This window comes from Vigna unguiculata, chromosome 3 (genome assembly GCF_004118075.2).
Source record: "Vigna unguiculata cultivar IT97K-499-35 chromosome 3, ASM411807v1, whole genome shotgun sequence".
Classification (NCBI taxonomy): Eukaryota; Viridiplantae; Streptophyta; class Magnoliopsida; order Fabales; family Fabaceae; genus Vigna; species Vigna unguiculata.
In genome coordinates, this window is record NC_040281.1 from 3,971,115 (window position 1) to 4,043,203 (window position 72,089).

General features: G+C 30.1%; 7 protein-coding genes across 14 annotated transcripts; 4 read left to right on the forward strand and 3 right to left on the reverse strand.

Annotated features, from left to right (window-relative positions):
* The first annotated feature begins 5,852 nt into the window (after window positions 1-5,852).
* On the forward strand, window positions 5,853-19,683 carry LOC114179006 (protein MICRORCHIDIA 7). The gene is made up of 20 exons (XM_028065187.1): window positions 5,853-6,541; window positions 8,382-8,456; window positions 8,598-8,632; window positions 8,712-8,790; window positions 10,144-10,236; window positions 10,323-10,407; window positions 11,472-11,547; window positions 12,066-12,194; window positions 12,343-12,441; window positions 12,541-12,642; window positions 12,998-13,162; window positions 13,230-13,325; window positions 13,973-14,024; window positions 14,114-14,225; window positions 14,322-14,395; window positions 14,511-14,920; window positions 15,648-15,742; window positions 15,832-15,916; window positions 19,003-19,125; window positions 19,339-19,683. The coding sequence occupies exons 1-20, from the start codon at window positions 6,115-6,117 to the stop codon at window positions 19,420-19,422; spliced, it is 2,496 nt and encodes an 831-aa protein (XP_027920988.1). The 5' UTR covers window positions 5,853-6,114; the 3' UTR covers window positions 19,423-19,683.
* Window positions 19,684-21,025: 1,342 nt separating this feature from the next.
* LOC114178332 (fasciclin-like arabinogalactan protein 21) lies at window positions 21,026-22,574 on the forward strand. The gene is made up of 3 exons (XM_028064173.1): window positions 21,026-21,065; window positions 21,123-22,336; window positions 22,506-22,574. Exons 1-3 carry the CDS (start codon window positions 21,026-21,028, stop codon window positions 22,572-22,574), a joined length of 1,323 nt encoding a protein of 440 aa, XP_027919974.1.
* Window positions 22,575-26,521: 3,947 nt separating this feature from the next.
* On the forward strand, window positions 26,522-27,013 carry LOC114178343 (TPD1 protein homolog 1-like). The gene is made up of 2 exons (XM_028064183.1): window positions 26,522-26,591; window positions 26,676-27,013. Exons 1-2 carry the CDS (start codon window positions 26,522-26,524, stop codon window positions 27,011-27,013), a joined length of 408 nt encoding a protein of 135 aa, XP_027919984.1.
* A 1,434-nt stretch (window positions 27,014-28,447) lies between these two features.
* Window positions 28,448-30,401, forward strand: LOC114176772 (peptidyl-prolyl cis-trans isomerase CYP19-3). The gene is made up of 2 exons (XM_028061929.1): window positions 28,448-28,563; window positions 29,666-30,401. Exon 2 carries the CDS (start codon window positions 29,709-29,711, stop codon window positions 30,234-30,236), a length of 528 nt encoding a protein of 175 aa, XP_027917730.1. The 5' UTR covers window positions 28,448-28,563; window positions 29,666-29,708; the 3' UTR covers window positions 30,237-30,401.
* Window positions 30,402-33,131: 2,730 nt separating this feature from the next.
* Window positions 33,132-43,275, reverse strand: LOC114176773 (membrane-anchored ubiquitin-fold protein 3). Of its 3 annotated transcripts, none has more exons than XM_028061932.1 (4): window positions 43,066-43,274; window positions 42,761-42,951; window positions 40,222-40,392; window positions 33,132-33,510 (listed from the first exon to the last, which is right to left on the reverse strand). In XM_028061932.1, the coding sequence occupies exons 2-4, from the start codon at window positions 42,888-42,890 to the stop codon at window positions 33,455-33,457; spliced, it is 357 nt and encodes a 118-aa protein (XP_027917733.1). In that variant the 5' UTR covers window positions 42,891-42,951; window positions 43,066-43,274; the 3' UTR covers window positions 33,132-33,454. The 3 variants fall into 3 exon arrangements, with proteins under 3 accessions (XP_027917733.1, XP_027917731.1, XP_027917732.1); XM_028061930.1 differs by lacking the exon at window positions 33,132-33,510 and adding an exon at window positions 34,133-34,192 and having other exon boundaries at window positions 43,066-43,275; XM_028061931.1 differs by lacking the exon at window positions 33,132-33,510 and adding an exon at window positions 34,133-34,192 and having other exon boundaries at window positions 42,761-42,975; window positions 43,066-43,228.
* A 3,328-nt stretch (window positions 43,276-46,603) lies between these two features.
* LOC114178521 (membrane-anchored ubiquitin-fold protein 3-like) lies at window positions 46,604-49,775 on the reverse strand. 6 transcript variants are annotated; one of them, XM_028064480.1, is made up of 5 exons: window positions 49,609-49,773; window positions 49,298-49,494; window positions 48,701-48,871; window positions 48,489-48,602; window positions 46,604-47,066 (listed from the first exon to the last, which is right to left on the reverse strand). In XM_028064480.1, the coding sequence occupies exons 2-4, from the start codon at window positions 49,425-49,427 to the stop codon at window positions 48,535-48,537; spliced, it is 369 nt and encodes a 122-aa protein (XP_027920281.1). In that variant the 5' UTR covers window positions 49,428-49,494; window positions 49,609-49,773; the 3' UTR covers window positions 46,604-47,066; window positions 48,489-48,534. The 6 variants fall into 6 exon arrangements, with proteins under 6 accessions (XP_027920281.1, XP_027920284.1, XP_027920283.1 ...); XM_028064483.1 differs by lacking the exon at window positions 48,489-48,602 and having other exon boundaries at window positions 46,604-46,830; window positions 47,002-47,066; window positions 49,609-49,766; XM_028064482.1 differs by lacking the exon at window positions 48,489-48,602 and having other exon boundaries at window positions 49,609-49,765.
* A 16,581-nt stretch (window positions 49,776-66,356) lies between these two features.
* LOC114174990 (bidirectional sugar transporter SWEET14-like) lies at window positions 66,357-68,591 on the reverse strand. The gene is made up of 6 exons (XM_028059734.1): window positions 68,333-68,591; window positions 68,121-68,157; window positions 67,802-68,015; window positions 67,544-67,705; window positions 67,313-67,432; window positions 66,357-66,908 (listed from the first exon to the last, which is right to left on the reverse strand). Exons 1-6 carry the CDS (start codon window positions 68,376-68,378, stop codon window positions 66,711-66,713), a joined length of 777 nt encoding a protein of 258 aa, XP_027915535.1. The 5' UTR covers window positions 68,379-68,591; the 3' UTR covers window positions 66,357-66,710.
* Window positions 68,592-72,089: the final 3,498 nt, after the last annotated feature.

Genomic DNA, 72,089 nt, shown 5'->3' on the forward strand with positions numbered 1-72,089 from the left:
AAAAGAGAAACTTATCAAATTAAAAGTGTTTTTTTTTTACTAAAGTCTAAGAAAATAAAATATATCAAACAAAAACTATACCAAAATACTTTTTTAATCAGGTGATTATATCTCTTTCCTAAAATAAAACGTTACAAGATCTTTGGACTAACTTTTCGTAAATTCATGTTAAATATCAATGCTAATTTATGAAAATTTTATTATAAAAATGAAAAAACAAGGTGCAACCAAATCAAATTTATGATAAAATTATATTATAAACAAGAAAAATTATTATGAAAAAAATATAATAATTTCCACAATGAAAATCATTCCATAATTTAAATTATTTATACTAGAAAAGGATATATTTTTCGGCATATTATAAAATACGGATTAAACTAGCAGATTTAAGGGATAGAACCTAAATATTATCCAAAATTAATGTTGTTTTGTAAAGACAATTATTATTATTATCTGTGAATAAAGTCCACGGGACTAAACCGAGGAATCCGTAGATGTAGGGTCATATACCCTTCTCCAACCACACGATATGTTGTTCACACTCATCAGGTTTTGTGTTCAATATGCAATAATTTGATTGAAGAGAGATCCCACACGTTTTTTGGGACATGAAGTTATGACAAACGGTTTTATATTTGTGGTGTTCAATATTGTTTAGTGAGTATGTTTAATCTTGTTTTATTTATATTATAGCTACTAAAAGCATCTATAACTTTATTTTATATAATCTAATTAATAATGATATACTATTTAAATTTAATATAACATAAATAATAAATACTCACATATTTTATTTTTACAATTAACTATTCATAAATTCAATAAAATTATTTCTTTTAATCTAATAAAAACGTAAATACACATACACTTTTTTATATATCATTTATAATAGCATTATCACACACATATACATACATACACGTGTATATATATACTGCGATTAAATAACTATTTATTTAAATTTAATCGCCTTTTAAAATTAAAATAATGATCCATAATAAAAAATAATCACACATACGATATTTTATATATTTTTACTGATTGGAATTAATGTGGCTATTTTTTTTCATAAATAATTATTGTTATTATTACATTCTTATCATAATTCACACCAAATAACTAATAAAATTGATATTTATCTAACCTATATTATATCATGTTTTATCATTTCCTTCCACTTTATATTTTTCTATCTTACTGTGATTGAAATCTAAAATAATTTGTGTACTTATGAAATTGACTTCGACTCTCCATCAGTAATTGATAGGGTTGAAACTGAATTATTACCGTATATAATACGTAGTTTTTTTATCAATCAAATATTATTTTATGAGGCATATAATATAATTAACATGTCATGTAAATGTACGAGTGTTTTAGGTGTTTAATTTTGACACTTACTTATTTCTGTTTTTACTTTTCACTTTACAACTCATTACAACAATATAATAATATATGTTATAATTTATATTACAAAATAAAATAAATATAATTTTAAATATTATATTGAGTTTTAAAATTAATGTATTATGTGTGATGGGTATAAAAATATAACCACTTAAATTATATTAAATATTTTTTGTAGAGAACGGTGATAATAACTTCACCTTTACAAGAGTAGTTTCTTTCTTAAATTACATTAACTTAATTTAATATATATATATATATATATATATATATATATATATATATATATATATATATATATATATATATATATATATATATATATATATATATATTCATATCATACTGTTCTGCTATAGATGGCTTGTTTTACAAGCCATAAAATACTTTTTTCTTTAAGTTCGGAGTTAAGTAATCATGCAAGTCAATGATTACTTTCTTAACTAATTTATTATCTTGAAATTTTTTAATTTTTTAAGTTTAGAATCTATTTATCATGTATTTTGTGACGTCCGAATATTATGTAAATATAATTATTATTTTTTAATTTTTTAATTTTTTATATTTTTATCTTTATAATTTTTTATACTTTAAATTTTTTATATTAATAAAAATAAAATAATTTGAATATTTAAGTGTAATGATTTGATGTATAAATTCAAAATAATTATGTTAATATGTGTATATAAATTATAATTAAACTTATTTACTAATTTGGTATCAAATTGGAAAAGACAAAATTAAATCATTTTAAAGAATTGAGGTACTAAATTGAACTAAAAATTATAATAGAGGACTAAATTGAAAACAATTTTTACCATTGTAACGTGTCATGACTGTAAACTGCTACGTAACATGACAGTAAACTGACACGTGACAGATTATAAATTTAAAAAAAAAAATTAAAAATTTAAAAATTCCGTGACTTAACATGTGTCCTGTACGGACACTGTGTTAATTCCAACTTAACGAAAATGACCAAAGTGAATCCTTTAAAATAATTGGAATATTAAATTGAACCAACAAAAAATATTAGGACCAAATTAAAATAAACCAAAAAGTGGATTGAGAAAAATATTGACTGAAGAAATTAGATGGAGGGTGGAGAAAATTAAAATTGGTGGGTGGTGGAATTAAATACAGAGAGTGGGTGGATAAAGTTAATTAAAAAAGATGGTAGAGAAATTGGATGGATGTGTGGAGAAAAACAATTAAAAATGAGGGTGGAGAAATTAGACGAAGAGAGTGAGTGGACAAAAATAATAAAAAATAATGGATGAAAAAAAAATTAGATGGAGAAAGTGGGAGGAGAATAAATAATTAAAAATTATCGGTGAAGAAAGATAATTAAAAATATTGGTGAAAAAAAATTAAATGAGAAATGCCAGAGGAAAAAAATAATTAAAAGTGATAGGTAGAGAAAGTGAATGGGGGAAAAATAACTTAAAATGATGGGTAAAAGAATTAAATGGATAAAGTGTGGATGGAGAGAAATAATAAAAGACGGTGTTAATAAAAGAAAGAAAGGGGAAGTGTGATTGTTAAAAGTAAAACCCGTAGTTTTTCTTCCTAAAACCTATCATTAACATAAATTACATAATTTAAAATAAGAATTTATTCATATTTTATTGAAAATCTAACAAACAATTTTTCTTTTTACAAACATTTTACAAATTAACTTTATTATTGAGAAGAAAAAAACATAAGACTAATAGATCGTTACAAATATCTTCTTATATCAACCACAATCTCTCCAGTATTATGCATCTTCCTCAACGTTTATACATAGGTGGAAACTCAAGGTTTATACGCAGGTGGAAACCCACAATTGTAAAAAGTAGAAGGGTGAGCTAACATAAACAATAACAATAGTTTTCATCGCATTATAAGTTTAATTTTTCAATAAAAAACATAAAATTTAAACAACATATCATACAAATACACACAACACCTAAACCTAGTGTCTCATACAACAACACAATCACTAGTGATCTCAGCATCAGGAAATTAAGTTATAACTCTTGCACACAGCTTACCTTGAGAGATTCTCGACAAAGTACATAAATGTCACTTTAGATCACTCTCCTAAAGAGTCCTGACAAAGTTCACCCTTCATACAAGTAGAGATGATTACACTTCATTACCTTTCGTCGAGTCACAACACACACAAACATGTCAACAATTATCTCGTACCCATGAAACTCATAAAATCATGATAAAAATATTCCTTTAGACTTCAAAAGATAATAATCAAATAAAAAATAACCACAATTTAACTCAACTCATTATACACACATACAAACAAAAAGACAAGAAAAAGAAAGAAAAAAAGCCCCCTACCTCTTACTAGGCATGGCAAAATAGGTCAGACCAGCGGATCCTCCCGCCCAAAAAAGTCAGACCAAGATAGAAAAATCAAGTCGCAAACTTGTATCAACTCGGTCCGCCCTAACCTGTCAACCTGTTAGGGCAGCCCATGGCCCGTTTTGTTAAAAAAAAATAAACTTGTGCTTTGCTATACAGTACAACACACTCTCATTTATTATCTTCTTAGACTCTTTACTCTTTATGTATATCTCTCATCTGATGCCACCATCACCTCAGTAAAAGAAAACAAGGCTCTTCATTCCCTCCTACTACCATGAACTCGTTCACTCACACAACCACCAATTAAAGTGAAGGGTGAGCGCGACTCGAGTCAACAACACGACGCAAGTCACCAATGCGACACCACGGTCAGATGAGGGAGAGCGACGACCACCACGAATAGTTCCATTTGATTTTGTTATTCTGTAAACCTTAATTTTGGGATGTTGTCCTATCTTGCGTTACAATGTCCCCTATTTTTGTAGTGATTGTTTTGGGACTAATTATGTTGAGTCATTTGGTGTTTTTGTTGATTTGCAATTTTGTTTTGATCCATTTCCACATTGTTGATTTGCAATTTTGTTTTGATTCATTTCCATATTGTTGATTATGTTACCTTTTTTTTTGTCAAGGTTACTTTACTCAATGTGTTTATCAATTGGTATTTGTCAACTTATAAGTTTAAAAAGCAAGCATGTGACAAACTGAGCTGCATTTACAAAAAAAAAAACTCAAATTGGGCCACATTAGTAAAAAATAAATCATGGCGGGCTAACCTGTCGTATTGCGGGACAAGTTATATGTTTTATCCTGCTTCCATATTGTGGGTTAACTGAACCCAACCCAATTTCGATGGACCAGAAACTATTTAGGTTAAGACTGTCCAACTTGTTTTGGCATCTTACCTCTTACTTTTCCCTTCTTTCTTCAACTCATTCAAACTTAAACTTTTAAACTTTTTTTCCTTCTTCTTTAATATGTCCCTTTTTATTAAAATATACGAGGAAAGCTTTAATATAAACTTGTTCTATATTTACTATTTGATTAAGCGTTAATCATGATTATTATTTGTTAATATTAATGATCAAAAGTTTTTTCTTATCTTGATATAAATTAATTTTTTAAAAATTTATATTGATAACAAATGTAAGTTAATATGGCTAATAATTTTTATCATTTAACATTAAAAGAACTTGATAAAAATATAAGATTTATTTTGATGATAAAAAAAATTCAAATATCAATAAAAATCTCATCTTCTTTTTAATATATTAGTCCAGAAAATTATAACTAATACTAGACAAAAAGTAATAATGGTAAAAGAAGTTATTTTTTACAATTTCAATTACAAAATAACTTTATCAATATAAAAAAAATATAATTCCTGTCAATGCATGAATAGTTATCCTAAAAACTTAATCATACTAGACTCCAGCAAAAATCAATTAAAAATATACAGAATTATTTCAAAAGTTTACCTTTTTGAAGATAGAATTTAAATAATTTAAATAATCTTTTAAATTTTAAAGTTTTTCCTCAAGGAAAAAATATATTTTACAATAAAATATTTTAAATCCTTCATAAAAAGAAAGCATTATATCTTTATAATTATTTATAAAATATGTCGTTAATTTTAATTTTTATATTATAAGAATTATTTCTTTTGTTATAAATATTTTCTTAATTCACCTTTAAGTAACTTTTTTTTAATTAAAATAACTATTTTATCAAATTTATTTGTTAAATAAAAAATATAAACAATAAAATTATAGAAGTTATTTATATGTATTTATTTTATAATAAAAAATTATAAAACTTTTTAATTTGTTTTTATAATTATAACAATAATTTTACAATTTTTTATTATAAAAATTATGAACACAAATCCACTGTATGTTTCTCGTAGTATATGAATTATTCAGTATATAGATAGGTTTGATTAAAAAGTTTTGTGCAAATCTAATTTAATCTATTTTAAAAATTATATCTTTTTAATCTTTTAAAAATAAATAAATAAAGAAAATAGTGTTGGGGCTTGGTGACTTGGTAACATGTATTTTAAAAAAAGAAACTGGGGAGTTGGTGCACCAGAATTTCCTCCCAAGGATCAAGCACCTAGTTCCCTATTTTTCTCCTCCTCTTTAACCTCTACAAGAGAGAGACAAATCATCTTTTTACTCAAAGATTTTCCTCAACCCTTTTTGCACCATAATCTCCAATTTTCAAATCTGTCCAATAATTTTCTCTCATTTTTCTTTCTTGTTATAGTTCATATATTTTTTCTTATTACTAAATCTTTTGAAACTTCTGTTTCTTCTTCCTCCGTTTAAGCGCGGAATGGATGTTTGCGTGAAGGAGGAAGTCTCGGAGACTCCAACTGTAACTCAGAGGAAACCGCGAACCGGTGCTGTTTCAGTGCCTCCTCCGGACTCGGTCATCGAACTCAGCAGTAGCGATAGCGATTCCGAAAGCGACATTGATTTGGACGATGTAGTCGCCAGTGCACTGCAGGACGGAGGAAGTCCTTCTAAGAAGCCAAAGACTGACTCCGGAGCGGTTTTGCCGGTTGGATTCCTCAGCCCTCTCCCTCCGGCACCAGCCTCTCCACCGGCATCTCTACTGGCATTGCCGGCGCCGGAGTGGGCTTCTATTTCGGCGTCGCTGTCCAAGGACTATTCGGGACCGGGAGTGAATAGCTGCAAGCAGTTCTGGAAGGCTGGGGATTACGATGGAGCTGTCTGCGGTGGTTCTGGATCTTCAACAGGTGTTTTTTATTTTTGTCTATCTTATATGGAACTGTTTTTTTTTATCTTTGTCTATCTTATAGGTAACTGCTTTTTGTGTTTGTATATCTTATATGGAACGGTTACTTATTGCTTATTCTGGGAATTGTTGTGTTTCAGGTTATTTTATGTTTTATTTTCTTGTTTTCTGGCCTTTAATCTGTAACTAACCGCGGTAAAAAAATAATGTTTTTATTTGTTTTTCTTATTTTCAATTCTTTATTCTTTAACTTCCGGTGCGAGCCATTCCATTGATATTCTACCACAACTCCTGCCAGTTATTGAATAGAAAATCACACCAACTATGTAAAGAAAAACAATGGCTATACACAATACCTGTTTCTCCACTAGTTTCTAATTATGGTTACTCCAAACTGTAAGCAATTGACCACATACTTGATGTTTCCAACACGAAAGGTTTAGAATTAAAATGATTAACAGATTCTTAGAATGCCTTTTAGATGTCAGGCAAGGTATACTATTTCATAAATTTCTGTCGAACCCAAATATACAAATTTAGAAACTTTTGGCGTAAAACTGACTCTTATTTAACTTATTGTTTTTGCCTACTCTTACTCTAGTGATGAAAACCATTTGCCAAAATTCAAGTTTAGAGTTAATCTTTTCATCTGACATCAAAACTATACCGTCCACAAAAAAAATGCAATTGGGGATGAATCTTTGAATGTCAGTATATCCAATACTAAATTAAATAGTTAATGACTAAAAGATGTATATCTTATAAAGTCAAAGTCGAACTTTAAGCTTAATTTAAGAAACAAAATGTTTTTGCAAGGTCTAGTGAGTGCAAAGGCTGAATTATGAACTATGACACAAGGGGTATGTGAATTGTTATGGATGAGAATTATTGTAAATGATTTTAAAGTGGCATGTAAAGAACCAATGATTCTTTATTGTGATAAGAAGTAAGCTATTAGCATTGCTCACAATCCATTTCAGCATGATCGGATCAAACATATAGAGATAGATTGACACTTTATTAAAGAGAAACTGGATAGTGGCCTTATTACTCCTACATCCCATCTGGACTTCAGTTAGTAGATCTATTTACAAAAGGTCTTCCCACTGAGCGATTTCATGATCTCACATGCAAGCTGAGAATGATAGATATCCATTCACCAGCTTGAGAGAGAGTGTTGTTAACTGGATATTAAATGCAATACTGAAAGTTGTTGGTAGGATATTAAATGTATTACTAGAAGTTGTTAGGAGTTGTTAAAAGTTATTAGAAGGTGCTAGAGATCTCATGTAATTATTACTTTAGGGTTTGAGTTCTCTATATATAGAAGTTGATGTACTGTTTCAAATGAATCAATTGAATAAAATTTTCTTTCTTATTAATTCTTTCAAGTGTTATTAATGATGATTTAGTCTTTAGTTTTGCACTTGTATTTGAAAATATTTATTTTGTACGCATAATCTTTGTCTAGTAGTCATCATACTATCCACTTCTACATGCTTTTGAGGTTGAAATATGTGTAGCCATAAGTATTAAGTATGTAATATGATTCTCTTGATTAATATGTTGGGACTTAATTGATCAGGGATCATTCTAGCAAGCTTGTTAAGTTTTGATAGTCATTCATTGATTTGGACACGATGGTTTAATCAAGGTTCAACAAGCAACCTTTTTTGAACCACCTTTGTTGTGCAACAACAAAATTCATTGTTATAGATGTTTTTTTGCCCTTTTTTTTGTTTTCTTTTTTGTGTCTAGCTGACACAAAACTGAAGTTCTCTAGAGCAGCCTGTGTTGTTGACAATGCAATCGGAACCTGATATTTCTTCTAAAATCTGCAGTTGGTATGGATCATGTCAGAGTTCACCCCAAGTTTTTACACTCTAATGCCACAAGCCACAAGTGGGCTCTTGGAGGTAAAGTGGGAAATGGGCAAATTTGTATTATTGGTTAATCATTATTTGTGATATTAGATATAGTTTTGTTTTCCTTCCCCTAATCCTTGGAGGTTTATTGTTATGTAGCATACTTATATTAGCTATCTTACGTTTCTGTAGCTTTTGCTGAGCTTTTGGACAATTCATTGGATGAGGTATGTGTTTCTTGTCATCCTTTTAATAAAGCAACGCTTGTGATTATTGCCCTGCCTTACTTCTTGAATTTGAGTTCAGGTTTGTAATGGGGCGACATATGTTAATGTAGATATGCTTATAAATAAGAAAGATGGCTCCAGGATGTTGCTGATCGAAGGTATTTCATCCATAAAATGTTTACTCAAAAGATATATGAAAGGAAAAATGGAGCATATTCTTAGCTACGATGATTGATTTTGGTAGTAAAACAGAAGGACGTAGGGTGTGAAAGAGTATCCTGTAAAATTTCGTAGAATATGTGGCTTTTATTCCTCCATGAAGAAAGCAAGTCTTAACTTATATTTCTGTTTTGTTCTGTTCTGAAATTCTTGCATACAACTTTACCCCACTTGTCTTAAACAAGTGTATGCTAAAATTGGATTGGTTATTTAGATAATACATTATTATTGTTATTCCTTTAAATATTTAAGCTTACCACTATTTCATCAATAGTCTCTTTATTTCTTTAAGTTGATATCCCAGGTACAAATACCACTGCACCTTTTTACATTGTGACAAAATGAGTTCAACCCATTTTCAAAAAATTCAAGCAACCCTAGGTATGTCTAGGTTGGGTGTAATTGACTAACTTAAAAAAAAAAAGGTTATGAAAGGGTGACTCAAAGGTTGACCAACCAAATAAAAAAAATAGAAGAAAACCCTTTTCAACTTCATAATAAGGAAAAGTAGCAACCCTTATATTACAAGCGAGGTTGTAGTGTTGAATTAGGATTTAATCCACTTTTTAAGATCTTATAAGAGCCTATTGTGGTAACATTTGTGAGTGATAGCATATTGTCTTTAGATATAGCAAAAATAAAGTAAAAACCTTGTCTTATATACTGGTTTTATATGATTTCAAACACATTGACTCACTACTTGACTTGAAAGTTTACATGAGTTTAAAGAGTTTGATAGAGATTTAAATCGTTTCCACTACCTATGATAGTGAGCACGTTAGAGTTTAAAGAGTTAACTTGAGTTTGACAGCCTTTACCACCACCACACACAAACACCCTTCAACTAATTGACATGATAAGTAGTTTTCAAAGTGAGTTTATTTCAAAATTTGAAAAAAAAGAGTCCTGATGAGTAGTTCTTTAAAATTTTTAAACTTTCAACCATAAACCACTCCAAACTGGTCCATTGGGCATTTACATCAACAAGTTCACAACCAAAAAAACGAGTCCTGATGGGTTACTGTATATACAAGAGATAATGAAAATAAGTTAATTTGATGCTACCAAACGTGTTCAGCTGTTAGAAGTAACATAACCCGATTTGCCATCTCCACTGAAAAGTAAAATTTATTATTTGACATAAGAGGAATACATGAAAAAGGTTTAGAAATTTGATTTTGTCTTATTAGTAGAATCACAATAGAAGTGCTATACGCTCTCTCTTTTTAGCACTCTTGTTTTCTTTTTGTTATCAAAAATCTAAAATGTTTGATCTTTAATTTTTATTTCAGATAATGGTGGTGGGATGGACCCTGATAAAATGCGTCAATGTATGTCACTGGGGTATTCTGTGAAAAGCAAAATAGCGAACACAATTGGACAATGTAAACCTTTACTCAGGGTAGAATGTACATCTTGTTGAATAAACTTGTCAAAAAGAGTATGCTTATCTATTGTGTTCATGTGATAGATGGAAATGGCTTTAAAACAAGTACCATGAGGCTAGGGGCTGATGTAATTGTTTTCTCCCGTTTTCCAGGGAAAGATGGGACAAGGTTTGTTTAGCTCTCTTGTTGCTTCATTCAAATTTCTTTCCTAGTTTGAGATATGTTTGCATATAAGGGGAACTTGCTGTGAGGCAATCTGGTTATGATTAAGGATTTGTTGGATTTATAATGCTTGTTTTCATGCACAATTATGTATTATTACTTTTTACCAAATTTATAATAGCTGTTGAATGTAAGGTTATCTTGCTATTGTATATATGTAATAATATTTTCCTTATAAAAAATTATGTGAGGTAGTTCTTCATTTATCACATTAAAAAAGAACTATTCAATGTAAGGTTATCTTGCTATTGCAGTTGAGTGATATTATTTTCTTTTATCACATTGAAAAGCTAAACAATCTTATCTTGTATCATTTGTGAATTTTAGTTGATGAGGTTTCTGTATGACGTCTTGATGCAGCCTAAAACATACCCATATGAAGTGTTCCTTGTTTGTTGGAGTTCAATGATTTTGTTCCGGAGGAATAAATATATATTTAGCATTACCTGGTCTACTACTGTCACCATGTCTACTGCCTGCTATCATGGTTTTCAAAATCACACGAAAACCATAAAATTCTGCTCAGGTTGACATTAGAAAAAAAAGGAAGTCAAAAATGACATTTGATGTGTTTGTTTCCGCGTCATGGTTTATGCACAATGCATCCAGGTGATAATTCTGTTTGGGTTGACGTCATGTTGTCGTATCACATGAACATATCTTTGTTGATGTTTTCCCAGCTCTGTTATGTAGCGATGTTCTCATTTGTTTTGTCCTGGACAGCCTTTGCGACCTCAACTACTCTCCCATATGCTTTCTATTGTCTATTTCATACATTGTAGGTTGGGTCATATTAGGGTTTTTGTCTTTTTTCTCCTCTTGACACTTCAGAATGTTGTGCTTCAGTTTTAGTCCAACAACTTTTTTTTTTTGTTTATGTAAGACATACATAACATAATAGAGTTAACTAAATGATAATAATAAAACTACAATAATTATTGTTCTTATAAATTTATTGTTTTTCGTGACTTGCTTATATATCTAATGGGGTGATTTGGATGTTTTATTAGCTCTACTCAAAGCATAGGTTTGCTGTCTTACACATTTTTGAGGAGTACGGGAAAGGAAGACATTGTAGTACCCATGGTAATTTGTTTTCTTTACTTGTAGATTTTAGTTTTTTTTTTTGAGTATATATTATTATTACGAGTGAAACTAAAATATTTATATTGATTTTTTGTCTTACATATTCTCCTATGAGACACAAAAGCCTCTTTCGTGGTGTTGTATAACAGGAGTTTATACTGTATATTGGAATTCTCTGATAGTGATATAATTTGTGTGCTTGAAGATTGATGAATTCCCGTGGTCTCAATATACATTGCATCTTTAACCTTCATTATTGTCTCAATCTTGCAATGATTATCTGAATTTTCTGCTGTGAGGACCACTATATTCATGGATTGGAAAGCATGGGATGGGTCAGGATGTTTGTGGACTGAAATTAGACATTTTGGGATGAATTGGGGTTTGAAAACATAATTCGTGGACTGCACAGTATGGGATATGGTTGATATGTTTGTGGACTGGATGAATTATTTAATTTGATTGTTTAAATATGTTCTTCTAATTATGCATCTAACTATTGATTACTGAAACTAAAGTTGGACTATGAAAGAAGAGGACGGCAATGGAATAAGATAATACGAACTACTCTGGATGATTGGAATAAAAATGTTGAAACAATGGTACAGTGGTCACCATTTTCTGATGAGGCTGATCTTCTTCGTCAGGTAATCCCTTATTGTTTGAAAAGAGTATTAATCTGATATTTTACTTTTCTTACATAGCGTCTGCTCTTCTTGGTGCTAATATCTTAATTCTATGAATCATGGTTTCATGTCTATATTGTTGATAAACTGTTATTGTCTTAATTTTTAGTTCAACTTGGTGAAAGATCATGGTACACGAGTAATTATATACAATCTTTGGGAAGATGACCAAGGTCAACTGGAACTTGATTTCGATGCTGATCCACATGTATGCTTGATAACTGAAGATTGTCATCCTCCCTCATCAAAAATTCTTTGTATGAGCAAATATCATAGAAATTTTGATACGTTTATGGTTTTGTGTCAGGATATCCAAATTAGAGGTGTTAATCGAGATGAGAAAAACATACAGATGGCTAAAGAGTTTCCCAATTCTCGACATTTTTTGACCTATCGGCATTCACTAAGGGTAAATGAAGATGATTATTATTACTACTAATATTTGTGTAGAAAAAAAGCAGATTTGGCTGCTTTCTGCATGGTATTGCGGCTCCACTGTGTATTTAATACGTAGTGTAATATTTTATATAGAATTTAGGGTGTATTTGGTAGAAAGGAAAGAAATTAGTTTGAAATAGTGAATGTGAATAACTGTGAAATGAAGTGGAAATGAAGTGTTTGGTTTAAGAGTAAAAGGTATGAGAGAAATAAGAAATAAAATAAAAGATTGCCACATAATCAACTTTTTCATATAATAATTGATCATGTATATTCTGCAAGGCCACTTGCTCAGCCAATTATATTGCATTTTGTTGTGTATCCAGAGTTATGCTTCAATTTTATATCTGAGGCTTCCTTCTGGCTTCCGAATTATTCTTCGCGGGGAAGATATTTTGCATCACAACATAGTGAATGATATGATGATGTCTCAGGAGGTGACCTACAAGCCTCAAGCTGGAGTTGATGGGCTTCTTCCAAAGGACTCATATGTAATGTCTTTGTGTTTTGTATTCCCAACTTGTACAGAAATCTGATTTCATCTAGATCTTGTGACAGATGGTTGCTGTTGTTACTATTGGATTTGTCAAGGATGCAGTTCACCATGTTGATGTCTCGGGTTTTAATGTCTATCATAAGAATCGTCTCATTAAGGTAGGGTTTGTTATGATGAACAAATCAGAAAGTCATAATTGTTATTATTTATTTGCCTAATGTCACCCTTAGTCTTGCTTGTTTCATTCTTAGAAATTCTTAGAAGTTATTAGAGAATTTCAGAGAGATTAGAACGTGTGGATTCTGATATAAACGTACACAGCGATCTGTGTTTTTTTACATCTGCTATGCATAGCTTCTGTGCAAGCTAAAAGGAGATATTTATAACTCCTTGCTAATTTAATAACCAGTAAGGGAATAGCCAACAGTAAGCTATGAATAGCAACAGTAGCTAAGAAATGGTATCCTCTAACAGAAAGGAGAAAGTATGCAATTTATCCCCTGGCTATTGAGGTTTAATAATTTGATGCGTTTATTGGGTATTGTTCTGAAAATAATCTTGCTTTATCTGTGCTGAAATTGACCTTGTTGTAAGGAGTTTCTTTTGAATTAAATTAAATTATTGTCTGTGGAACTTTCATATCAAGTGAAGCACTCTAGATGTCCGTCCTTTCTAACAGTCATAAGGGTTTCCATGATGATAAAACAATCAATATGGACTTTGCCACTTGGTGGAGTTGTTCTATTTGTTTGCAGTATCCAAAATCATTGTCACCATTTTTACGTGTTGTTTTCTTGATTGTCAGCCTTTCTGGAGGATCTGGAATCCAGCTGGAAGTGGAGGACGTGGGGTCATTGGTTGAACCTTTTCTATGTTCATTGAGTTCTGAGTTCCCTTTATCAAGTCTATTGTATTCATTTAACATAAGGTTCATTTCTATTTGCAGGTGTCCTGGAAGCCAATTTTGTGGAACCCGCTCATGATAAACAAGGCTTTGAGCGCACATTAGTTTTATCAAGACTGGAGTCTAAATTGATACAAATGCAGAAAAAATACTGGTAATTGTTTATTCTTTATTGGACTATTGTTCATGATAATGGCTTGTGAGTAATATGAATTATGTATACTTATTTATTATTGTCTATTTTATTTAGGGGCACTAACTGCCACAAAATTGGTTATGCTTCCAATCGAAATAAAATACAAATAAGAGATTCTGGTGATAAAGGTATGATTTGAGGCCATGCTGTTGTTGTTTGATGCTATGCTCTGCTCGTTCGGTGATTGAAATTATGTTGTGGATGACCATATGGTATTCTACAAATGGATCTTTTCTTTTGTAGACACAACTCCTGAATATGTTCCAGAACCATCACAATCAAAAAGGAAATATTCTACCATGGATGGCAAGGTAACGCCATCGACATCAGACAAATTGCATTCACAACCAAATCAGAAACGGATGCAAAAAGAAACAGAAAGAGAGAGTGCATTTAATAATAAACGGATGCAAAAACAAACAGAAAAAGATAGTGCATTTATTAATGGCCGATCTCCTGTTTCTCCTCCTAAACATATAATACAAAGTTCATCCGAGGAATCATCCTCTGATGATGATCTCAGTGAGGATCTCTTGCCTAAAAGAACAAAGAAGACATCTGCCGCTGAGAAGTCATTTGAAAATGAGAATGGAGGCACTACATCAAATAGAAAAGCCTCACAGTACACACGGGCATCCGCATCCAAGATAAAGGTAGTGAATATCATCACCTTTATTTCACTTTGTTTTCATTCTCCTTTTTTAAGCTAGAATATGTGCAGGCATTAGAACTTGAATTATTAACATGTAAGGCCTAGAAAAAAGTGGAATTGGAAATTTATTGCTTCTACACTGAGTGTGCTGTAAAACCTTTTATCGGTATTTAGGAATGAAAAAAATGAAGAAAAATAGAAAAAAATGGAATATGTGAGTGTCCAATGCGACAAAGCTTGTCTTATTTTTGAGGGAGCATGGAGGTCATAGGTGCCAACTATCTGGTAAAAGACACGGTGTTTAATAGTTTTTAGCAGATTAAAAATATTGTATAATTGGTCTTTAACTTGTGCCAATTAGCCAGATTACTATGGTACCGATAAGCTGATATTTTGTTACCGTTCTGCAAGAATTCTTTAAACAGTAATCATGACACATCATGCAATCTGCTGATCATTATAGTGTTTTGTTTCTAACCTCTAAGCGGCTAACGTAATCGTAATATACTATTGCAGATGAAATATTTCAATTTCTTATTTTACTATGTTCAATACTATCAATATTCCAAAATGGGTTTTTTTTTTTTTTTATAATTTAATTGAGAAAAAGTTCCTATAAAATCTGAGTTACGGTGAAGATGACTAAGAGTCTAAAGTGCTTTTTAACTAGAAATTCTTGTTTTTGGTCTTAAGATGTCTCTTCAAGAAGAGTTGATGTTTGAGTGCAGGGAAAAGATGTAAATAATGGCGAGCAACCACTATCTGACAATGGTTTACTGACACTTGAGCAATTGAAAAAAGAGAACCGTGAGTTGAAGGAAAGGTATATTTTAATTTTAGAACATTCACTGCATATATTGCTTTCTTTTGTGAACTTTATTCATTGGGCCTTATCCTTCTTTTTTGTTATAGATTACAGAGGAAGGAAGAGGAAATTTTAGAAGTGTCTCAAGCTTTGCTGCATGACCAAGACAAGTGTAAATCTCTCGAAACTCAGGTTTGGATCATGATCTTTGCACTTTACAGCTTAATATTTGGTGTCATTGAATGATGTAGATTGGTTTACTAGTTTCTATTATTTGTTTAGCACTTTTACCCTTTTAAGTACTTATTTTATTTGATATCTTGGATTATTTGTGTTAACCATTTTTTTCTCTCGGAGAATTTATCTTGTTCGGGATTTTATCTTTATTTGAATGGGATAAATATGTTTTTGGTCCCTTAACTTTTAGTGAATTTTGGAATTAGTCCATTTCGAAATTTTGGACCAATTTAGTCCTTCATCTTTCGAAATACGTGGATTTTGGATTTAATTCTTTTAATCAATTTTTGTTAGGTTTATTTGATGTTTCGTATGCATTTCAGGATTGTATTTGATTTGTTTATACTATTTAACACATTTTTGCTTTCATGTTAAGTCAAATACTATTATGAAACGCGTTTGAAATGTCAAATAAACTTAACAAAATTTGATTAAAAAAATTAAATCCACGTATTTCGAAAGATGAAAAACTAAATTGGTTCAAAGTTTCGAAATAGACTAATTCCAAAATCCATTGAAAGTTAAGGGATCAAAAATATATTTAACCCTATTTGAATTGTTTAATTAGAAAAGAACTATTTTCGTGCTTTTGGTTGATTGCTGTTTGGATTCAGTTAGTTGTTTTATTGAGATTCTATACTAAGAAGAGTCTGCTAGGATAAGTTTTTCTATAAGCACTTTCAGACTGAAAAAAAAAGAAGAAAAAAAAAAGAAATGATCTTCTTCACAAGTTAACTTTAAGAATTTAGAAAAATTATGATAAATTTTACAAATTAGTTTATGGAGAAATTCATTTTATTTTTTCTTGGTATTTCTATCCTAGGAGTGCTTACATAGAAACTTGTCTAAACAGATCCTATATAGACTTTTATTGTAAATTCCGTAAACTCAAACAACATCTCCAGGAGTCATCGTTGAGTTAGAGAAACTCTTTGCCGTGGAGTACTGTAGGTTTATTTGGGGAGTAAGAGCACCTTGCTATGCATCAAAACTGCTAAGGATAACACCCCATTTCTTCACGTACAAGATGCACAAACATTTTCTATTATAACCGGAAACATGATTGTTGTTAGTTGGATATTAAATGCAATACTGAAAGTTGTTAGTAAGATATTAAATGTATTACTAGAAGTTGTTAGAAGGGTCTAGAGATCTCATATAATTATTATTTTAGGGTCTGAGTTCTCTATATATAGAAGTTGATGTATTGTGTGTGATGATACTCAAGAAATTTTGACAAAAGTCATAAAAGTGTTTAGTATATTTGGTGTACAACAATCAGGTCCGGTCCTAATCCCCAACACATGTCTCATTGGTGTAGAATATTTGCTTTAGGGAAAGTTGAAGAGTCTACTTTAGAACACTACAAACTTGGGTATCGCACGAGTTTGGTACCTCGAGTGTCTCCAAATTTTTATTGTTGGAAGAGTTTCCTTAGCCGTGTAATCTCATATGTAAATTGGTATACCTATGACTCGACACTCAACTTCAACATTGGATTTAGAAACTGTTTTATGCTTCTTGCTCCTCTAGGACATCAGGTTTCCACCAATGAGAATGCAAATCAAGAAGTGCACGTATTTTTTATCGGTAATCCTACCCAATTAGCATCAAAGTAATAGACATTTGGATTTGTCTTTATCCTCATATATTAATTAGTGACTTGGTGCATTTGAGGTACGAAAGTGACACATGACGAATTTCGAATGACTATCCCAAGGATCCAACAAGAATTGACTAACTTCGCTAACTGCAAAGTTGATGTTTGGCCTGGTGATAGGGAGGTAATTAAGTCTCCTCACTAGATGATGTTATCTTCAGGGGTCTTTAGTGGCTCCCCTTGACTTTAATGAAGCTTTACATTATGGCCCATCAAAGTGTCCTGTGGCCATCAATCAAGCACACACTGGATTTAGTTTAAGGTATACGTTTTCTAGGAAGTGATAATGTTAATGGATGATTGGGAAACTTCAATGTTGAGGAAGTACCTTAGTGAACCCAAGTCCTTGATTTGGTTTGGTTTGAAATTGACTGTGGGGAGGAGACGAGATGGAGGATTCCCTAATACTTATTGGCATTGATGGAACAAGAAAGATTAAGAGATGAGATTGCAATTATTGAGGATAACTCAGATTTATGTCATGAAGGTCTACAAGAAAAACTTCATATATTACATGGGATTTGATTGAAAGGTACTAAACCAAAGGAAGATATTGATATGGTTTTTTTTCGTCAACTTTGAAAATGTATATAAACAACTGTCAAGTTATATGATCAGGGGTTTGAACTTTAGGTATGTATGTATGAAATTATTTTGAAAAATTATTCTTCGACTCCTAACTAGGGGATACTCGGTTCACAAAAAGAAAATAAACTGCGAAAGGCTTGGGAAAACGTGTTCAAGTGGCTTCTTTCTTGGCTATACTATACCTTTATAATGGAGTAACTACTATTGGGAGAAGCTTTAAAAGTGATACCAAGGACTTCCCTATAAGGAAATATTTATACTTAAGCTCAACTTTTGAGTCCTAGGATTGTTTAATATAGTCTTTTGATTTGCTTATGATTGAGTGTTATTGGAAACTGAAGTTCCACATTGTACAATATGAGATATTTGATAGAGTATTTAAGTTTTTGGCTAAACTTTGAGGGTGTAGTTTATAGTGCTTGGATACTTGTTAATTAGTAACAGAGCTGGTTGTGGATATATGTTGAACAAGACTACCTAGGGAAGGTTGACTGGTGAGGTTAACCCAAGAGAAAGTGAAGTGTCCCCGTAGTGAATTTACAATTTAATATAATGTTAGTTATGTTGTCGAACTTGCATTTTTGAAGTCTATCCCCATGCAAATCTAGTTTACTTTTACAATTTATGACATTTCTCAACCCCTAGGGGTTATCTTATTCGCACATGTCATGCTGAAACGAATTAAAAAAAGAAAAGTCGCGGATTATGATAGTTGATGAATTTGTACAACCCATAAAACTTCTTTTGTCCTTTTCTGAACTCAGTTGAAAAATTCTTATTTAATTTCTGTCAGCTAAACGAGTCAGAAAAAAAGATTGAAGAGTTGAACCGTGATCAAGAAACTCTCATTGATGTATTCTCTGAAGAGAGGGATAGACGTGATGCTGAAGAGAAAAATCTAAGAAAGAAGCTTCAGGTTTTATTCTTATCTCATGCTCTGCTAATCCCCCTCCTTGAATATATATATATATATATATATATATATATATATATATATATATATATATATATATATATATATATATATATATATATATATAAATGAAAGAATGGGTGCTACGTTTTTCTTTTTCTTTTATTTTAATCCAAAACAAGTTGCAATTACAGTACCTGTTTTTTGGTCCTGTAGGAGGCATCAAATACTATCCAAGAGCTGCTTGACAAGATACGGGTACTTGAAAAGAAGTCTACAAGTGGTAAACTAGAACGATAATGATGGCCTTGTTATTGCATTTTGTTTTGAGTGTTGTATCTACTTGCCACTGGGAAGCCAATGGTTTTTTGTGATGCTTGCTTTTATCATTTATAGGAATCTTCTAACTTAGGGTGTAGGGTGATACTGTAAATTGATTGTATAGTTTCACGTCTAACACTTTCTGTCCAGTATGGATGAATTAATTGGAGACTAACTTGACGATGTTCTTTACCATGGCATTTGAAGCAATTTTGTGTATCTATTTAAGTTTCTTTTTAGTATCGTTGTTCTCAAATACTAGTTGGATTTTTAATTGAGGCACTTGCTAGTTGCTGCATTTTTGCTAAATTTGACCTTGTCTACATTATTGAAATTGGTTCCCTTTGTTTAGTTATTAACTCTCACCGTTCACAGCATGAGTGTCGTACAGGGCTAAAGAACTCCGTACTAGGTGAGATTCTTGGGGTGAAGTTGATCGGCGGTTAGAGGAAGTTGATTATTATACGAAGGTTGTTGTTAAACATTGATGTGTGATGTGGAACAGTTGGTTCTACTTGTTTTAAAATTGAGTAAAATTGATTTTAGTATAACTAAGATTGAAAACTGCAGAACATATATAGTTTAGTTTAGTTGTTTTTATATTATTTTCACTCTAAGATTTCACATTGAAATGTGTTATGGTAATCCGTTATTAATTATGCTAAATTTTAATGTACTTATAATAATCTGTTATGAATATAGAATAATTGAATATCTTTTAAGTCCCATATTCTTCTGAAATAATAAACTCTTATGTCCTTTAATTCATTAAATGGTTCTTCATTTTTTAAAATTATAAATGTTGATAGGAGAGAATTATTTGAGGGAGGCGAAATAGACCGTGAGTAGGCATCATGATTAAATATTTCAGAATTTAGTCCAAATTTAATTTAAATATAATAAAATAAATCGAGTTTATAATTCAAATTTATTTTAATTTAATTAATTAGATTTGGATGTTTTCAATTTAATTTAAATTTGTATAAATTTAGATAGAAGTTTTTTGTTAATTAAATTAAATCTAGTGTGATTGACTTAACAAAATTTTGATTGAGTTATATTAATTTGACTAGACATAATCTTGACTTCACTCGAGTTGATTTTTGGTTTTATTCGACTTGAATTGATTTGGTTATGTCTTTGTTTTGACTTGACTTATTTTTAATTCGGTTGATTCTTTATCAAAATTGACTTATTTTAACTCAAACTTAATGCATTTTGATTTTAAATTTTCAAAATCTAAAAAATTAAATTATCTTATCTAATTCTTATTCAAATCAATGAATTAAATTTAAAATAGAAATATAGATTTAAATTTGAGATAGATTTATTTAAATAAATTTAAAGTAATATAAATTTTAATGATTATGGACTAAATTTCATAATTTAGATTTTTTTTTTCTCAACCTTAACTGTGAGTCTGATGACGGAGAATACGTGGTCTGAATCTTATCATTAATTTGAATTTTAATCACCTTTGTAATAAATAATATGCAAGTGATGTTCAATAAGTTCTTAGCATTAATTTCTTCACAGTGTTGCATTCATTACTTTCTCATACAAATCATAACAATTGAAAGCAATGTTAGCATTAGGAGGAGTTTCAGACTTTCCTGCCATAGGCACGAGAAGGCAATGGTAATGCATTAAAGTTGAAGTTTGGTGATTGGGGATAACAGTGGTGTGCATGGCTTATTCTCGTTGGTGTTGGTTCCCACTGTACGTTGCAGCCGCAATAGGTCTTGGAATCATCGCCATATCCTCTGCAATTCGTTCCTCTGATTCCAAGAACTCAATCCAAGAAGGCACACCCATACCCCATGAACTCTCTCGCAATGCTTCCAACGCTCTCCGAAGAGCAGGCTTCTTTCTCATGGCAGACCTTCTCCACCACTCCCCTTCCTTCTTCAAACCGCCCCAAAACTCAACCATCTTCGCCATCAGAGACTCCGCCATCAGAAACACCTCACACCCTCTCTGGTTCCTCAAAACCCTCCTCCTCTACCACACCACCACCGCCACCTCCACCTTCTCCTTCCACCACCTCCTCAACATGTCCCAAGGAACCTGCCTCACCACCCTCCTCCGCCACAAAAACATCTCCCTCACTAAGGTCCACCCCGCAACAAACTCCGTCGAGATCAACAACGTCCTCATATCAAACCCTAACATCTTCCTCGCCGACCAACTAGCCGTGCATGGCGTTCTTGCCCCCTTCTCCCCCTTGCACCCGCACGACCTTCTTCAACGGGGTTTGGATTTCTTCATTCGACCCCCCTCTTGTTCTTCCAACCACTCCCTCTCCAAGAACGCTGTTCACTGGAACCGCGTCGTTCACTTGCTCCGTGCCAAGGGCTACGCTTCGTTCTCCGTTGCACTGCGTTCGGTTCTTGAAGGGATTAAGAAAGATCACTCGGGTAGTTTGGGTTTTGCCACCATCTTTGCTCCTCCTGATTTCATGTTGCTTGGCCCCAACCCTTTGCTTCACAGAGCTGTGAGGCTTCATATTCTTCCTCAGAGGTTTCGCTACGAAGAACTCGCTTCTCTGCCGGTTAGGACTCTCTTGAAGACGCTCGTGCCTGATGAGCTTCTTGAAATTGACGGGGTTTTGGATTTCGCGCCTGGCATGTTCGTTAACGGTGTTGAGATTGTGGCACCCGACATGATCACTTCCGAGAACTTCGTGGTTCATGGGATTTCTAAAGCTTTTGAAATGACTGAATACTCATTCTCCGATGAAAACGATGATGTCAGCGATAGCTTCTTGCATAAGAGGAAAACTCAAAACATTTTTACCGCTGAAAAGTCAACCAAAAAGGAGAACGAATATTTTCAAGATACTGGATCTAGTCCAAAAACCTTGCGCTATTACATTCGGGGATCCAAGTTCAAGGTACAGTAACATCACCATCTTTATTTCATTTTGATCTAAATTCTTATTTTTTTGCTACTGTATATCCATGAATTGATCCAAAAATTTAGGATATTGAATAACATAGTTTCTGAATTTAGTGTCCTTCTTTAAATTTAGTTGTAAGTTTGTTATTTCTTTTCTTCACCAGTTCGATGATGCAGAAAAAGATATTGAAGAGATGAACAGTGATCAAGGCGTATTCTCTGAAGAGGGATAGATACGAGACTGAAAAAATAAAAAACTTGAGAAGCTTCAGGTTTTACAATTACCTAATATGCTTTAATCCCTCTCCCTCTTTATTTCCTGAATATATAAATGGAATAAAAATAAAAGGGTGATAATGGTCTTTTTCTTTTAATCCAAAATAGGTATAGTATTTGTTTTTTTGTAAAAGGCAAAAAAAAAAAAACTATCCAAGAGTTTGTACGTTGATTGTTGTGCTGGTTTGATCATTTATATTGTTAATTGTTTGTATGATTTCACATCTACATGTTATTGATAATAAAAATCCTGGAGAGTACAAAATAATAAATTGATGACTAAGTGAATAATTATTTTTTGGCATTGTTTTTAAAGTTAGTAAGACTTTTTTTTTCTTAAGTTGATGAGAAACCATATTTTTTATCAGTTGGAGAAATTTTTTTAGTTAATATCATGAAAAAATGTGAATCTACTCAATGTAAATCAATCAAATATGGTCAACAATTATAATAAATTAAGTCAAATCATTCAAATATTATAAAACTTAAAATAATATAATTTTTTTTTTGTATTTTAATGATATGAAGCTTAAATATAAAATAAGTTAAAAAAATTATAAAAATATGATACTAAGTTATTTATTTCTAACATTTTAAAAATACTAAAAGTATTTTAAGGGTGTTTGTTTCTAATAATTTGAGTATTTAAAAGAATATTGTTGCGGATTCATCTTTTTTAATATTATTGAATTTGATGTTGTCATTGAATAAAGGGTTTGAACATTAGTGATAGGAAATGTGTTGTACAAACAAAGGATTGAAATTCCTAATTTAACCACTCATTATTATTCTGTGTTCAATAGATTTCCTTCTTATTCGGTGAATTTCACCCTTGTAGAAAAACATTGTCCTCAATCAATTGAACAAGTAAACGTTTATGTTTGATGTATTAGTTTTCTCTTATTTTTGCTTCTAGTTGTTACAATCCATTATTGAAATTTGATAATCTCCTTACTAGAATATGATTTTTCAACACTGGATGCAATGTTATATAGTTTGTAAAAATGTAGTTTAAAAATGATTGATAATAGAATAAAGATGATGTTTTCATCAATATCAGTTAGACATTATTCATAAAATAGAGAATATATATATATATATATATATATAGGATGTTTTCCATAGATCAAACCATTTTCAGTTAGAATTTTCCATTTTTTGGGATAATTTGAAGTATTATACTTTACCTTTTATATATATATATATATATATATATATATATATATATATATATATATATATATATATATATATATATATTATCAGTGAATTTCGTTAGACCTTTAACTTAAATCCCATTATATATTTATCAATTTTTTTTATGCATCAATGTGAAATTTGTATCCATTAACGATATATATACAAAGTATATGTATCATTATTTGATGCATTGTGATTTCATTCAACAAATTCCTTTGAAGTCTTTGTCGCACTTAAAGGCTCATTTGAACCTAAATATTATGATGTGTATTATACAAAAAATCTTAAAAAAATGATAATTAATAATAAACTGAAAAAAAAAGTGCGTGAATTAGAAAAGTCAAATTTAAGAGTGATATGACAACAAATGTTTATAAAACTTACTAAGATAGTTTGATTAATATATATATATATATATATATATATATATATATATATATATATATATATATATATATATATATATATATATATATATATATATATATATATATATATATATAACATGTATGATATAAAAATATCATTTTAAAAGGGGTTAAGGGTGAAATTTTATCACTTTAGTGAGATACATTCACCTATATTATTATTTATACCTTACTAATTAAATAATAAATAAGTTAATATTCTTGTTAACTAATAATTATTAACTAAATATAAACTAATGATTAATATATGTAAAATATAATAATTTTATACTAAATTTAATAATTTTAATTTTTTCATGAATATATATATATATATATATATATATATATATATATATAGTTTCAAATTAAACTTTAAAATAGTTATTATTTACATGAAATATATAAATATGTAAATGTGATAAATAATTATTTTTAAAAAATTAATTAAATAAATCACTTTGACTTTTAATAGATGATATAAAAAATTATTTAATGTAAATAATAATTAATTTAAATATTACAATAGTTTCTCAACCTACATCCATTTAATACTTTATTTACGATTAAATAATTATTTACATAAAATATTTTAACAAATGGATGAATTTAAAAGTATTATTAATTAGTAAAAATTAAATATTTTTAAATTTTATTATTTTAATATTGTCTACTTAATGTTTCATTATAATACATCTTAGACATTAATACATTACCAGTTACATAATTAATAAACTAATATTATTTCTTAATCCATATTCATTAATTAAATATCAATTAATAATTATTGTAAAAAATATGTTCTCCAATAAATAGTGAAGATTTAAAATATGATATTAAAATAAATATAATTTTTTTAGAACATATATTAATTTTTAATACGTATAATATTCATCTTGATATACTTAATAATGAAAATATAGTATTTATTTTATAAAGATTTGAAATTACAATTTATAATATGTTAATTGAATGAGTGAGACTAAAATAATATATATATCTTTAAAAAATAAAAAAAAAATTGAGCCCTTTTAAGGTCATAAATAAACGCATCATAATTGCACCTCTTATCACTAAAGATACAAAGTAATTGTTTCTTTAAGTCTATACTCATCTAAGTCTGTATCCTATTTAAATTTGTATTTGTAAAGGAAAAATTCTTAGATCAATAATTTTGTAATTTTGTAACTTTATTTATGTAAAAATTCATTTGACTTTATATTCTATTTTATATATATATATAAAAAAAAATATAAATAAAATAAAATAATAAGTTCATTAAGTTATAATATATCTCTTATATCTGTCATATGTATATTATTTCTCATATTTTCACAATTTTTAAAATTTTTCAACATTCACAATATTTTATATTGCAACTATGACTCATATAATATTTCATATTTTAATATGACTTTTAAAATTTTATAAGTTTGCATTTCAATTGAATCTGCATCAAATTCTCAAGATTAAAATATGAACTTAAGTGAATGTTTAGTGTATATATGCTCGATTCTCTACGATACAATTTACATTTAGTCATTTCCGGTTACGAAATGAAAGAAAAATGTCTAATAAAATATATTTATCCTTTCCAAAATATAGAAAAATTGCAAACAACATAAACTTTACCAAATAATGTTTATTAAGAGTTAAAGAAAGAAGAAATTAGGAAAAATTATAAAATAATTAGTAACTCGATAATTTTAAAAACAACAACATATATGGCAACTAATTAATATGAATTAATATATTTTGTTTATAATTTATTGTATAAATAGTCGATTCTATTATATTTATATTGATATTTTTTCGTACTACATTCCCTATTTATCCTATTCTAATGTATTTGTGTCCTTTTATATATATATTTTGTTCAGGACAAAACACAGCACAGCAGACCAGAAAAATCCTCGCTACCTTCAATACTGTCAAAGGTTCTTATTTGGTATGAACTATGAAGCATTGTTTTCTTCATTGTTTACTGTTGTTACTTTTTGTTCAAGAATGTGAATGAAATCTCCTTTTTTAGTAATTACATGTTTTTCATTCACAATCTTTAAACTGAGATCTAATGTTTGCAACAACTATATACTTATGAATTATGAAAAAACACATTCACGTATTGTTTTGTAGGGTTTATTACCTATTTGTCATATTTTACCGTTTTTGTGCCTTCCTATAGTTCCCACATTCTCCTTCTACCTTCTTCTTTATCTTTATTTCTGCACTCTTCTCTCAGAGAATGAGATAAGATGGATTTGTTTGCATTTTCTTAGGCAGACGATAATAATTCAATGGCAGTACTACGTTCGACGGCAACCTCATCCTTGTTCATCCTCGGAGTCTTCGCTGCTTTTGTTGCAGGTGCGTTTTCCTCATATTCATGTTGTTGTTCTTGCGTGGTTCTGGTTTGGTAACACAGTGAAGAGTATTGGATGATGCATGCAGGTTGTGCAATGGGAGCGGTGATGAATGAGAAGTGCAGCAAGAGTAGCATGGAAGTAAGCCAAAGTCCGACGGTTCCACTTCCGAGTGGAATTCCACAATATACGGTTGAGATGGCGAACACGTGCAGCAGAAGTAACTGCAGCGTTTCTCACATTCATCTAAAGTGTGGCATGTTCACTTCTGCAACTCTCATAAACCCTAAAATCTTCAAACGCCTTCGCTACAATGACTGTCTCGTTAACGATGGCAATCCCTTAAGCAGCGGTGTCATTCTTTCCTTCAAATATGCTTCTTCCTTTCCTTATCCTCTCTCTGTTTCCTATCTGCGTTGTGATTGATTCTGGAATTTCGATTCTTTCTTACATTTTTTCTGTTACTCTCAAACAGAAAATTTGGATTCTCCTTCGTTTATAGTTTTTTCTTTCTTTTAATTTTGTGGATTTTGTGGTGCAGTATTATGAACATGGAAGTAACAAGAGTAATTTTTGGTGATAATTTTCAAGAATAGTGTTTAGTTTGAGATAATTTTTTCTAAACATGTTCCACATGCTTTTTTGCTAGGAAATTTGCCTAGTATATATTTATAATATATCAATGTATCATATTTATTCAAATAAATATTCATGTATTTTTTTTTTACTTAACGGTATAGTTTTACAATTTTGTTTTTCTTATTTTTTGAAACATATAAGATTTGAAGAGGAATAATATTACAGAAATAAACTATTAAAAGTAGGAAAAATATTATATGATAGTGTGTCAATTTTAAAAAATCGAAAGTTAATTTGAAGTTTAGAATAATTAGGCTTAAAGGATGTTTCATGTATGGGTAAAAATTTTTCATTAGAAGCTATGGCTTTTTAAAATCTTGAATCCCGTTAATTATATTCTTAAGAAGTTATTAAATTATTTTTGACTGATAAAATATTATCACAAATATTTATATAAACTTTTCAAAAAATAATTTAGTAAAAATAATATCATATATTTTGATAAATTTTTGTTTCAAATAAAAAAATAGATTTTCACCATTTAAATTTCTTTTTGAGATACCAGACAAAATACTATTCATTATTTTTTTCTAGGAATATATTTTTAAACATAAATTTATGAAAGATTAAAAACTTCCCAAACTAAATTTTTTAATATAAATGTTAGAAATTACGGAGTCAGGTTCCTGGTTTTAGTTGTCAATTTATTTTGATTGTCGAATTCACTAAACTAGTAGGCCAAAAAATAAAAAATAAAACAAAAAATAATTTAAAAATATCTTGTCTTTAATATATTATTTTAATGATATAGATATGTAATAATATTATAATTTAAATTATTAATATTTATAAGTTATAATTATTGATTATAATAAATTAATACATATAAAAGTAATAATTATTTTAGTTTATATGATTAAAAATATTAATTAAAATTTTAAAAGATATTTATAAGACTAAATTTAAAAAATTAAAAAAATTGACGAAACAAGATTTTTGACACATTTTACTCGAATAAACTGCTTGTTCCCATCCCGCTTTTATATTCCAAATTAATTTTACAATTTTGTTTATCTAAAAAGCAAAACTATTTTAAAATTGATACAATATATTCAGAATTAAGAGTTAATCAAATTAATTTAATTTTAAAAATGGTGAAGGAAAGAGACAATAACAAAATAAAAATGAAGTAACCTAATAAGTGTAGAACACTATTTTCATATTTGTTTAATATAGATAAATTATGTGACAAAGGGAATTACATAAAATAGAAAGGGTATTTTCGTGAACTGATAGAAAAAATTGTAGCTGTAAATAAACCCTCTTTGCCTCACTTCTCTTCACTCTATTCAATCCTTCGACTTGCGGCTAGGGTTTTAGCCGCAGCTTCTTACAAGGTTTCTTCCTCTGTTCTTACTTTTAATTCTTATATTATTGTGTATTCTATCGGATTGTGTTTCCTGGAGCTTATGCTTTTATTTGTCCGTGGTTTGTTCTCTCTTCAATTTATCAATGTTCTATAGATTATTTTTTGTATTCTATATCATTCTTATTCTTTCGATTATCGTTCAAGTTGTTGGTTATAAAGGATAAGATGTTTTTGAAAGAAGTTTCTTTTCTCTTGTGTTTTTGCATGAACTATTGATTACTGATTTGATTTTGCGGATTTGTGTGATTGTTATATTCAAATCCATGGATTCAGATCTGCTTAAAGTTGGTGTTTTCGGCTTAAGAATGTTTTTTATACTGATGAATAGATATGCAAGCTTTTCTTTTTAAAACATTATAGTGACTTGGTAAATATTGACATGACTGCATGTTCGTTGTGTAGTTGTCTTGAATCTCGTGTGCCGGTATGTTCTATATTTTTGCCATTGTCGTGCCCTTTCATTGTTCGTACTTAACTTTAACCTCGACCATAGTTTGCCATTGCACATTTCGAAGATTTGCAGCCACTATTATAGTCTGTGAGTTCAAAGCATGTGCTAAATCGCATGTCATCCTTTTTTTAATTCAAATCCTCTTGCTGTTCATGTCTTGAGGATTTTGTTCAGGATGATGAACATTCTCTAATTAGCCCAGTTACTATTTGTTTTCATTGATTAGAGCTTTAATCGCTTTTTGATTTGTTTCCTTTTGAGGAACCACATTTGGTAGTGAAAACTTGTTCCCTTTTGATGATGTTTTTTAGTTGCTGTGCTTATGGACGGTCTTGTGCTGATTAGTTATGCCGTCAGCACAAAACATAAACCTAAGCTACATCTAACATGCCGCCGTGAATGTCACATGCTGTTTTTCAATTTGTATGGAATAGCATTTACGCATTGTGGCAAATATTATAACAACAGTGTAATTCTTTCTGGTATCTCAAACCAAACAGAAAATCCAACCCGTTTTTAGTATTTTTGAATTAACAGCATTTTTTGTTTGAGTATCATTACTATTATTTCTTAGCAAAGAAAAACTTAGTCATGACGCGTTACAACTTTATCTTTGTAGGAACTAAGAAATTACATTGCGGCCAGAGGAAGTGGTGATCAACATGTCTAAAAATCCAAAAGTTTTCTTTGATATTCTAATTGGAAAGATGAAAGCTGGGCGTGTAGTGATGGAGTTGTTTGCCGATACAACCCCAAAAACAGCTGAAAACTTCAGGGCTCTGTGCACTGGGGAAAAGGGGATTGGACAATCTGGGAAACCTTTGCACTACAAGGGGTCAACATTTCATCGTATTATACCAGAATTTATGTGTCAGGGAGGTGATTTTACCAGAGGGAATGGAACAGGAGGAGAGTCAATTTACGGTTCAAAATTTCAAGATGAGAATTTTAAGTTGAAGCACACTGCTCCTGGTATTCTATCTATGGCTAATGCTGGACCCCATACAAACGGTTCTCAGTTCTTCATATGTACTACAAAGACCCCGTGGCTTGATGGAAAACATGTCGTGTTTGGAAAAGTTGTTGATGGATACAGCGTGGTGAAGGAGATGGAGAAGGTGGGTTCGGGAAGTGGCAGGACATCGGAAACAGTAGTAATAGAAGATTGTGGCCAGATAGTGGAGAACTGATACATATGTTTCACCTTTCTCTTCTAAACTAATCTTCAGTTTTGCCGGTCTCATCAATTCTGAAATGTTGAACAAGTCTTAATAAAATTGTGTTGTTACTCGTATAAAGCAGGGGTGTTATAGATGCCTTTGAATATGTCAGTTCCAGCTACCTTTGTTTCCTAACCATTGTTTTTTGGTTCACCCGGGACTTTAGTTCATTAGCAGAGTCTAAAATGAAAATGTTTATTTGCCTATCCGATGAATGGAGACTAAAATTAACTGATAAAAACGAGATAATATTTTTAAAATTTTATGGGATTAAATTACTTTGCCTAAACTTTAAAGAAAAAAAATTAGAATTATTTCAAATTTAAGTATTGAAAATTGAACTAAATTAATTAAATAAAAGTTTTGATAATATTATTTGTTACGGAGAAATCTAAATATTTGTTATTGTACAAATTAAAAATACGTTTCGATAATATTATTTCATTTGGTAAGGAAATTTAAAGCATTGAACTATACTATTTTGTTTATTAATACAGGTTTAACTAATACACAAACATTCCAAGTTAATCATAAATGTCAGTAATGATAAATAATAAATAATAGGAATGAAATATACTTATCTCCATTTAATGACTAGAATTATTTTATTAATAATTGAGTAATGCATAACCTAAAAGAATACTTATAACATATGTGTCTTGAATAAGAGATCCCAACTGGGATTAACGGGAGGGTTTAGAATTCCTAAAAAAAATAGGCCTCAAAACTTGTTGCGCGGGTTTAGAATTCTTAAAAAAAGTAAGCCTTGAAACTTGTTGTACGCGACGAAAATTGAGTTATAATTGAATCGTGGTATTTGGACTGTTATATTGTTAAGTAAGAAAGGTTGTACCCTAACTAATAGCTATAGTTTTTGCCCTAGTAATAGGCGTTTGATCTTAATGTTGATATCGAATTCAAGGTCACAAGTTCAATTCTTAGTGAACAATTATTAAGATCATTAAAAGGAAAATTATTGTAGATTACATAATTATCCTCTGCCAGTGGACCAAGTCACAATCCAATATATGTTTATTTTTGAATTCCATTCCGAAAGCTTTTACTATAACTCTCCAATAGAGATGTCAAAATGGGTTTCAATCCGTGAGCCAACCGGCTCACCGTGGGTTAAGTGAGCCGGGTTGAAGGTGGGTTGACCCACTTAACCCACCAACATTTTCTTACAATTTTTTTAATTTCTTTTTAATTTTTTTAATATTTATTTACTACTCCTATTATATTTGTTCACAATTTAATATTTTTAAAATGCTAGAATGTTGCTTAATTATATTTGAATAGTTTGAATGTTTAATTAATTTGATTGTCAAGTTATATATATATGTTGATACTTTAATCTTTAACTATAATTTTTATAGTAAATTACTCGAACTTAATTTGAAAGCCATATTTCGACCCGGACGTTTTCGGGATGCCCCCAATAACCAACGAATGGCAAGTGCTTTTCCTTATGCGGATCCTATTTCAACGGGAACTTGATGAGTTGATCCGCCTACGCGTCTTGCTTTTACTGCTATATCGGGAGTTACTCCACGTATTGCTTGACGTAAAACAGATAGTGGATTTGTTTCTGTCTTTTGTTGAATCTTTTTCATAGCTCGATAGAGAATTTGATAAGCCAATGAACCGATTTACTTCAATGAATTTCAAGTTTTTATCTAAAAAAGATAATTTTTCATTTTCCCCTCTTTAAAAAAAAGTTAAATAAAAAAGGGGTTCCCACCTGGGATAGGGAACTATGCGAGTGACCTACCTAATCTTATTGTAGAAATTTTCAGGATCAATGATTAGACCATGCAAACTAGAAATGCTTTTTCTTGTATAAAGGAAGGGATTACCCGATCCATTTCTATATCGGTCATGATATATATAATAATTCGAGCACCCTTTTCAAATGCATATCCAATTTTTGCACAGCAGGGTTATGAAAATCCCCGAGAAGCAACCGGTCGTATTGTCTGTGCCAATTGCCATTTAGCTAATAAGCCCGTGGATATTGAGGTTCCACAAGCGGTACAAGTAACCGTCTTATAAACAATTTTTTCTAAATTAGCATGAAAAAAATGTATAGTTTTTTTATTTATATTTTGTTGAATAGCATGACAGAAAATTTGTAATATTAGTCATGCTTTCTTAGACTAATGGATACTTTGTTGAAAATAATTCTTCATATATTGGTGATAAACATGATCAAAACATTGATTTTTTATTTTACTATGATTGTTATTTCAAGGGTTACTTAAAAATTTATTTAAATAGTTGAATACTAAAAAAAAAAAATTTTAGGTGGGTTGGTGAGCCAATCCACTTAACCCACCAACCCGTGGTGGGTTGAGCCGGGTTACAAAATTTCTAGCTCACTAAAAAGTGAGCAGGATTAGGTTCACTCATTTTCAACCTGACTCGTGGTGAACCAACCCGTGTGAGCCGGGTTGACTCACTTTGACATGTCTACTCTCCAAAATACCATTATGAAATGTTTCAAAGTTGTGTTCCGGAACACTAATCGTGAAGTGTATTTTGAATTATACTAAAAAAAATTTTCATAATGAAATGCATAATTTTGAGGTGTTCTGAAATACTCAATTTAAAATATTTAAAAGCCAACTCCAAATAATATCCAAAATCCTTATCTAAAAGATTGTCTAAAACACTTCTAGAACACGTATAAACCAAAAACTTTATATAATACATTTCGAAAAACATATTCTAAAATATAAGAATTTAAGTTATTTTTATCACTATAGTACGATAGGGAGGTTTATAGAGAGATTCATTCCCAGGTTTTAGTTAATTGAAATACTTTAAACCTGGAAACAGAGGTGTGAGTGAATTATCCATGTGATGTGAAGAGAAATAGAATGAGAATGTAAAGACTGCACAAGTGCTTAGGCACTCTGGGATACATAAGATATCACGCAGGTCATTGGAAATTGAAAACAACAACTTGATGCACAACAGTACCAATCAATGGTTACAATGTCAAGGCTGTAGAATTTGTAATAAAAGAATGACAGCATCTTCGGAAGTCGTCATTAACACAAACTTTTCTATGGATATATAGTTGCCCGTATACGTACTTTACACAGGAATGCTGAAATAGGTTTGTTCAGGCACACGATTTCTACAATTCACGAGTCATTGATGATGTATAAGGACACAGACTGTCTTCATAATATGGAACAAGAACAGACAACCTTCTTGGGCGAATCATCAACCTTCTTTTCTGTTAAGGAAAAAGAGAAATGCAACAATCAAACTGTTACGTTTATTCAACTTTCAAATCAAAGCTAAAGAATAATTGGTGCAAACAAAAAACACAATCTTCGAAGCTGGGTCTCCTTTGGCAATTATTACTATGTCGTATTATTAACATCTACCAGAAAAAAATAAAATTACAGCTCTTGGGATCTAAAAGAAATAATTGACTTGACTAATCTCAGAAATACAAGACAACTAAATAGCCACCACGCACGAACACGTAAAATAATAAGATCTAATTTCATAATTATGATTTGTATATCCACCATCTTATAATATCAAGCTTCACAAAACAATAAAACAAAAGTTCATTATTTCACAATATAAGTACTTCTGTCTCTTCAGAATAACGAAGATTTCAAGAAAAATGTATTCATCTTTCTAAAACTTACTGATCTTTACAACTTTTTTATGATATTACTAAGACGTTATTTTTAATATTCTACGTTATATCTTATGTTGACTTTTTTAAATGTTCAAAAAATAAATTTTATTAAAAAAAATCATAATACCAGTGTCCTAATAGCTGTAAGCAACTATACTCAATCGTTCAAGCATATTTTGTACAGGAGTTAGGGAAAACATGCCTCAAACGGGATTGTTCGTGCAGTTACCTTCCCCATGTGAATCAATGCAGTAATGGTAAGCTACATTGATGGATACATGCAGTAATAGTAAGCTACATTGATGGATACATGCAGTAATTGTAAACTATATTAATTGATGCGAGCAATGCAGTAATGGTATTTGTGGGAAATAAAAGCATTTAATGTTCATTATTTTTTCAAGAAATTCAGTTATGCTTAGCATAATTTAATGTACAATAAGTTGTGATGTTTTAGTTGTTCTATTCAGAATAGTAATAGTTATTTATTCTCTTAATGAGTCAATCTGCAAGTCCTGATCTAAGGGGGGTTTAGCTTCCGCAACAAGTTGTTCAGCAAGTTCGATTGGGCTCTCGAAGCTGTCAGAATTTTCCGGTGACTGTCAGCTTTTCTGACAATGTCACTTTTTCTGTGACTTGCAGGCAACTTTCCAGTTACTGTCTGATAAGTATCTGTATTAATTTTCTGACTACTTTTCCAGCAACCTTCTTCCTGACAACTTTCATGCGATTCTGTTTAGGGGTTTATTGCTCCAAGTCTTCTTTGATTAAGTATGAAAAATTAAACTACTTGTGTTTGGTATATTCAAGTATGTTTCCACTTTCATTTGGTAAAATGTCTCAAACATTTTTCCGTCTTTTTGGATACTTGATTCCTGAATCACAGATCATATGACTCCCTAAACATATTCTCTCCTTGTCCTAGAAATAAACTAATTGCAACTACAGATGACACTCTTGTAACACCAGATGTATAAGAAATATTAAATAATTTCTTTCAAAACTTTATGAAAAAGGTTTTTCATGCCACAGAACCTTGTTTCCACACAAAAATTTAGATAAGACCTATCTTGTACGGTCATATTTCATAATCATTGTTGTCTTTTTCAGAACAAGGGTTTAGAGAGAACAATTGGACTCACTAGAGAAAGGAATAGCCCATTGCAGAGTCTAAATTGTTGAAATGGAGAAAATTTTCCCTTTTCATTCTCGATTAGGACACCCTTTCTTGAAACCATCAAGGACATGTTTCCATATTTGCTTTTAGAGTTAAACGTTGAAAGTTGTTAATGCGATGTGAGTGAAATTGTAAAGCATAAGCGCATACCATTTCCATTAAGTAACAAGGAAAGTACATCTCCTTTCTATTTTATCTAAAAGCAGAGTGTGTAAAGTGATGTTTTAAATCAGTCTCCTATTCCAAATGTGTGAGGGCTTAATGTTTTTTATCCAGAGATTAGTTTAGTAAAATTTGTCAAGGTTTCTAGGTTGTCTAAGTTCATCAGATTGTCTAGTAGAAGATGTGTCTTCCAATATATTTGACAGCAAGTATAAGTAAAACATTTAAACATCTTAGAAAGTGGACTTTAAGCTTAATTCAATCTCACAAAATAGGTTTGTAAAGTATGGTTTGCACTCCACTTATATATCACGATTTGATGATATCTCTAGTTGATGTGAGATCTCTAACATTACCCCTCATGCCGAAGAATGAACATCTTGAAACGTGGGATTAGAATTTGCGGATGGTCCAACAAGAGCCTAATAGAGGTGAAACAATAACCCAATGAATTTCACTAGGATAGAATCTCAATGACTTTGATACCAACTCTTGAACACTTGTTAAACTACATGCAAATATCTAATCCCACACTCAAGATGTTCATTCCTTGGCATGAGAGAATGTATTGAAGATCCTACATCGATTAGAGATATAGATAAATCATAACATATAAGTGGGGTGCAAATCTCACCTTACAAACAAATTTTGTGAGATTAAGTTAAGTTTAAATTATACTTCCTAATATGTTGAAAAACCCATATTGACTAGAGGTGAGGCCAAATTATAATATATAATATCTTACATTAGTTTTCTAAGGTTGAGTTAGACTTAAAATTCACTTTCTTAACATGATATCACAGTCATTCATAGCCTATCCTAGTCAAGTTTATTAGGTCTCATGTCACCTGCTATCGGGTTCCCCCTAATCTCACACTCGAGATGTCCAATCCTAAGTGTGAAGGGGTGTGTTGAAGGGTTTTCATTCCCTACAGATAAGACTAAATTATAGTATATAAGATGATGCAAACTTTACCTTCCTAACTCAAATTTATAAAGTTGAATTAGTCTTAAAGTCCATTTTCTTAACAAGTCTTTTAGCTTCTACTGAGACTAATATCATCAAGAACAATTGCCTAAAAGTGGCATTTCAGCTGAGAAGCGGGAAGCACGGTTCACGTGTCTTCTCGACTTGTTTAGTTATATTTTGGGGAAGTTAGTTATGGGAGTTATGTACTATGTATAGGGAGGGACCTGTAATGATAATTAAAACTAAGAGTTGTTGTTCAAATGTTTTCATTGTGTAAAGTGATTTGACCTAGAGGTCATTGTAAGAGAGAAATTTTAAGGTGTAATCCCTATGATATTGAATTCTGTCGAGGACGTAAATTGAACTTTGTTAACACGTTAGTTGAACCATGTTGCTTTTGCGTGTTGATTCCAATCTTGTTTCATCCTTTGTTTATCTTCTAAGGGTTTGTTTGCAATCTCTTTTCTGATAGAGTTTTGAGCTTGTGTTTGATAGCCAGTCTTGCAATAAGTTTGTCCGTTTTTATCCATAACTCATAATCTTTATTGATGATTTCACTTGAGTTACTTGGACTTTTCTTCTTAAACACAAGTCCCAAGTAACTATTTTCCAATTTCTCCACAATCAAAATCAGTTTGGTTTTTCCATATTGGTGTGATAATGGAAAAGAATATTAATGATGTCATTACAAAATTTTGTCAAAAGAGAGTATAATTCATGAATTTGTGTTAAAATGTCTCAACGAAATGGAACTGCTGAATGAAAAAAATGGGCATCTGTTTGTTCAAAATAGAGTACTATTGCTCCAAAAACTGTTTCAAAATTGTTTGGGGAGAAAAAAGGTAATCTCGCGACAACAGATTTCATTAACAGATTACACTCCATAATCTCTGAATTCAAGAGTCATATGTAAATTCCTTTTTTCTATCCTAATTTACCCACTACTAATAATCTTACACCAAAGGTCTACGAGTTCCTCTTTTGTTCACATTCATAGTCAAGGTACGGGAAGACATGATCCTAGAGTCCTATAATGTCTTTGTTGTCCACTCCTCCAGTCATAAGGGATGTAAATGTTAACATCCTCCTTCAAATTTCTTTTGTCTCAAAATGAAACCTTCTCGAAGATCAAGGTTTTTTCAAACAACCTTTTCTCGAGGGGAATTTGCAAGATGATAAGAAAACTCATTTAAAGCTCTTGTCCTTCCTAGCCTTGAGTTTACAATTTTGGTGCCTAAGTAAAAACAAACATCTCTTCCTTCCCCATCAACTGAAAATGATCCTAAAGTTGATAAAATATTTGAAAAACAAATTGCATATGAAAGAAGACTGAAGGTCACTCCTAGTTCAACAAATTAGAGCCCAAAACAACTCCTTCACATGAGGTAACAAATTCCAACCTTCCTATTTTACAAAAAAAAAAAGAATCATTCAAACTTTCAACAGAAATTCAATTGGTAGAAGATGATCTTTATTTTCCATTTCCCTGCAGAAAGGAACCAAAAAAAGCACTAAGAAGCCACTCTATCCTCTCTCAAATTAAGTCTCATTTCATAATTTATCTCCCACCCATAAAACATTTATTGCAAACTCAAACTCACTCAATTCTCACTAATGTTTTTGAGGAAATAGCAGACAAAAAATGGACGTTGGCAATGGATATAGAGATGGAGGCATCGGAGACAAAAAAGGAATGGAATTGGTCTTTGCCAGAAGGAAAGCAGTCAGTTGGTTGTGAATGAGTGTGTACAGTAAAGTATAACGCAAATGGATTGACCAAGAGAGATGAATCAAGATTGGTTGCTAAGATTTCACTCAAATAATACTACCTCCTGCTACAAATTATGGTTTCTTATATGGGAAGCTCAAGGAAGAAATCTATATAAAGGTCCCCCTAGAATGTGAAGCTCCTGCCAATTTTGTATATGGGTATAAAAAATCTCCTCGGATATGGTTTAGGAGATTTACTAAAGCCATGGTAGTCTCTGGAACAAAACAAAACCATAGGGATCACACTTTCTTCATGGACACTCATTCAAGGGGAGTGATTGTCTTGTTAGTGTATGTAGATGACTTTATTGTTACTGGTAATGATTGGAAGGAACAATAACTTTAGTCAACATCTAGCAAAGGAGTTTAAGATAAAAACATAGAGAAGTGGAAATACTTTTTCGAGACTGAAGTGGACAGCTCCAAAGGTGTTATCATATCTGAACAAAAATATGTCACCAATTTTCTTACGGAGACAGGTAGGGAAGCCTGTAAACATATAAGTACTCCCATGGATTCGAACTTCAAATTGTGTTATGCAGATGATGGTGTAGAGGTTGATAAGGAAAATTAGTATACTTGCCTTGTACAAGGCCAAAGATTGCATTTGTTGTTAGTTTGGTTAGTTAGTTTATACATTGTCCAAGAGAAGTCTACTTACAGAATTTTGCAAAACCTTAACATGATACTATGAAGAGGAATTTTATAAAAAATAAATCGACATACAATTGTTGAAGCCTATACTGATGCTGACTTTATTGAGTCATTAAGTGATAGGAGATCCACTACTGGATAATGCACCTTTCTGAGAGGAAACTTAGTAAATTGTATAGAAGTAAGAAAAACAAAACGTTGTAGCTTGATCTTAGTATTAAATCCAAATTTTGAGCTATGACATGAGATATTTTTGAATAGCTTTGGCCGAAAATTATCTTAGAAGACATGAAAATTAAATCGAATGGACTTGTGAAGCTGCTCTATTGTGATAACAAGTGAACAATCAACATAGCTCATAATTCTATTCAGCACGATGGAACAAAACAAATTGACATGATAGACATTTTTTTTTAAGAAAAGCTGGGGAGCAGTTTGATTTGTATTCCGTATGTACCTTCACAAGGTCGACTGCATATATTCTCACTATCCAATTATGGGGTCCAAATTTTGTAAGAATTACATGAGGAAAGGAAAACATCTATTCTCCAAAATATGTTTGGTTCTTGTACTTTCATATCAATTCATTTGATTCTCAAACTTAAAAAAAAAATGCGGATTTAGTACTTCCTTTCTAAGAATCCATCATGTTTTTTTTTTTTTTTTAAGTTAGGAGACATTAAATTCACATTTTTTGAGTCTGAAGACTAAATTCATCATAATGAAAGTACAAATATAACACTGGACTGAAAGTATTAAGTCTAGAAACGCATTCTTTTCCAAATAACTATAACAATGAATGACTTTACATTTGAAACGAATATATGCCAAACTACCTATTGGTCTAGTCTACAAATGTGCCAATTTGAAGGCAAGAATCTCTCTACATTAAATGGTGCTAGCTAATCGGACCTAAAACCAGTGCTCAATACATGAAAGAAAAAGTTAAATATGTCAGCAAAAATATCAAAAGCTGACCATCCACAAGCCTATACCCACTGGTTTTTAGTTTCCAAAAATAATTATACAGCTTATTTAGCTACTCAAAGCAATTAAATCCTATAGTTTGTATCAAAATTATTGAAAAAGCCAGTAATGAAGAACCAGTTGTGTGTGTGTGTGTGTAGTGAACTTATATGCATTTTGATTTGGCATTTATTTAATTAAAATAATTCTGAATGAATAAAATTAAAAATATATAACTCCCACATATTTGATCACATTTTTGTTACTGCTGATCCAACAAATCATTAAGAAGTGCTTTCTTTCACCAGTTCAATCATCAATATAATTTTCAAATACTAATCTCTAATGGGAAAAACTGGTCAACCTAATTAAGCAACAAATGTCCCTCAGTTCTTACTCATTTATTTCAGTTACATGAGAATGAGATGTTCCAATCCAAAATGTCATTATGCAGATCTAGCTCAAACTCGTGGAAATTGGTTCTGATTGAGATCTACTTAATTTTCATACCAAGTAAAGAATCGCAACAACTTAAAGTAAACTAACCAAAAAATATTTATATTTTCTATAGCAAGAAGTCCACGGAACTTACCAGCTTTAGTTTTAGCTAGAGATGGCTGTACAACAACATGCATTATTATAACACTCCCAGCAATTTCACCAAAAGGTACTTTACATTGACCAACAGTCTTGTTGTTTTCCAAGATTTTACCAGAATTAATCAATTTCACTTCATTAGCTGACTTTGGCACAACCGTTTTACCTACACAATGGGAAAAGCAAAAGATAAAGAAAAGAAAAGAGAGAACATGTGTCATAACCTACCTTCATTAAGTTGTAGAAAAGGGCCCAAACCCAAATGCATAATCATAACAAGTTGACTGAATAGTTCAAGAAATAAAATAATAACATTCACCACAAAGGCTGTCATATATAAAAGTCCATGCCTCGATTATGTTCATGATTAATCACCTAGTTTTAGTCAGGAAACGTCACCAAACTTCCTTTTAAATTGAACAAGTGAAGAGCCAAAATTTTTCTTGCAAAGAGTTTGACTACAACTTTGTAATGTAGTGCTTCTTAACTTAATGTTGTGATTGGTATTTTACAAAAAATATTGTGATTTGGTCGATGACATTAAATGATATCAAACAAACTAGAAAGTTAAATAAGATATTAAAATGAGCTAAAGACTAAACTCATGTTGGCAATCTTTAGTTCATCTAAGCATCTCCCAATCATTTTATATTTTCACAATCAGGATGATACAGAAATAAGGTGAAAAGCTCGTAATGCATTTGCTCTCAAAAGCCAGAAGGAGTCAAAGACCTATATGCAACTTGTTGGAATATAGGGGTTCTTCTAAGAGACTTAATATGTTAGAAATCAGGTTGGGTTGGACTTTTACTACTTCCAAAACTCTTATGTTTTAATCCTTGAAGTTCCTGATTATCAATATAAATAAATAGGAGTGTGAGAATTTTGAATCATAACATTTTCACCATATGTGATATAAACTATTTCTCTCTTTAACACCTTTTTCAAATATTTTCAACAATGAATCACACCAATGTCATCCTTCATGACCAATTCCATCACAGTTTCAATTGCTGAATCTGAGTTCCAATATATCAGGAGCTCAATTTGTTTGGTCCTACTCTCCCATATGAACTTTGTCCAGTAACTACAAACTTCTGTTAAGTTGAGCACCAACTACAACAACCACAATCTAGTTTTACCTCCTACTTAGGCTTCCATAGTGTTTTCCAATCAACATTAGTGGTTCTGTTCACTTTTCGTGTGTGCTTTTCCTCTCTGTCACTAATGCAATTTCTAGTTCACCATCATGGCCTCCTTTCAACAGACTAATGGCACCGTTCTAATCAGACGGTTTTCATCAGAAATTGTGCAAAACCTCCCAACGGCACACCCACATGTACTAGCTATATACAGTGCCCTCGGTCTCATGTCCTACTGGATGACAGTGCATCCCACCACATTCACAGCTGACCAGTTCAGATTTCCTTACAACATACTTTTCTGGAAGTTGCTAGCCTTGGACCCTGGTTTTAGCCACTCCTTACACAGGTAGCCATGCTCTTCTGGCCTGATTCATCCAAGAGTTACAGATCCAATCTGTATTTGGACCTGGTTATTACATCATGGAAAACCATACTCCGGTCTTTGTTCAGGTTTGGTCCTCTTAATTTGATACTTATTCTTTTGCAAGAATAAACTTATTCCATATTTCAACATAACTTGCAACTTCCAGAGGTATAACTGATTTCAGCAGTGCAAGAGATTCCTTCATAAAAAATTGTGCAATACCATTCACCAATATTGACATGTGAATTGGTAACCAAATCCTTAACTTAATAAGTGATTGAGGAAGGTAAAAAATGGGTATGCTTCATCATATAGAATAACCATAGCAGTTCAATAATATTTTACTCTAGTTAGCAAAACCAAGTGCTGCATGCTTGTATGAAAAAAATTGGGTGAAAATATTTTGTCCTCATTCTTCAGACTTCACACCCCAATAAGCCCACTTTCAAATTCATGAAACTAGCACAGATATGACAACAGAAAAAGTAACCAATTCTGCAACTTCAATAATAATAATAATAAAATAACCATAAGTTACGAACCTATGACAGTGACAGTCCAATCTATGGACTTTTAAACACAGGTTATGAACCTTTACTTTACTTGGGAAATACAATTCAAATTTTAATTGACACACCCAATCACAGTCTTCCAAATATATGAACACATAAAGTTCTCAAAGAAAGCTACAAATTCTGGACTCGCCAATTTCTAAGATAAAATAAATTAACACTTTTCCCGGAACGCCAAAAATCAAACAATCCATAGCCATAAATCATCCTTTGAAACTTCAACAATCAGTCACATATGTTCACACTCGGATGGAACCCGGAATTTTGAACACCCAAAGATGCATGCATAGATTGAACTCTTTAAACCAGACTATCCGATTAAAATTTGAGTTCTCAAAGACTGATTAAGAAATTAACAATCAAAACTAAAGGAATCAGTAAACAAAAGTAAAAATTATGATGAACAATAATTGAAATTGATTTGAAGGCAAGTGAAGAGAGAGAGAGAGAGACCTCTGGGCCAATCGGAGACAATCCTCTGCTTAAGCATATCGACGGTGGCGGCGGATGAATACCTAAAGGGTCCGATGTCGGAGCCATCGTACAACCTAAACTTGATGTCAACCAAATCCTCTTCCGGCATTTGAATTGACTTCTTCTATATGTCTTCTCAACCCTTACCCTAACCCTTCCTTCCTCGATTCCTAAAATTCCAATGAAGATTGATTCTATTTGATTCCGTTATCACACACTAAATCGAATCTTCAGAGATCTGCAATTGAATTATCTACAGCGATGAAAGAGAAATTGAGCACTACCTTCACAGTTTGATCAGAGTGAAAACCATTCCGCCTTTTGACTTTATTCGGTACCTTTGCTGTGCAGTCACCTTTTTCTTCAGCTGCTTCTGTTGGTGAACACTGAACGAACTCAACAACAATAAGGCAAAAATTAAATTACAACCCAAAATACCAAAATAAAAAATAAAAATGGAATTGGTGAATTAAATTAACAGAAAGCCGCATTCGCTCTTAACGGCTGAACCCGTTAAAATCGACGCGGCTTCAACTTCAAACCCGTTAACGTTAGGATAAACGACGTCGTTTATTTAATCTTAAAAAGAACCCATGTTAAAATGACTGATATGGCTTTTTGGGGTGATAGTTTAGAAATATAATGAATAAGTTTTTTTTTTTTTTTTTTTACTTAGGCTATAAAATTAGAAATGAAAAAAAAAATGTACTTCAGCCAATAAAGTATAATAATAATCACTGATGTCAAATAAAATTCACAATTTAAAAATACGATACGATTAAGTATATACATTTCACGAAATCTAAAACTAATTATAATACTAATTAATAGTTAGTTGATTTTATAATCGATGGTTTATTCTCTAAAGTATACTATTCTCTCTTTATAGGAGTCAAATCTTTTAAAAATACTTTTTATATTTTTTTAAATAATATTAATTATTTAAACTCACATATGCAGTTAAATATTTTTAGACAAACAATGTTAAAAAGTATTAGCTATAACATATGATAACTGATGAGAGATCACTATATAATAATGTGAAATAGAAATTTATACAATATGTCAAAAACTTATGTTATTTGATATGGATTATGGTAATTGAAATTTGGAGAGAACTGACTTATTACATCCTCCTTTTTACACTCATCTTATAATTCTATAAATTAATATTTGATTGAGTATAATATTTTATTAAAAGAGTATTAGAAATAATAGTGTCAAAATACACTTTCTATTTTGATGATGATCATATGATTGTATGGTGTTAGAAGGTGTCACACTAAATTGTTATAAACTAACACATGGACAACTTGGCAAACTTAACAAACAAATTTTTTGGGTCTATGACAAAAAAGTTAAACTATGTATAAATTTTGTTATTCTGATGCCACACCATTTAAGAAGTTTCACACCTAGCTAAACATTTTAGAATTATGTATAAATTTTTATGTCTAGGATATGAGGCGTGTTTGCCCAAATTTGGATTTAATGATGACTACTTCGAAATTAGGGTTTTTCCTTTTTATGCATCATGATATTATATTTTTGACACACGTGAATACTTAATTATTTCATTATCACCATGTGTATTTTAACTTATACTTTAAAGCATATACAAACTGCATAAATACCCATATACAAATTATCTATTTACATTAAGACATACAAATCCTTAACCATCATAATACTCAAACATCACTAACAAAAATACTTTCATCCATAATCTAAAATTGTTTCAATTTTTTACCAAAATCTTCAAAATATCCACCATATTGTAGGTTGTATGTTGCGGTTGCTACTTGAGCTATTTAAGGCAAAATAAATGCTCTAATTATCCTACATACTTATTTAAGATACGATGTTTTTTTTTATCTAAATAACTAAAATGTAATGACTAAGAAATTGACTATCTAGACAAAACTATAATTTTTCCTAGATAAATCGGGATATAAAAAAAAATGAAAATTAAGCAAAATAGAGAGATCAAAATTGTATTTAAACCAAATTAATTTAGTGTATCTTTAATGTAGTTCTACCAGCATCCATGTTAATCATGTTGGGTGACTAAGATTATTTGGTAAAATTATTATAGTAAACGTTGTACTTAACAACTTCTCAATATTCTTTTGGTAGTTGTAGCTGCATAGATTATTGCAGTATACAGACACCTTAATACCAACTTCTTTAAATTATAATAAGTTCATCTATAACCAAATGATGAAAGCCACTTACTGATAAATAATATATTTTTCCAATACATACATATTTGATTTAAAAACGAAGGAAAGCTTTATATATATATATATATATATATATTTAATCATATATGTGATTTTTAGTTTCTGTTCGGGTCATACTTTAGAAAATATTTTTTTACCGAACCACAGGATAAAATCAAATCATGTAACTTAATTTATTCTTTTGAAAAAAAAATATTGATGGGTCATTAATTTATTGAAGTCGTATCTATTTAATTAGGAAAATATATTTATGAAGATCTAATATATTAAACAATTTAAAACTAATGTAACCCTTTACATCACGTTTTTACTAAAAGTAGAATAAGATATAAAGAAATAGAAGTATTCATTAGGTTTAGGTTGTTTTGTACTGTTATATACCTTGTTAATAATAGAATAAATCTTTTGCTGATCATTAAAAATTTTCAAGAAAATTTGTAATGTACCATTAATTATTATTAGTAAAAGATTTTATTGAAACTAAGTTTCTTACATATTTTTTTACGCCATGGACTTGTCATAAAAAGTGTTAAAAAATAGAGTCTAATTCAATTTTACAAAATAAATTTATAAGATAAAATTTGAACTTACTTATATACTTTAAATTAACCTTATTTCTAATACACATAAAACTTCCGAAAAAAAGTTTACTTGAACATAAAAAAGACTGTCATGAAAGTCATTTTCTATACCTGATTTTGCCACATAAGGCATGCTTTGTATATCGACAAAACAGTGTTTAAGTTAGAAATTTCGTCATAATTGTGCAACAAACTAGTAAGGATAATGCTTGAGTGAGAGAGATTAAACAGAGACCTTATAAAATTCTTGAAATTCTTCCAGGACTGAGGTGTCATTTGAAACTAGCTCTTTCTTCAAAATGTTGGATATAATTGACCTTGTACTAAACTCAGGTTATTTTAACAAGATTGGCAATTGAGAAACTTGTAGCATGCACAAATATCTATATCTAACCAAACTTAAGACATGATTAGGACAGTTAAAAAATATTCATAATTTATTTTGGAACTATTTAGTTTCTTTTGTGGATGTAGTGAAATATGCTGCACAACAGTCGCACACAGAAGAAGAAATTCACAAGAGAAATAGGAAATGGGCGTCAAGTCAAAAGTCTATTTGATTATATGATGTACTTTGTAGCAGTTTTATACAATTTTGGGATTGTTAGAAGCTTAGTTAAAAGTCTATATGATTATATGATATACTTTGTTTCCTCGAATACTTGGAAGTTTTGGTTTTGTAGGACTTGGACTTCTACCTCTACATCTAGGTAATTTTAACATGAAAGACATAAACCCTATGTTGTGAATAGAAAATACAATTAGAGAAATAAATATCAGACAAAAAAAGATCATGAAAAAAAAAAACCCTCATTCGAATAATATAATGTGTTAAAAAAGGAAACTTAATTATTTTATCATGAGTTAAATATTTTATAAAAGAGAAATATATTTTTTATTCAAATATATTTTCTCGAGAAATGAAGACATTTAAATGACTTGTCCAAACACAACTTTATTATGGAAAACAAAATAATTTGTTCATATAAGCAAGAAAATTTAAAAATACAGAAATTTCACTTGAAGCAATTGAGACTCTCTTAAAATCTAAATTTCTTTACAATTCTAAAATACACATTCCAAACGCAACCTTAATATATATATATATGTGTAATTTACACAAAGGAAGCTGAAAAAGGAGTTTGTTCCGGCAGAGATGATTTCTACGATTCAAGCCATTGATGATCGATAAGGGTATATACAATGACAGCTTTCACCAAAGTACCTTATATTAACAAAAGTATTATTTTAATATGTATTCCAGAAACATGGATTCCTTTAAATTATAAAAAGTTTCTTATATAAACAAGTATTTTCAATTTTAAGAAAATCATGTTTGGGAATCTATATTAAAATAACACTTTCAAGGATAGGAAACTCTTGATCTCCAACTTACAAACTGTCTTCATAATATAGAACAAGAACAGACAGGCTTCTTGGGTGAATCATCCACCTTCTTTTCTGTTAAAATAGGAGCAGAAATGGAAATATCAAACTGTATTGTTTATTCAACTTTCAGATAAAAGGTACAGAATAACTGGTGCAAAAAAAACTTAGTCTTCAAAGCTGGAAATATGCTTCAATGTCTGTGGGTAGACTCTTCACCTGCTGTCTAACCTAGGTATCTCCTTAAACAATCATTACTATTACTGTATCATAATACCCTCCACTTTGTGTTTCGGATATTTCTTCCTCCACGGTTTTGTGACACTTCCCTCTAATTCTGGAATATACTTTATGGAGTGTAAAACATACATTCCAAAAGCCTATTACTGAGTGCAGAAATTGTATTCCAAAAAACCTATATTTCCGAATGAATGAGAGATAATACAAGAAAATTGTGGAGGTGAAGAAAGAGGGATCCTTATGTTTGAATCCCAAGTGTCTTGCAATCTAAAGAATCTCTGAAATACAAGACCACCGACACCAACCACACACAAGTAAAATGACAAAATCTATAGTAATCAAGATTTGTACGTTCACCTTTTTCTAATAATAAGCTTCACAATAAAGTAAAATTGTTCACTATTTTACACGGTAAGCACCACGTCTTTACCCAAAAGCAAAGAACTGTATCATCAAGAAAATAATATTCATCTTTTTTAAAACAATTTATTAAACTTGCCATCTTGTAATGATAACGACCAAGGGAAAACAGTACTAAGAAACTATTTTTAATATTTTACATTATGTTTAAGCTGACTTTTCTAAATGTTAAAAATAATTAATTTTCATTAGAAAACATTATCTTGCTCGATGGAAATATTCACTTCGATGTTCAAGCTAAAAAGAAGAAAAAATTATTTAAATTGAACACGTAATGGCAGAACATGTTATGACTTGGCCGCTATATAGCTAATTGTACGGTGACTTGACCCACTTTTGGCATTGGATAATTGATACAACTTGAAACGATCTCTCCTTCAACAATTGTCCTATTAGAAATTAAACGGTTAGATTGTGAGTCAACCTACTTGCTTATGTCATATTATAATTGTGCAACTCGAAACAATTTTTCCCTAAATAATTGTGCCACTAGGAATCAACCTATATATTATACCAATTATTGGATTGAACACTTATCACTAGATCAAAAGTAATAGTCAATAATCAAGATACAACTCTTTCTACTTAAGAGCATAGCAACCCAAATGTTACAATTCGATTGTAACTTAACTCACCAGTCTCCGAGACAATTGATGCACCCCGCAACAGAACAATACTAAACATGTGTTGTACATGTCTTAGGGGGTATGAGGTGTTATTATTCAAAACAAGTCCTGCTTAAGGGTTAGCTTCCCAATACGAAGCAATGGAGTAATGATAAGACACATGGATTGACAATCAAACCTACAATGAAACCTCCACAGAGTGCTGGCTAACCTTATTAATCTATTAGTGTCCCACAGTTCCACTGAGCATAAGAGTATTAGTAAGCCATGTCATCATCATGCAGATCCAGCTGCAAACTCGTGGAAATTGGTTCTGATACGTGCTCTATTAATTTTCATACCAAGTAACATATTGAAACAGCTTAAGAAAATCTAACTAAAAATTATATTTCTTCCCTAAAATAAGAAGTTCACGGAACTTACCAGCTTTAGTTTTTGCTAGAGATGGCTGTACAACAACATGCATTATTATAATATTTCCTGCAATCTCACCAAATAGTACTTTACATTGACCAACAGTCTTGTTGTTTTCCAAGATTTGACCAGAATTAATCAATTTCACTTCATTAGCTGACTTTGGCACGATCGTTTTACCTACACAAGAGGGAAGTACAACAGATAAAATGAAAGAACAAGAGAGAATCTGTCATAAGTTGTAAAAAAAGGGACCCAAATCCGTGAATAATCACTATAACAAGTTGACTGAAATTTTATAAATAACAAAACAAAATTCACAGGGCTAACATTTGTAAAAGCCCCTATCTAAATTACACTTATAATGTTTAAACACCGCTTTTTAGTTAAGAAATGTCACCAAACTTCAATTTGAATTGAACAGAAAGAGCCCACATTTTCCTTGTAACTTCCTACTGTAATGCTTCTATAATGAGTACTTTACAAAAGAATAGTAACTTTGTCAATGATACTCAATTATATCAAGCAAACTGGTAAATAAAATAAGAATCTGGAATGATCTTAAGATTACAGTGGAAGCAAGTGAAGAGAGAGAAAGACAGAGACCTTTGGGCCAATCCGAGACAATCCTCTGCTTAAGCATATCGACAGTAGCGGCGGATGAGTACCTGAAGGGTCCGATATCGGAGCCATCGTACAACCTAAACTTGATGTCAACCAAATCCTCTTCCGGCATTTGAATTGACTTTTTCTATGCTCAGCCCTTACCCTTACCCTAACCCTCACCCTTCCTTCCTCGATTCCTAAAATTTCAATGAAGATTGATTCTATCTGATTCCGTTATCACACACAAAATCGAATCTTTCGAGATCTGCAATTGAATTATCTATAGCGATGAAAGAGAAATTGAACACTACCTTCACAGATTGATCAGAGGAAAAACCATTCCGACTTTTGACTTTATCCGTGCAGTAATCTTTTGCTTCTGTGCTTCTGTTGGTGAACGCTGAACTCACTAAACAACAACTCAACCATTAAATTAGAAAAACAATTATGGGGAAGAGGTTAAATGAATCCGTACTCCTGCATCTTACTGTTCAAAGTTTCTTTTTCTAACTTTAACATCAAATTTTTTTCACGTATTTTACTATTGTCTTCTAATTTATTTGGAAATTTTAAAAAATTTATATTCTTATTTTTGTGAAATTAATCCTCCGGTGTTGAAAAATATCTAATTAGATCTTATTAATAGATTCATCTTAGTAAAACATGTTATGAGTCATTTGTGTAATATTTTCAATTTTTTATATATTTTTTTGCCATTACATGTTAGGTTATCATCGTGTTAGGTGATATTTGTAATGTTACATGACATGTCATTGTTAGGAATAGCAAAACGGGTTGAGTCCAACGGGCCAGTTCGCCAGCCCGTGTTAAAATGGACAAGTTGGGTTGAAAATTTCAATCCGTCAGTCCGTTTTGGTCCATTCTATCCAGCCCGTCAACTTGACGAGTTAAAGTACGGGTCAACTCGTCCTGGTCCGTTGGCCATTTAAAAAAATTTAAAATAAAATAAAAGTAATTAAAAAGATTATTTTTTTATATTATATTTTTTAAATATGTAAATATATAATAGTATTATAATTTAAATCATTAACACCTACAAATTAAGTTTCAATTATCGGTTATAATTGAATAATTTAATATGTAAATTTAATAATCATTTTAATTTATGTAATTAAAAACCTCACCTAATCAATTAAAAATTTTAAAAATATTTTATTTGATTAAATATATCTTTAATAATAATAATAATTTATATGTAAATATAAACAAATTTTAAAAATTAAAAAATTAAAAACAAATTAAAAAAGTTTTAAAAAAATTAAAAAGAAAAAGAAAAAAAAGTGGACGGACTAGCTCGGCCCAGCCCGTTAGCCCGTCCTATATGAGACGAGTTGTGATTGTTGGCCCGTTTCTATTTGACGGGTCAGCCCGACTCAACCCGTTTTTTATGGGTCATAGACGGGCCAGGCCAAAACGGGTTGGGCTGGCCCGTTTTGCCACCCCTAATCATTGTCATTAATTTCTAATAATAGTACATCCACACATTCAAACATAGTATTCTGGACATTGTCATTAATTCCAAATAATAATATATCCACACATTCAAACACAATGTTAAGGACATCTTGTATATTTTTATATATCAACTACATTTGTCAAAATTGTTAGTTTTGATGCACCAATATTTCACAACCAATAAGGGGATGAATTGGCTTCGACAATCTTTACCCAATTTTAGCAATTTCAAAATTGTTTTGAAAAACCTTGGCTTGTTAAAACAATTGAAACAATGTGATTCGATGCTTAAAGTTTTGATTATTTACACCATGTAAAAAATAAAGAGAAGAGATAAAGCCAACACAAGAAATTTATACTGGTTCGATTCGTTAGAATCTACATCCAAATTCTTCTAGCAAACCACAATTAGAGAAATTCTTTCACTATATCTCAAAGATTTACAAGATTTATAAAGACACTTAGCAAATCTTAACTCTAAGACAAGAAAATCATACAAGCAAGGCTATATACCACACACTTGCTTCAAACACAATCAGTTATACAGTAAATTTCAAACTATAACAGAATACAAAAATGCAGCTTAGAAATCAAATTGAATACACTTTTGTCCAATTTTGAGTTTCCTTCAACTTGCCAAGCCAAGATCCATGTAGTAGAGACCAATCTTGATATATCTTGATGAACTTCAAAAAGATCTTCAAAGACTGCTCCAAGAAAATATTCAACCCACTTTCTTCTTTCTTTTGTTTGAAAAATGTCTTCTTTCAATGGGTGCAGTGATCTGGTTATATGGATCAGCTGTTATTTGGAAGTACCTAGATGACTAGATTGTTTGGCTAGTCGACTAGGTTATAACAAAACTCAAATTCATGTTCCAGAACACATCTAATCGACTAGATTAGTATTCTAGTCGACTATTGAGACAACAGAACAATAATTTTAACCATCACATATATACCAGACATGGTCTAATAATTTAATGAACTACGTGTGAGGCATTTGTCACATACAACATGGCACATATTCACACACATATATGTCTTGCTTGAATTTCAACACTTTTATGCTATATTTTTCATGTGGACATCATAATAAAAAAAAACATAAATTCACTTTGAAAAATAAGAACAATAATTCTTTTTAAAAGGGCTTAACTAAATTTTGAATCCATCATAAATTTTTGTTTGAAAATTTCACTTGACTTAAGGTCTGTTAAAACTTAAAAAATATAAAATTTTTCAATTGAATCCTTATGTGTAAAATTTTATGTTAACTAAATCATGTGAATGTTAAGTGATACTGATGTGACATTTATCTTCTCTTATAATATTGCTTAATTTTCGCCTATGTAATTTTATAAATTTATAATTTTATAATCTTATATGATCTTATAGTTTGATAATCTAATAAATAATTCTATAATTCTCTAATTTTGTAACTATGTAACTTTGTAACTCTCTAACTTTATAATTCTTTAACTCTATAATTCTATAGAACTATAGATTTATAGTTCTATAGCTTTATACTATAGATCTATAGTTCTATAATTTTATAATTTTATAATGGGTTCCCCTTTCTTTTCTGTTCTAGTGTTCTGCCTCACCAGATAGTCTTTGATGCCATAAATATAATAATCTTAAAAATAGAGTTAATCCATTAATAGATTTCCTACAATCCACATTATTTAGCATACTTGACCATATGAATACAATAGACAAAACACCTTCATAATGTATAAATTACAATCCATCAAAATGTTTACCAAAAGGTGTGGTTATGATATAAAGTACTATTAATAATGGAACTAACCACACAATATAAAAGTTTCCATGCATTATCCTATTTAGCCAAAAGACTCAACTACCAACCATACTTCTACAATCTAACTTCATCACCACATGTAAACTCCTCTACTTACACCATCATAGTGATCACTAAAAAAAGAAAGACACAAACAAGAAAAACGATAAGCTAATTTAAAATTAAACATATTATAAATTTTAAAACTACAACATACTACAATACTAATCACTTTATAAAACCATGCATTATATAATCATAACTCAATCAATCTTCATATAAGATATACTAAATATAAACTCAATATCTGAATTTGTGCATTAGCCATATCAAACTGCATGGACTCAACCTCTCATGATTAGGGTAAGTTAACTTATGGCTTCGCCTAAAAAGGAATCTCACATTAGTTCCCACTATGGAGCCTCTTTCAACTTTTCACCACCTAAACTATGACATTCTATGTGAATTTGTAGTCTTGTAGAGTAAAGGATAACTTCTAACTAACGCATATCCCTAGTTACTGTATAACACTAAACTAGTGAGGAATTAAACTTCTTCCTTAAAAGCCAAGACCCCAATACATACCATTCAAACATTGCACAATCTCTATTCCATCGTATCTCTTTCATGCTCACAAATTCACTCTCTATTTCATAAACCAACTTTTCTATAAGATTCTTATATTTCAAGATGACCAAAATTACCCTAGAAAAATTGACACTCGCTTAATGAGTTCCTTTGAAAGAACCCTCGCTCAATGAGTGGAGCACTAGAACCAAAATACAAAGATATTCGTCCAACGATAGTAGACTCGCCCAACGAGGCCTTATGTCATGACTATGCCAATCTCAAATTTGGTTGTCGCTTAGCGAGAGTATGCTCGCCTGACTAGCAAATCTCCCCTAACTCTTTGTCAAACTCGATTTTGACCATTACTCAACGAGAAAATGACTCACCCAATGACTTGACATAATGCAGACACATAGATATGCATTTCAAACAGTGTTAAACACTCATATAATTCATCTCATGCTTCATTCAACACACCAACATACCAAATTTAATCCATTCAACTCAATATCAAATTGATATACCAATTTCACAGATTAATCAATATTGTGCATCCCACCACCAAGTTCTACACCTATCCAAGAATTCATATTTAAACATATTACATACACCAAGCCAATTACACCAAAGTGATTTAACAATCAAAATCAATTTACATAATACCGAGCAGTCAAAACACAATTCGTATTTCAAGAAATTAAAATAAATTTCCCTTATCTTGATTAAATAGTCTTTACTCTCAAAGGGATTCTCTAGAGCTCAATTCACAAAGGCAGACCTAATTTGACATCAAGCCCCAATTAAATACGTATATCTAGATCGTAGAGCAACAAAGATTCATCAATAACTCTCTTGAGCTACATGCACATTTTAGTTTTTAAAGAGATAATGGTTTTATAATATTCAACTCAAATTATTAGAAGTCTATTTTATAATTTGAACCTTTTAATATTAAAATATCATAGTAGAATTATTTTAAAATCATTACTGCTTTATAAGTTGTTTTTTATATTCTTTCATAAATACTCAATTAAATGTTTTTAAATTTATGAGAAACTCAAAACTTTGTTAAGTTTTTTTTTTTAAATATGATAATGAAAAATATAAAGAAAGTTTAGATAATAAATTTATAAAACTATTAATAGTTGAATTGCTTAATATCCTAACCCGTTCAAATGTACAAGGTTTAAAACTCCGTTCAAATCTAGACATACTAGGCGTGTTTCTTTTTATGAATTCTAGTGATAAATGTGGATTTGGGTTTATTCTGGCCCAATAGTAAGCTTTTCTTCACCTGAATTGGGTTTACGAATACAAGGAATCCTGAGCAGCCCATACCTTTCATTCAGCATTTCTATAAACTTGTTAAATGATTGATTTATTCTTTTCTTTTTTCCTTCGTCAAATCTAAAATCTAAAATATATTTTGAACTGTTCATTCTAAATATAAAATCCTTATTTAAGATTATGTATTTCAGAATATAAAATATGTATTCTGAAATATATTTATTCTAAAATATACTTTTCATTTTATACTTTAAAATATATAATTTAAAATAAAAAATTTTGTATTTTAAATTATATATTTTAAAATATAAATTTTGTATTCCAAATTATATATTCAGAAAGCTTTTAGATTATGCATTTCGAAACTCAAAATGAAAAACCCCAAATTAAAAGGTAAGATTGAAATTTTCTCGTGTAAGAAGATGAGGATGAAATTGTGGAAGTGCAGGAAGAAACAAACAGCCCAGTACAAGACCTGGTTAGCAATATTGCTAATAATTCCTTGCATTACTTTTACGGATGAGTCAACTAATATAAAATATTAATAATGTTAATTCATTTTAACATATTTAATGTTATCATTTAGCGAATATCTTTCATTTAGTTAATATTTTATTTTATTTATTTTTTATATCAAGTTCTCATGAAAAAGACAGTTTAGGAAAAATATATTCAAAATGAGATCAATAAAATAAATAGTATTTCGTATTTTTCTTAACTAACATGATGTAATTTTTTTCTTTTTACATCTGAGTAATATATGTCTGAGATATTCAGGTAAGCAAAAAATATGTAAAGTAGAAAAGAACAAGAGTTTTGATAAAATGTAATTAAAATATGTCTCACATACAAGACTGAAATTATTATTCCTGACATATGCTTATAAGAGTTTGGTGAAAATTAATTAAAGATGTTAATGCCTAGATTGATGGATGTTTATCGAAATGAGTCAGAGTCAAATCGTGACACTTAAACTATTACGATAGAAATAATCATATCTTAGATACAATTATAGTTGATACAATAATAAATGTTCGATCTAACAACTACTTCTACCGAAAGAAATCTTAAAAGGTTCGGCACTGGTTATCTACTCGATAGTTATCACCTAAGGAATTTTTCTCGGTGATTAGTTTGAAATATATATGTGCTAACTGTTAGAGCTGTGAATTTAGTGTACATTAGTGCATCATATTGCAATTATCTTAAGAACTGTTGTCATTATATATGCAAATATGGTATGGATAACTCAGTGCCACATACGCATCTGAGTCAGTAGTAATGGGTCCTTACCTTTTGATGCAGGCCACATACTAGCCATGCTGTGTATTCTATAGACACGTAACTAAGTATATTGTAGGAAATCATTTAGTTGTCACAGTCCTGTTTATAAAACTCACGAAAGAGATGTAAATAAAGGAAATGCCATAAGAACCACACATGCAAATGAAAATCTCGAATTAAGTACAAAGCCAAATGCCATCATATGCAGAGTTTTTTTTGGCTTTTACTCATATTGTTATCTACAATGTTGATGAAGACTTCATTCTGGTGCAATCACATGTGGTACATTGATGGACCTAACATAGGGTCAGTTGCAGGCACATCTACTGTCAAATCAGGATCTGACATTATATATATGTTTTCATGCAAAAGTTCTAAGTGATGAAAACTGGTGTTAAAAATTAGCTCTCAGAGCTTTTGTACAAGCCATTGAAGTATCTGTTTCTAATTTTACAACGTTAATATAGTGATGGAAACATGGCTTCTTTTTTCCTTTTTCCCTTTGCAAGAGTCCCTTTTAGTTATGTTCTTGGCCTTTGATGTCTGTAGTAGCAAGAACATCATATAAAGTTTGATTGTCAGATAATACATGTACCACAACATCATAAGTCGAGAAAGAAAAGGAGAGAAGGATCATATATATAAATGATTGAATGCTACACACAAACAAAAATACTATGTATCAGTGTTTATGTTTTTGGTGTTGAAGTTGATGTTTACAAAAAGCTATGTCTGCATGGATACATCGACTTTCTTGATGCTACCTTGTTTCAAAAGAAAATATTTAATGATTATTTTGGGGAACTAGATTGATCATTACAAGACAGTTTGCTAAAGTTTATGAGTTTTATATTAATACTTTTTTTTCCAGTTATTGTGAAAAGTAAGAACATGGTTTGTCCATTTTCAATAGCAATCATCTACTATAACTTTCTCATATTTCTATCATGAAATCGATGAAATTTCATTTCTACTGATTTTGTAATGACAGTCATTAAGGGCAAAAAATCTATGGCCAGGGAGCATTCAGCAATCATCACTTACCCAAATTTTATAATGGGCCAAAGTATATCTTTTTTTCTAAAGGCATTTAAAAATTGCATGACCCTGTTGAACTTATCAGTGTCCATATCTAATTGGACAGATTCAAACTAATCTACACACCTTGTATTCTCAAAGTGTCATTCCTTGAACAAATATGCAATTACACTTTAGAGAAGATTAAGAATTCAAATGTAAGTTTAAGTTTTACATTGACAAAATGTGAGAAATTAAAGAATCATATAAGGATGAAGACTCATAAACATATTATTTTAAGATTTTGGGTTAAGAGTGTTGTCAATGCCTTATGTGATTGGACTCAGGTCTCATTGGTGCTGTGTCTTCCCAATGAACCTCCTCCTTCGAAAAAACCCAACAAGTAATATCAGAGTCGATAGTTTAAAACTGGCTCAGACGAGAACATATTCTTGTATCGAAAGTCTTTTTAGTAAGAGTTTCAGGTAATCCTGTCCCGTTAAGATAAACGGCAGTACAGTAAGGGATACTCGGGGTTAAATTCCCCAGTGAACCTCATCTCTAAAAAAACCCAACAAATAATAACCTTACCCCTCTTTATCACTATTGAGTATTTGCTGTGAGTGACTGCTCCATTTTAAGATTATCATTTTTCTTTCCCTTTTCAACTAGACAATTATATATTATTGTATGCTCAGTGTGCGAAAATTCCAAACAAAGCTTTATTTAGAAATCTACCACAGAAATCAAATAAATAGTTAATTTGTCTGTATTTCTTTTTATGAGTAAAAACAAATATATAAAAAGGAACAATATTGTTCCCATACAGAAAAATACAAAAGAGAAGTTCAAAAAGAAAGAATTTGCTTTCTTCTAACTAAATATTTTCTAATCATATGGTTGGAAGTCATACTTCAAAAATACCAATTTATAATTTATAAAAATGAGTATAAATTTTATCTTATAACTCAATCAATTTTATAAGATTAAATTAAATTTAAACTGTATTTATAATATATATATATATATATATATATATATATATATATATATATATATATATTACATGAATATAGCAATTGAACTATTTTTAAATACTTTCTTAATCATAATAAATTCGCAGTTATGATATCATACTCATCTCTATATATTACTCCAATAAAAAAGAGAAATTTGTTATGTCTAAAAAGAAGAGTTCTGGTAGAAAGCTTTTCTATATGCTACATGTAAAAGTTTAGATAATAAGAAAAACTAGAGTTGAATCATACATAAGAAATATAAATAATAGAAAAGAAAAAGCAGAATGATTTCATTTATATTATAATTACTTGATTAGTGTTGAAAGAGATTGTTTTGAAAATGGTTGTCTAGAACATAAGATTTTGGTTGTGGGGGTTGGATATTTGTTAAGTAGCCATGACATGTCGCAATGATAGTTGCACAACACAACGAAAACTGAAAGCAGCTTTTGATCCATTAATGCCATCTGAACCAACTCCATTTGTTGAATGATTTCTGGTGTTCAAATGTTGAATAATTAATGAATATGTGTTGTTTTCAGGGTTCTTGATTTGGTTTTTAGGGTTGCTTTTTGAAGGAGGAAAAGATAGGTTTTCAAATTGAAGATGACTACTTCTATACATATAATAGCATGTTGTATATACAACAAATATAGATATGCGTACACTTTTCCCAGTCAAACCAAATTCATCTTCTGATTTAACGTTAAATGCTTTGCATTTGCCGACACTATGTTGGTGGAAGACAAGTTTAACAAGGAATGTTACTTCCAACACACATGTCTTCACTACATCCACTAAGGGACCATCCTTAAAACTTCAAAAGAAAACCAAAAATCATATTTCTGTAACAATTTCATGTCACTTTGTTTTATGCTATACAATAGAGCCCTAAAAATGGAGTAATGTATAACAAAATAGAAATTTTGATTTTTTTTTTGGTGAATTTTTATGGGCTATTCCTCTACTATTTCTTTAATAATATACATTGATTTTTTGATGTTTTGAAATATATTAAAAAGATTTTTAAAATACCTATTTAAATATATTTTAAAAATAGAAGGACATAAAAAAAATAAAAAATCTGAATGGAGAGAAGAATAACAAAAGTTGCTATTTTCACCTTTAATCTTTCTTTTTATTTGAGTATTTATTGTTTCTATCTTTTTGCTGGTGATGCATGCGATAAAAGCAAAGTAAGTAAATTTAAAAAAAAATAAATTAAAGCCTAAAATATTAAGTTAGATAAATAGGTAAAAAAATGATTTATGTATTTTTTAATATATCACAGGTTAATCTTCGATTTATAGTAATTCAAATATGTATTAATTAAATTTGGCTGATAATAATATCACTAACACAACCATTCCTTCCATGCATTTTATAAAAGAGTAATTACCATCTTCTAGAGTTCTCTAAAATTGAAGAAATTTTTTAATACTTCTTTACGTTTAACCTCTTTGATAAGAGAAGATTGTACAATGTTTTGTAAAATATAATTTGTAAAAAGATATCAGTGTACAGTTTTTCAAACAATTTCATAAATAAAGTAAATTTGCCAAATTAATTTACTTATTGATTGTGTTAACATTTTGAAGACAATTGTATTATTTATTGTGAAATATTTTATAGGATGTGTTCCATGAAAACCTATAAGAATATAATTGTAATACATTGATAATATGAACAACTGTCAATTGATAAAATATATATTTTATACATAATTTTAAAATAATGTTTAATAGAAGATAATCACCATATAATATATCATCTCTGGTGAAAATAGGATGAAAAAGTTTTTTTAATATTAGTACACTATAATAAAATCAAACCTGCGTTTATTTTTATCATGCAGATATTAAATACAATTCATTTGTAGAAAATTATAAAAGCAAAAGAAAAATATTAAATTTTTATTTTATTTCTCTACTCTCTGTCCCTTTCTAGGTATTAAATAAAGTTTGGGTGACTATAATAGATATTAGAATTATGTGATTTTAATGTAACAAGTTCTAATCAAACAAATTGAGTTATGTAAGTAATATGTGATTTTGGATCATATTAATATTCTATTCAATGTTTGCCATATTTTACTAATATCACATTAGACAATGACATGAGAATTGACGTAATATCTACTAACATATATAGCATATATCTTTAATCCCTTTTTTCATAAATTAAAAGTGTAAATAAGTGACATATATGCCAAAAATAAACAGGTCAGTTGTCACGTTATTCGTCGTCAATAATTTATTTAAAATATTTAATAGAAAAATAATTAAAATTAAAATTATGTAATTAAAATACCTAAAAAGTTAAAATCACACAACTATGTATTTGACAACAAAAAAATTAATTGACCCTAAAATCGTATTTTAGACCTACATTTATTATAAATAGTAATTTAAAATTAAATTTTATGTTATACTTCAGGATTTAAAATAAATATCTTAAAATACGAATAAAAATTAAGAAAGTCATTAAAATATTTTTAATACAAAAATATTGGCATGTTATTAGTTTTTCTCATTCCAAGGAGAGAATATAAGAGATAAAAATAAAATATAAAAAACTAACCATAATGAAGGATTATATAAATTGTTTATATTATCATCATCTAATGACATATTTATATGTACAATAAAATTATGCGAATTTTGTAATAATCACTTCAAAATTCATGTCTGAAATACTTTTTAATCAATGACAAGATGCTTAGATAAATACCAATTCTTTATTGTAAAATTACTTAAAATATTCTTACTAAAATCCATAATGTCTAATAATATGCTGGAGTTTTAGCCACAATCTTTTACTAAGATCTTGATATAGAGATATAGGTCGAAGTAAAAAAAAACAAAGAAAAAAAAAAAAAAACTCTGCATGTTATATAAATTATTAAGGTTACATGAAATATTTAAAATAAACTTATATCATACAAATATGTCAGATATATAATATGTCTATTTTCACCTTCATCTTACCCATACTTCAAAGATAAACGATTTAATATTATAGATATTTTACATGTTTTTTTTTCTTCCATTAACCTATGACATAAAAGTTACTCGAATAAAAATAATAAACATATATTGTTTATACGTTTCTTTAATTAGTTAAACACTATTAGAAATTATCATATTACATTAAATTTTTCTTGCAAATTAAAATTTACAAGACTTTTTTTGTCTTTCTTTTAAGAATTTTAATTGGTAGATAATTTCTTCATGGATAATTATTTCTTACAAAATTATAAAATTTGTAAGTATTTCCTACAAAATTTGTTGCGAAAAGTGTTTTATACATAATATTTTGCAAGAAAATTGGTAACAATTTCTTACAAATTTTTTTCTCACAACAAAATTTGTAAGTATTTTTTACGAAAAAAATTTCAAAACAAAATTGACATGAAATATGAATTTTTTTTAGTGAAAATTGAAAAGAAATATATATATATATATATAACCTTTCTAAATGGTTGTGCTGTGTTTCACTAAAACTTCAGAAAACAATCCGTGAAAGTTAACAATATAAAATATATATATATATATATATATATATATATATATATATATATATATATATATATATATATATATATATATATTTGTATTAAAAGATGATTTTTTTTGTTGCTGTTGGGCTTTTTTTTTTTCTCATGAAGGAAAGGGACCTGTTCTTTTTAGAGAAACTTTTTGTGTGCATGTAATCTACACAAAAAGGAGTGTACCCAAAAAATGTTTAGATATATAAAAGATGTGGACCAAATAATTTTTAGATCTATATTTTGAATAATGAAGGAGAAAGAATTTATGTGAGGTCCACTTTAGGAAGTATATAGACCAAAGAACACATCCTTTTTTTTTTCTTTCTTTTTCTCATTAGAGTCCATGAATTTTGGTCGAACTGAATCCACAAGCAAAGAATCTCTCCTTTATTTACATAAAAAGTTTGGCTTAAATTCTGCAACGTGTAGAACTGCTTTTTATTTGTGTTTTTGATTTTCACTAACAGTAACTGTAAAAATTGAAAATGATTGAATTGTATAATATTATTAGCCCGCAAAAGTTTCTTTCTACGGTCAGAACAGAAAGTGTTTTAAAGTTGCCGGCTTCAATGATAACCACTAGAGTTAATCAATCATTAATTAACCTTATAATTTACAAAGTAGTTTTTTTCGTTTTTCAAAGATTCGTACGATGACAAGGCAAAAGTAACTCTCTGCCACCTTTTCTCCAAATAAATAAATAAAATTTAAACCACTCTTTTAACTCTTTTAACACCAACTACTTTTGATTATTTCACGCATTTAGAAAAATATCAGTGATAATAAATTTGTAAGTTGCCATGATTTTTTTTCTTCTATTTATTGGGAGAGGGGCGTTGGAACAAGGAAGTTTGTTAAAGTTTTTGATTATTAAACTTGACCAAATTAAGAAAAGATGATAATTTTAAAAAAAAAGTGTAGTTGTGCATGAGTCATTAAGGATATATATACATCAACGTTAATCAGTACAGTTCATGCACGATTGAACTGCGTCCAAATCTAAAACAGTTTAATTAGTTGATACGATAGAAGAAGATGTTTAGCAGAAAACAATATTTGAGAAAACTGCACGAGACAGACAGAAACAATGGAGCATGTGACAGAATCAGAACATATATATCTTGTTTGTGTGAGATGCATAGATTCATTGGAGAGAAGACATAAAATCTGAAAAGGGTCATGTGGCACACGATGACAGGGCCGAATGGAACACGTACATTGAGATAAATGTTCGGCCACCGTAACTGAACTGATTGAAACGTTTAAACAGGGAAAAGAGGAATTAAAGAAGAAAAGGTAGGAAGAGTGAGATATGATTGAATTAAAGTATGAGCTAAGCGAGGTCCACCACAAAGTTTATGCATGACACATGGTACAGGTCCAGTCACTCATAAATCAAAACACCCAAAACCAAATCACACATCATGTAAATCTATATACATATATATCTACAACAACATTATGAGGCAATCATTGGCTAATACATGAGGTTACAGCCACCTGATAGAACGAAAATTCAAAACCAATCATAATTTTCTTAATGTTTAGTTAGAAACACATACAAGATGTATATGTTTCAGTAGCGTGAAAGAATATGTAGAAAGTTTCAAAATAAGTTATATTTAAAATATATAAGATATAAGTGGGTGTAATTTTTATTTTATATACAAGTTAGTTTTGTAAAATTAAGTTAAACTTAAAATTTACTTCTTACTGATTTTTATGACCGAGAGAAACTTGGTTTAGGAGACTTTGGGTTGCAGTAAAAAATGAGGTGAGATGGGTGGTGGAGATGATTTGATTGGGTTAGGAGGAATAAAAGGAAGATAAAGAAAGAGAAGAAGGTAGGGTTTGATGGTTGACAAATATTGTAATGGGGTTTGAGGGTCTTTAAAGATACCCAACAAGTGGTGTATTGCATCACACCCTTATCGATCTATGCATTCGGGAATAGGGCAACCAAGTATTGTGCATGGCAATTATATCTTTCAACACAATCATGGGCTACTTTTAGTGCAACACCTTCCCTCACTTATTTGCGTAAAGCCTTCAAATGCTTATCTTCAGACGCATACTCATCAACATCCTTTCGTGCGTTATCTCTCTCTCTCTCTCTCACTCTTTCTCTCTCACACACACACACACACTCTTTGGCCCATTCTTTTCGTTTCACGTTTACTTAGTGCATTTTTCTCTTCCTATACGTACCGTTTCCCTTTAATTGCGTTGTGTTTATCCCCCACTCTCCAAATTGCCAAACTTCAATTAATCATTTGAAACAAATCCTTCGTAGTTTTCTTCCCCAGATCAGAACGCGACACTTGATTAAAAGCATACACCAATTAACGACACATACTCAAAAAGGTTTAAGCTTTTCCTATGGAGAAACTGACACAAAGTTGAAAAAAAGAAAATACAAATCACAACTTTGCTACCATCTGTGGAATAAAGTAATTGTTGAACAGTAAACAAAGGTGGGTAAAAGGCACATAAGGGTTTAAGGGTGATTTTGCAAGTAAAAGTCTACATTAGAAGGAAATTTGGCGTTCGAAATGGTGATTTATTGGAGGGGGTAGAGAGATGCATAGTTAAAAATGGTGATTTTGTTTTGACTTGTTACTACACAAAGAATTATGCTGGTTTCTAGTAGTTTGTGATCCTAAGATTTGGTCTCAGGCTTCTCACAGAATTAGGTGCTTTATTGTACCATGGACGCATTAATATTTTTGGTGTGTGCTAGATTTGGCTTCTCAATATACATTTTTACTTCTAAAATTATGGATAAAATAATATAAGTGAGGTCTTAATTACCAAAGGAAAATGTTTTTTGACACCATTTCTACCAATTAATAACCCACTTTTAGGAGTATTTTGTTCATTAAAAATAATGAATGAAAAGTGTGTGTATAAAATTATAAAAAATTCTAATTAATGATCAATTTTAATAACAAAGAAAATGTTTAGAGACCAATTTTTTAATTAGAGATCAATTTAGAGATTAATTTCTTAATTATAGATCAATTTAGAGATCAATTTTGTGGTAGTTAAAATTTTGATAGCTAATATTAGTGACCAATTTAGATATCAATTCATAATAGAAACTATTTTATTTATCAATTTAAAAATTTATAATTTTTTATTTATAATAAAAACTATTTTAGTTACTAGTAATTTTTAATTTATAAATTCATATCTAAGTTAGTCTTGACTAATTATTTTTAGTCATTAAAATTAATTATTATTCAAAAAATTTCTTATATAGTATATTCTCTTAATCATTTATTTTGATTATAGTTTTTTTTTTCAATGTTGTTGCTTTTTAGGTAGTGGCGAGTATCGTTTTTGATAAGGTTTGGTGTGGTGAAGAAATTTTCCTATTTTATCAGAAAAAAAAGAGTATTATGTGATTGTACAATATCACTTATTTATAAATTTAATTAATCCATGACACTTAATTAAATATTATTAATTATTTAATATTTTGAAACATGGATATTATTTAAAAATTGAATATGTATAATTTTAGTACTTTATAATCTTGAGATCGAATATCTTACGCTACAAGGTTGTCCTTGTCACTATAACATGATTTCCTCTGCCTATGAAGAAAAAAGGTATGGTCTTTAATTGTGAGACGGCCAGTGTCTACCTTGCAAGAGAGGTTACCACCAAACATGGGGTGGTGGGGCATTATAAATCACCCAGTTTTCTATCATTTCATTCAAAATATCAGATTCTCTACGAAAATTCAACATTTTTTTGTTTTTTTGTTTAAAAAAAGTGCAACAATGATATTTCCCATGCCATGCACATGCACTTCATTAACCTAAGATCCGTACACTTCCTCAAACCTTCAACTCAACTCAAGTCACTTTCCCAACTAGTTACTATTTCAGTGAGAACAAGTAGTTAGTTAACCGGTAACACCAGACAACAGTGAAAAAAAAAAGACGCAAAATGTTTTTATCTCCTTAAAAGAATGCAAAAGAAGAAGGTTCAACCCAAACAAAGAGAAACGTAATACAATATTATAAAATATAGTCAGTGACATACTCTAGACCCAATAAATTAATAAAAGAATTTGCGACATAGCAAAAAAGAAAAAAAACGAATTATAACCAGAAAAATTATAATCCAACTCTTATGTTGTTTCAAATTTTGTTAGATAATTATTAAGAGAGAAAACAAATTAGAAAAGTTACACCTTTACTATAAGTTATCATTTTCGACGCATTGAATAACTAAAAAACATCAATCCTTATAAATGAAAAAAAAAAACAACGTTAAAAGGAGAATTTTGTTTTATTGAAAGTAATTTGTGAAGATTTTAAAATGAAAATGAATTAATAATAAAACTAATTAAATTTTCGATGGAAAAATTATTATCTACAAAACTGATAGATATTCTAGACTAAAAACATTAAACTGACTTATAAATGAAAGAAAATAGATATGGGTGTTTTTCCTTGGCCTTATTAACTTTTACGATTCATCATGGCACTTTTTGTTTTCTGTTTGACTTTGTCCTATGTATCGTAGGTTAATATACTTCGAGAACGGTCCTAAGTAAATTTTAATTAATTAAGAGTCAATAGAGCTATGGCGTTCTAATCCGAACTTTTTTTGCAATGTTCTAAATATTGGAATTGCTTTATTTCAACACTTTCCTTTTAAGATGGAATCGACCGAGCCTGATTAGATTAGTATCCTATAATCATGCATAATGTCTGGCATTTTTGTCCTTAACTAGGAACAATGCTGTCATCAAGATATACAATGTTTTTTTTAAAATAAACTTTTACGACACTTATCTGCCCCCTACCATGACACATGAAAAGAAAAGAGAACCCACTTCTCCATCGCTTTAATACAACTTATGATAAACATTTAATTAATCGCGATATCTGACAATTACCAAAGCAATAATTTGACACAGTTAGGAGATAACGATTGACGAAGATATTGCAAAGTCACATATAGAGACGAAGAGCTACTAAAATAATTAATTTTCATTACTGGAACATTAAACATTTAATTACGTATACATGGGAAAAGAGAATTGAAATGAGTTTGACTGATACACTACGTTACACGTAGTGGTGGTACAATATATATTATATATAAGAGTGGCTAAAGAGCTAATTAAGCTTCTTCTTTTTTTTCTTTTCTTACATGAGTGCCCAACAGTTACAGCTACCAGAACAGGCAAATTTAAACCACACCTTTACATAAATCAAACCAAACACTTATACCAAAGGCTACGTACTATTCTTGCATTGTAGATATGAGTGATCTTAGATGTGACCTCACTCGGTAAAGTAATTGAAAGTTTGGGTTATTTTCTCTTTTAAACTTTTTTTTTTTTTTTGGGGTCATTCCCTTGTTTCATATAACTTCAATGGTGAAATCAGACTTTGCCAACAGCACCAAGACCAGCACCTGCATGGTTGGGTTCCATTGTTCCCATCTTCACAGCTCCAATTATGTGCCCATTCGCTTCTTGAACCTTCACCGGCTCATCTAGTGCCACTGGGGTGGCGTTTCTGTACATCAAATACATCACCATCTGAATTATCCCGAACAGAAACCCGAGTGTGTTTGGGAGCTGCATCGTCACAAAAATGCAAACATTGATGTCTTTATCCAAAAAGAAGAGAAAGAATCAAATAAAATTGCACTGTCCTACACATAAAAGGTTTATCTGATTAAACAATGATGCACTTTGGAATGTGGGGTGTCCATGTTGCACTTGGATTTATTCATGGGAGCTCCAAGTTAATGGAGCACGCAAACATGTAATTTTTTGTACTATTATTGATTCGACATTATCACCTTTAAAGCAAAACGAAAAACTAAAGGGGCTTGCCCAAAAAGGGAATTAATGGACAAAGTTAGCAAGACACGTAGACACCTTTGTATCAATAATAATGCAGCAATAGTTCAAAAACATGAATATATATCCTCGTAGTCGTACGTAGGAGTATTAATTAATTACAGCATTGAACTTACAGCAACGTAATAATCCCTGAGAAGAAGACCGTAGAAGAACCACATAACAGCATTGATGGTCAAAAACATGGACAAGGTAAATGGCATGTATTCCACGCTCCTTGTCTTAATCACTCGCTTCTGCATGATTGATCATAACACTTGAATTAATGGTTGCTCATGTGTATTACTTTTGAAAAGATTGAAATTTTGTAAAAACAAAACATTGATTAGGTTTCATTAAAGGCTCACAATGATGAAGAGAGGTGCAGCAAAGACACTGATGTTGAAAACAAGGCAAATCCATCCTATGATGGCAAGACGCTTTGCTCCCTTCGACAGGTAGAGAGTTGACAGAAGCATGGCTCCGAACCCAAACACATTCAGCAACAGAAGAAGCTTGATGGTCGTAAGCTAAAAATAAATCAGAACATTTAATTTTAGTTCAAAGTTTATATATAAAGAAAATAAATTAAGAAAAAACTATATATCTATATATAAGATAAATACCCTAGGCTTCCTTGGAGCGTAAATTAAGAAGATTGTAAGGTAAATTGATTCCACAACAATTCCAAAAGTGTTAATGGTGATGAGGAGAAGAGCAGATTCTCTTTTGACGAATGCATAGTAAATCCAAAGCATTGCACTGAACAGTGCAACAACGTAAGGAAGTGACTGAAACCCTTCAGTGGATTTCTTCTTGTAGATTTGGTAAAAGGTTGGCCTGCAAGTTAAGTTGATGAAATTAAAATTACTTCACAGCATGACTAAAGATTAATCACAAAGATTACACATGCCAAAAGAGAAAAATAAAACAGGATCCACTTACAATGGAGCAAGAAACACTCCAAAGGAGATGATGTTGCCTATAAAAACAAACCGATTAACAAAACAGGCATTAGTACGATGAAAAACTGGCATAGATATCAAAACAACAACTTTTGTTCAGCTCATCCCACGAACACATTTGCATGTTCCTAACTGCACTAAATACGCATGCAATAATATAAAGTGAGAGAGAAAGGGATGTAGTGTATATACCCAGAAGACCGAACACAAAAGCCCAAGATTCGCGATGCATGGCCATGTGTATTGAAATGAATCTAACAGAGGTTTTGGAATAGTTGTCTCTCTAGAATTGTGTGGGGTTGAAAGTAAAAGTTTTGGTTCTCTCTGTGTATTTGTGTGTATGAAGATTTAGGGTGGGTATTTATAGAAAGCAAAAGCAAGAGGAGGTGGTCAACTTGCAGAGAGGGAATGCAAAACATGAATTTAGCTTTAACATACTTTCCAGTTGCTCCTCCCAAACACCGTATTTGCTTTAGCACTATCCAAACACCTTTCTTACCTTATTGCACTCTCTTAACCTCTTTTGTTTAAAAACCTCCCACACATGAACCCTCACACGAGGTAAATCATGTAACACAGTACTATTACTGGTACATACACGAAATTCCCCTGCCCCACCATGCCTCTTTCTGATGTGTCACCCACCAAATGGCTTAAAGCCTTACAACTCATTCATACTTTGGAATCTTAGTTCATATATTCATACATATACTTCTTCTTCTTCTTCTTCCTACGAATCAGATACAATTCACCATGAAAATGTTACGGTGATGAATTTTCACCGTCTTTGGCAGTATTTTGCATGATGATGCCGGGTCCATCTTGTGAACTATACTTATAGCGACAGCCAATTCAATTTGCACTACTCTTTTATGCGGATATTAATAATAATAATAATAATAAACGTGCTTCTCTCTCTTTATTTTTTCTTTTCAATTATTGGGCAGCCAGCCACCAAAAAGCTTCAAACATGATGTAATAATCAATACCAATTATTATTATTTTTATTATTATTATCATGCTATGTTATGTTTCTTCCGTCCACTTAATTTTCTTCCATGTTCTCTAACCACGACGTTACCTATCTTAATTAAATGGTATCTTAAATGGTGGATTAATTAATTAATTAACCAATATTCATGATTCTCATGATTAGTATACTTGGTTGTTTAATGTAATATGTATTTAAAGTTGTAACCAAAACGAAAATTTTGGGAGGAGAAGTAAATGAGAAATCACACACAAGGATATATACCCAACTATTAGTATTTATTTTCGTTAATTAACTTTGATTTAAAAAGTTTGGAATTCTTAGCACTATCCCACAATTGGTCTGCTTCTGGTCCTCCACGCCACCTTCCTTATAATTTTCTTTCTTTTGAGGTCCTTTTTCGAAAAAATAATACTTTTTAATTGGTAAAACAACAATTTGGTGCTAATGATTACGTGAAAAGTGTTGTGAATAAATTATTAAACAATCGAGAGTATGACTAAAGATATTGTTATATGTAAAATCACTTTGGAATTGTAACTTTTTAATTGAAAAGAAAATGACTTTTGTAGTTTTTCGTCATTGAAATTCCATCATTATATATTTTTATCATTAAAATATTGCCCTTCCTTATAGTAGTTGAGTATATCCACTCGGTATGTATTTTTATTACTAAAAACATTTCTTTCATTACTAAGTATAATATTCAGTCATCGAATTATAATTTTTCTTATTGAAAAAAGGTTACTAAAACCTCACTCTTCTGCGTCTTCACGTATCGTTTAACATATTTCAATTTTTTACAACAATTTAGTAAGATCCAAGATACTAACAAGAGTGAAAGTAATAGATGGAAGAATCTCATACATCAACTACATGAATAATTTTGCTATTATAATTTTATTTTATTTTTTTCTTCTGTTTTGGGAAAATTTACTTGTTGTGTATTTATAGTTTGAGGAAAGTAAATTTGTGGGAGTGGTTTTGCTTTGGAGATTGAATGATGAAGAAATGGAGATTGGGATGAAGATAAAGTTGAGACCCAAGGTGTGGGAAGCGTCACAATTAGCAAAACTGGAAAATAAAGGAAAATAGAAACTAGAACGCTACAGCACCAAGTGTGGTGCACACTAAAGAAGAGAAATTGCTTGGAAGGAGGTGCCACACCAAAGAGTATGGTATTTGACCCCACAGGTGTGGCATGCATGCCAATCAAATTTTAAGCTGTCTTTCTACTTTTTATCTTATTAAACTAATTAAATTTAAATTTAACTTAATTTCATAAAATTTATTATAATATTTAATAAAGTAAAAGATTTACATTTATTTATATATTGTAATTTTGTTATATTTTTATTTGATATAAAATTTTTAACATAAGTTTTAATGTTTAATGTTGTTTATCAACGTTGTAGATGTGAGAAAATATATTTAAAAATGTCGGAATTTAAATGTGAGGATAAGTTTCACATCGAATAAAAATAAGAAAGTTGAACATTATATAAAGATAAAGACTCATCAACTCAATATTTTGTTGTCTGGTTAGAGATAATGTCAATCCCTTATGTGTGAATTGAACTCATATCTTACTGGTGTTATATCTCTCTAATGATCATCTTTTGAAACACCAACAAAAAACTCAAAGAAACTAAAACTATGAACATATTAAGTTATATCTTATTTATTCATTAAAACATCAGCTAAAAATATGTTCAAATTAGATATATAGTATATAGGTATAGTATATAGGTGACTGGAAAATTTTCACCTTATTGATTTTTTACGATTAAATTAAACTTAAATTTTATTTTCTTAAAATAGTATCAAAATTATTTAAAACATATTTTAACAAGGCATTGAGTTTTATGTCACCCCATGTTATTCTTAATCCTATATTCCAGATGTTCAATTTTATATATGAGAAATTGGATTAAAATTTTCACTTATACATTATTATTTTATTTTATTTATATTCATAACTTCTTCTCTTCTTCTTTTTTTTTTTTATATTTTTCCTTACTTTGGTTTATATTTTTTTTGTGGTTAATATGTTTAGATAGTAATTTTGTCTAAAGATTTCGACATAGCAATTTTATGTTTGTAATGGATATAAGCAATTTTATTTTTGCAGACGAGGTCTTCTTTTCTTATTGAATTTATTATATGAACAGTGGAGGAGTTTTTCAGGGGGTGGCCATTTAATTTTTTTATATAATATGTAATTTAATAATTTTCAATCTTTTTTCAACAATTTTAATTTATATAGAATTTATATTAAAAATTGATGATTATTAATAAAGCATAACATTTAATAAAAATAAATAATAAAACATAAAATCAAATATAATAAAAATTAAAAATATTTATTAAAATATATATTTTTATTGTTTTTTTTTTGAGTTCTTACATATTAGACTCATCTCTTACTTTCACTTTTTTTTTTTTGAAAAAGGAAAACAGTTAGACACAAATTAATTATTATTTTTTCTTTCATTTCATTTATTCTCTTTCACTATATTGAAGAAAAATAAAGGTAATTTTCTTCATTTTGAAATATTTATTTAATAGTTAGTATTATTTTTTATCTAATGAGTCTTATGTTTATTTTTTATGAATATAGAAGTAAAAGAAATGTATGATATGTTTTTCCATAACTGATTTTTAATTGTGCTTTCATTATCATAGATTTTCTTTAGTAACTCTCATTTTTTAATTAGATTGTGATAACTATTTTTTAATTTTAATCTTTTTTAGGAACTCTCAATCTTAATTTTTTAGAAAGATTTTCATATTTATATTGAAAAAAATACAGCTGAAAATTTTAATTTTGATTTAATTATTGATGAGTTCAATAATTTGAAAAAATAATACTTTAGATATGTTTGATTTGTTTTGTAGTTATGGTTATACTAAATTATGTATTAATTTTTATTATATCAGTAACAATAATTAAAAATA

Bases quoted from the DNA above. Each gene is read 5' to 3' on its own strand.
- LOC114176772 (XM_028061929.1), top strand. From the start codon at position 29,709: ATGTCTAAAAATCCAAAAGTTTTCTTTGATATTCTAATTGGAAAGATG.
- LOC114178343 (XM_028064183.1), top strand. From the start codon at position 26,522: ATGGCAGTACTACGTTCGACGGCAACCTCATCCTTGTTCATCCTCGGA. The intron at 26,592-26,675 runs GTGCGTTTTCCT...TGATGCATGCAG, and splicing joins CTTCGCTGCTTTTGTTGCAG to GTTGTGCAATGGGAGCGGTG.
- LOC114178521 (XM_028064480.1), bottom strand. From the start codon at position 49,427: ATGCCGGAAGAGGATTTGGTTGACATCAAGTTTAGGTTGTACGATGGC. The intron at 48,872-49,297 runs GTCTCTGTCTTT...CCTCTTGTGTAG, and splicing joins TGTCTCGGATTGGCCCAAAG to GTAAAACGATCGTGCCAAAG. The intron at 48,603-48,700 runs GTAAGTTCCGTG...GAAAATTAATAG, and splicing joins TCTAGCAAAAACTAAAGCTG to AGCACGTATCAGAACCAATT.
- LOC114174990 (XM_028059734.1), bottom strand. From the start codon at position 68,378: ATGGCCATGCATCGCGAATCTTGGGCTTTTGTGTTCGGTCTTCTGG. The intron at 68,016-68,120 runs GTAAGTGGATCC...CTTAACTTGCAG, and splicing joins GGAGTGTTTCTTGCTCCATT to GCCAACCTTTTACCAAATCT. The intron at 67,433-67,543 runs GTGAGCCTTTAA...TCAATCATGCAG, and splicing joins CTGCACCTCTCTTCATCATT to AAGCGAGTGATTAAGACAAG.
- LOC114179006 (XM_028065187.1), top strand. From the start codon at position 6,115: ATGGATGTTTGCGTGAAGGAGGAAGTCTCGGAGACTCCAACTGTAACT. The intron at 14,921-15,647 runs GTAGTGAATATC...GTTTGAGTGCAG, and splicing joins CATCCGCATCCAAGATAAAG to GGAAAAGATGTAAATAATGG. The intron at 15,743-15,831 runs GTATATTTTAAT...TTTTTGTTATAG, and splicing joins AACCGTGAGTTGAAGGAAAG to ATTACAGAGGAAGGAAGAGG.
- LOC114176773 (XM_028061930.1), bottom strand. From the start codon at position 42,890: ATGCCGGAAGAGGATTTGGTTGACATCAAGTTTAGGTTGTACGATGGC. The intron at 40,393-42,760 runs GTCTCTCTCTCT...CCCATTGTGTAG, and splicing joins TGTCTCCGATTGGCCCAGAG to GTAAAACGGTTGTGCCAAAG. The intron at 34,193-40,221 runs GTAAGTTCCGTG...CCATCAATGTAG, and splicing joins TCTAGCTAAAACTAAAGCTG to CTTACCATTACTGCATTGAT.
- LOC114178332 (XM_028064173.1), top strand. From the start codon at position 21,026: ATGTTAGCATTAGGAGGAGTTTCAGACTTTCCTGCCATAG. The intron at 21,066-21,122 runs GCACGAGAAGGC...TGGGGATAACAG, and splicing joins TTCAGACTTTCCTGCCATAG to TGGTGTGCATGGCTTATTCT. The intron at 22,337-22,505 runs GTACAGTAACAT...TTTCTTCACCAG, and splicing joins TTCGGGGATCCAAGTTCAAG to TTCGATGATGCAGAAAAAGA.